Genomic DNA, 72,089 nt, shown 5'->3' with positions numbered 1-72,089 from the left:
TCTCTCTCTCTCTCTCTCTCTCTCTCTCTCTCAGACACACAAACAAGCTACTGTAAATAAATTAAGGTCATAAATCGGCAGAAGGGAGTCTTTCAGATTAAGGAGGAACATTGTTTTACCCATGATTCTCTGGTGGAAGAGTTGATCAATCATATTAAGACAGAGAGGGAAAGAGAGAGGTGGGAATAAAGGGAGAGTAGGCACCATCTGTCTCTCTGTATTGTGTGTTAGGGTGCATGCGTGTGCCTCAGTCTGTAGCTGAGGTGGCCTGTAATAGTAAAAAGAACGTACACAAGTTTACGTCTGCAAAGTTCTGCCACTTACTTTATTTTCAAGTATGGTGGTGGCTGCATCATGTTATGGGCATGCTTGTCATCGGCAAGGACTAGGGAGGTTTTTTTTAGTTAAAAAGAAACGGAATACAGCTATGCACAGGCTTAAATCCTGTGAGGAAAACCTGGTTGTCTTCTTTCCAACAGACACTCGGAGACTCATTCACCTTTCAGCAGGACAATAACCTAAAACACAAGCCCAAATCTACACTTGAGTTGCTTAACAAGATGACACTTAATATTTCTGATTGGCATAGTTACAGTGACTTAAATTTGCTTGAAAATCGATGGCAAGCCTTGAAAAATGGCTGTCTAACAATGATCAACTACCAAGTTGACAGAGCTTGAAGAATTTTTTAAGGAATAATATGCTAATATTGTACAATCCAGATGTGATTGTACAAAATCTCTTAGAGACTTACCCAGAAAGACTTACAGCTGTAATCACTGCCAAAGACGATTCTAACATACATTGACTCAGGGTTATGAATACTTATGTAAATTAGATATTGCTGTATTTCATTTTCAATAAATCTGCAAAGATTTCTCAAAACATGTTTTCACTTTGTCATCATGGGTTGTTGTGTATAGATGGGTGAGAAAAAAATCAGGTCAACAGGTATGAATACTTCCTAAAGACACTGTTTGTATGTCTGTGAGATGGGTGCACAAACTGAAAGCATGTGTATGTCTTCAGCCGAAGAAACATCCACGAACACACCTACCCTCAACAACCAGGTTTAGAAAACTACGCAGACTGACTGACAGACTGACAGTCATACAGTAACTTAAACACACACAACAAACCCATAGACAAAGGAACACACCTAAGGAAGGATGCAGTGCAGGCAGACAGACACACAATCAGTCATAAGAGTATTGATAACCACCACACGCCCTAAACGGTTGCTCCAATACTGTTATAGTTGCTGCAATTTGAGCTGATTATACCTCACTTCTTTATGTTGCATACCACTCTGCACATCAGAATAATCGAGAAAGTCTCTATGGTTGAAAAACATTTACAGATCAGACTAATTGCAGAAAGTCCCTCACTTGACATATGCTGACCAGCAACTCACCCTCCTTTCTGACCCTCTGACTCCTAGCTATGTCCTTCCTAGTTGTGCTGAGTAACACCAGTTACTTGATTCTAACAGGGCTCGAAGGAGGATATTTACAGTTGAAGTTGTATTTAAAAACCTGGAATGTTTCTATATTTGGAAACAGAGGGAGCCACAGATAGACACCACCAGTTCCTACTAATAATAGAGGGGAATGCAACTTTAAAAAGAACAGGGAGCATGAAAATGAACCCATTTCAATTGTATTAGTCTTAACCTACTGTCTGTATGGGCTGGGAATAGCACCCAGGGATACATCCAGCGTGTTCATGTGGTAGTCACTAGAACAGGGGTGTCAAACTCATGTTGCCCCGGGAGGTGTATTCAGTCTTCAACGGCACTGAAAATTGGTTATATTTCCTCGCCGTCTGGCCTCCCGATCACGCCCGGTTGTGATACATTGAGCAATCTAAAATCAAAAATATATTTTGATTTCTTTAACATTTTTTGGTTACTACGAGTCCATATTTGTTATTTCATAGTTTTGATGTCTTCACTCTTATTCTACAATGTAGAAAACAGTAAAAATAAAGAAAAACCATTGAATGAGTAGGTGTGTCCAAGCTTTTGACTATATAAAAAAATATACGTATATATATATATATTTCCTTGCCGTCATCATTTGCAAAAAAGTATCCTCTATCCCATCGTTTTTGAATTTTCAATGCACCTTGACTGTCTAGCTTTCATTTTGGCGAGCTAGACAGTCAACACATTTAATGAATGTTGGTAAATTATCATTTCTACACAGTTTAGATTTGATTTTAATCAGTTTAAAGTATTTAAAAATATACCATTTTAATCATTCTAAATTTTTAAAATGTTTTATTTTTCACTCAAACCATCCGTGGGCCGGATTGTACCCCTCTCGGGCCTGATGTTTGACACCCCTGCACTAGATAGTCGTGCTAGAAAGGACAAAAGTGGTTATATCTTCAGAACTCATGAGCAATTCAATTAGGTATTTGTCCTCGGTTTAGGGTTAGAGTTAGGTTCTAGGTCAGAGGTTATGTTAGGGATAAGGCTTGAGGTTGGTGGTTCTAACAATCATTTTGGTCATAAAGCACTGTACTTCTATTCTTTTTTGAGCGGCCAGATAGTGATGACCATGCACACTCTTTTTTACCTTACACAACTTAGGGGATATGAACAGCAGAGTACAGTCATCCTCTTAGCTCTCTGGCTGTCCTACAAAAGTTCGCTCTTCAAGCCTACACGTCCAACTAACACCACACCCCGTCGGTGGGAAGACATGGTGCCTGCTTGAATTGCAAGTTCTCTGGAAAGGCTCAGGCTATTTTAGAACCTGAGAATTAGAATAGACTTTTAGAACTACTGTTTGTCTGTACTACTAATTCTAATTATAGGCTTCCATCTGGTCATGGCTAGAAGGGATACAGCTTTCGTCAGAATTAACTTTTCGTGGCAGGTTTAGGAGAACTTACACAGCAATTTAAGATAATTAACATAGCAGGTAAGGATAATTAGATTACGTTGACATAAATTTGATAAATGATGGATTCCATCTAGACATGACACTACCAGATGGACAGATACAGTGCTCACAGGGAACTGATGGGAGTTTTTTTGTATCTAGTTGTGTAGATGCATTCGTTGGAGTGATGAAAACCTTTCTGTTACAAATTAACATAGCAACATGCACAGTTTTGATCCCAGACACTTTCATCTACTGTTTGTAACATCCTGCATTCCATTGTTCTTTCATAGAACAACTATCACAAGCATTTGCACGAGGACAACTCTAAACAATGAAATCATCAAACACATTTTTGTCATTGGTATAAATATGTGGTGTTAAAAAAAGATACTGCTGTACATACTGTATATGTGATCTCAGGAATGTGTGTGTGTATGTGTGTCAGGATTGCAAGGTCCGGTTGAACAGCTGGTTTAAAACAATGCATAGCAGTCATGTGGATTTCACAGCTTTATTAACACCTAACAGCTGGACTCCCTGTTTGAAAATCTTATAAAGACTAAATAGACAAAATGTATCCTTTGTGTCACAGAGAGTCTGAAGTGTTTGTGTCTGTGCGTGTGCATGAGGAGTAGTGAGTCATGTCGTAAACATTCCTTTGTGGTCTTGGCAGTCCATCAAACAAGAGGGTAGAGGGATGACCCGTGCTTAGAGTGAGGTACACACCTGTTCCCCTCTGATCTGAAGAGGACAGGGATTAACACACACACACCCTGACTCAGCCGGAGGATGGTTACTGAGGCATTAACACACATGCCCTGACTCAGCCGGAGGATGGTTACTGAGGCATTAACACACACGCCCTGACTCAGCCGGAGGATGGTTACTGAGGCATAACACACACGCCCTGACTCAGCCGGAGGATGGTTACTGAGGCATAACACACACGCCCTGACTCAGCCGGAGGATGGTTACTGAGGCATAACACACGTGCCCTGACTCAGCCGGAGGATGGTTACTGCGGCATAACACACACGCCCTGACTCAGCCGGAGGATGGTAACTGAGGCTCCATGCCAACTGTGTGGAAACAAGAATATATCAGGATTAGACCTGGTGGTCCCATATCTCCTCCCTGCAGTGGAGTGTTTGTGTGTGTATGTGTGTGTGTGTGTGTGTGTGTGTGTGTGTGTGTGTGTGTGTGTGTGTGTGTGTGTGTGTGTGTGTGTGTGTGTGTGTGTGTGTGTGTGTGTGTGTGTGTGTGTGTGGATGTGGGTGTGTGTAAGGTGCCTTGTGGCGTTGAAGGCTGGAGAAAGACTGGCAGATGAAAATCGATATACCTGCTGTTGGTTCCTCTGTCATCCATTGCTTTCCATGCATGTGTGTCTGCATCACATAATACTAAGACAACCATGGTGTTATATCATACAACAATGAGAATGATTGCTCTGATATTACAAACTGATGCCCCCTTTTTTTTTGGAAACTCTCTCACTCTCGCTCGATCGCTCTCTCCCTCTATCTCTTCCTCTATCTCTCTCTCGCTCTCTCCCTCTCACTGAGAGTACAAAACATTAAGGACACCTGCTCTTTACATTACATAGACTAAACAGATGAATCGAGGTGAAAGCTATGATCCCTTATTGATATCACCCGTTAAATTCACTTCAATTATTGTAGATGAAGGGAAGGATACAGGTTAATTAAAGAAGGATTTTTTAAGTCTTGAGACAATTGAGACATGGATTGTGTATGTTTTCCATTCAGAGGGTGAATGGGCAAGACAAAATATTGAAGTGCCCTTGAACAGGGTATAGAAGGTGGTGCAACTCAATATTATGAACGTGTTCTTAACATTTTGTGAACTCAGTGTATATACAAAGTCCCTGTATCTATTTTCCTCTCTCTCGCTGTCTATTTTCGGTGACACACCTTGATGCAGGTGGATATGAGAGGCCGGCACAACATACTGTATATTCAGATCTGACTATACGGAGGTCAACCCAACACAGGGTTACACAGCGTGGCTGTTATTTTAGGTAGGCCGGTTGAGAACAAGTTCTTATTCACAACTGCGACCTGGCCAAGACAAAGCAAAGCAGTGCGACAAAAACAACACAGTTACACATGGGATAAGCAAACGTACAGTCAATAACGCAATAGAAAAATATATGTACAGTGTGTGCAAATGTAGTAAGATTAGGGAGGTAAGGCAATAAATAGGACATAGTGGATAAATAATTACAATTTAGCATTAACACTGGAGTGATAGATGTGCAGATGATGTTGTGCAAGTAGAGATACTGGGGTGCAAAAGAGCAACAACAAAAAATAACAATATGGGTATGAGGTAGTTGGGTGTGCTATTACAGATGGGTTGTGTACAGATACAGTGGTCGGTAAACTGCTCTGACAGCTGATGCTTAAAGTTAGTGAGGGAGGTATAAGTCTCCAGCTTCAGTGATTTTTGCAATTCGTTCCAGTCATTGACAGCAGAGAACTGGAAGGAACGGCGGCCAAAGGAGGTGTTGGCTTTGGGGGTGACCAGTGAAATATACCTGCTGGAGAGCGTGCTACGGGTGGGTGTTGCTATGGTGACCAGTGAGCTGAGATAAGGCGGGGCTTTACCTAGCAAAGACTTATAGATGACCTGGAGCCAGTGGGTTTTGCAACAAATATGTAGCGAGGGCCAGCCAACGAAAGCATACAGGTCGCAGGGGTGGGTTGTATATGGGACTTTGGCGACAAGACGGATGGAACTGTGATAGACTACATGCAATTTGCTGAGTGGAGTGTTGGAGGCTATTTTGTAAATGATCAGTAGGATAGTCAGTTTTACGAGGGTATGTTTGGCAGCATGAGTGAAAGAGGCTTTGTTGCAAAATAGGAAGCCGATTCTAGATTTAATTGGAGATTGGAGATGCTTAATGTGAGTGTGGAAGGAGAGCTTACAGTCTAACCAGACACGTAGGTATTTGCATTTGTCCACATATTCTAAGTGATGATAGCCGGGCGGGCGGGTGCCGGCAGCAATCGGTTGAAGAGCATGCATTTAGTTTTACTAGCATTTAAGAGCAGTTGGAGGCCAAGAAAGGAGTGTTGTATGGCATTGAAGCTCGTTTTGAGGTTTGTTAACCTCTCTGGGATATGTGGGACGCTAGCATCCCACCTGGCCAAAAGCCAGGGAAAATGCAGAGCGCCAAATTCAAATAAATTTGAATAAAAATGTAACTTTCATTAAATCACACAAATTAAAGCTGCACTTGTTGTGAATCCAGCCAACATGTCAGATTTCAAAATAGCTTTTGAAAGCAAACAATGCTATTATCTGAGGATAGCACCATAGTAAACAAAAAGAGAAACCATATTTGAACCCTGCAGGCGAGACACAAAACACAGAAATAAAAATATAATTCATGCCTTACCTTTGACGAGCGTCTTTTGTTGGCACTCCAATATGTCCCATAAACATCCCAAATGGTCCTTTTGTTAGATTAATTCCGTCGATATATATCCAAAATACCCATTTATTTGGCATGTTTGATCCAGAAAAACACTGGTTCAAACTTGCGCAACATGACTACAAAATATCTCAAAAGTTACCTGTAAACTTTGCCAAAACATTTCCAACTACTTTTGTAATATAACTTTAGGTATTTTTTTGCGTAAATAATCGATAAAATTGAAGACGGGATGATCTGTGTTCAATAACGGAAGAAAACAAACTGAAGCTAGCTTTCTGGTCATGCGCCTCTATCTAACAGTACACTTCAAGTGACCCTCGTTCAAGATGGCCGTACTTCTTCATTACACAAAGGAATAACCTCAACCAACTTCTAAAGACTGTTGACATACAGTGGAAGCGATAGGAACTGCAAGAGGGTCCTTTAGAAATCTGGATTCCCAATGAAAACTCATTGGAAAGAGAGTGACCTCAAAAAAAAATCGGAATGGTTTATCCTCGGGGTTTCGCCTGCTAAATAAGTTCTGTTATACCCACAGACATGATTCAAACAGTTTTAGAAACTTGTGTGAGTGTTTTCTATTCACAACTACTAAGAACATGCATATCTCATCTTCTGGGGATGAGTAGCAGGCAGTTTGATTTGGGCATGCATTTAATCCAGACGTGAAAATACTGCCCCCAGTCACCAAGAAGTTAACACAGTGTCCAAGGAAAGGCCAGATGTATACAGAATGGTGTCATCTGCGTGGAGGTGGATCAGAGAATCACCAGCAGCAAGAGCATATACAGAGAAAAGAGTCTGCCTGAGAATCGAACACTTTGGCACCCCCATAGAGACTGCCAGAGTTCCGGACAACAGGCCCTCTGATTTGACACACTGAACTCTGTCAGAGAAGTAATTGGTGAAGCACGAGGCAGTCATTTGAGAAAACAAGGCTATTGAGTCTACAGATAAGAATGTGGTGATTGATAGAGTTGAATGCCTTGGCCAGTTTGATGAAAATGGCTGCACAGTGATGTCTTTTATCTATGGTGGTTATGATATCGTTTAGGACCTTGAGCATGGCTGAGGTGCACCCATGAGCAGCTCGGAAACCAGATTGCATAGTGTAGAAGGTATGGAGGGATTCTAAATGGTCGGTGATCTGTTTGTTAACTTGGCTTTCGAAGACTTTAGAAAGGGAGGGCAGGATGGATATAGGTCGGTCCGTTTTTTGTGGGCTCGCTATGTTGCTTTGTATTTTTGAAATTTTGAGTAAAGTATGTTGATTACTCATATCTGCTGTCCTGTGCCTGTCTCTCTACACCAGCTACGCACAGGACCCTTTACACATATCCTTTCACTGTTTATGGCTTGTTCAGAGATCAAGAACATCATGGCAGACAGTAGTCCTAAAGTCAAATAAGCACTTTCCTGTAGTTAGTTAGAGATGTCCTGTAGCAAATAAGAGCTTTTCTGCATTTAATTAGAGATGTCCTGTAATTAATGAGAGCTTTCCTGTAGTTAATAAGAGCTGTCCTGTAGTTAATTACCACCTTCCTATAAGTTTCCATGTAGTTAATCGGAGCTTTCCAGTAGTTAATAAGACCCGTCCTGTTTTTAAATACAGCTGCTCTGTAGTAAATAATCACTTTCCTGTAGTTAATAAGAGCTTTCCTGTCGTTAATAAGAGCTGCCCTGTAGTTAAGAGCTGCTCTGTAGTTAATAAGAGCTATCCTGTAGTTAATGAACACCTTCCTGTAGTTAATAAGTGCTTTCCTGTAGTTAATAAGAGTTGCCCTGTAGTTACTAAGAGTTGTCCTGTAGTTACTAAGAGTTGTCCTGTAGTTACTAAGAGCTGTCCTGTAGTTAATAAAAGCTTTCCTTTAGTTAATAAGAGTTGTCCTTTGGTTTATAAGATCTGTCCTGTTGTTAATAAGAGTTGTCCTGTAGTTAATAAGAGTTGTCCTGTAGTTAATAAGAGTTGTCTTGTAGTTACTAAGAGTCGTCCTGTAGTAAATAAAAGCTTTCCTTTAGTTAATAAGAGTTGTCCTTTGGTTAATAAGATCTGTCCTGTTGTTAATAAGAGTTGTCCTGTAGTTAATAAGAGTTGTCTTGTAGTTACTAAGAGTCGTCCTGTAGTAAATAAAAGCCTTCCTTTAGTTAATAAGAGATATATTGTAGTTAATAATAGCTTTCCTGTAGCATCAAGGCTGCCTGTGGACCAGCTATGTCTTCCACCTCTGTCTGCTAACTGAGACCTATTACTACACTTAATAAGAGTCATCTGGATGGAATATCAAGGTGGAACAGTCAGTGAGATTTTACCCATCTAATCCAGTCTAGACTACAGATGCAATCATTACAGTGAAAACACAGGCGTTTTAGTTAATTTACTTTTAAAGCAGTTCAATGGCTGACAACAGCATGCAGCTGCAGAGGGCAAAGGTGGACGTGTGCGCGCGTGCGTGTGTGTGTGTTTGTGTGGGTGTGTTTGCGTGTGCGTGCATGTTTGTCTCTGACTTTGATTAGATACAGTGTCGTGTCTTTGGCTATGCCGGATTAAGTGATATGACATGCTATTCTATAAAATAATTTATCCGTAATTAATATTACCTGATTGAGCTAATCATGTAAATGTAATTAACTAGAGAGTCGGGGCACCACAAAATAATATTTATAGAGCTGTTATCTTCCGAATAAACTCTTAAAGACCGAGTAATATTTTACATCAATAGCAGTCAATATTAATCGTCACCTTAATTCAGTCTCATCTTAAAGTTGTAAATTCTTGGTTATCTTCATGAACCCTGGCTAACAAGTTGAATCAGCAATACAAAATTGTGTTTAATTATTTATTTACTAAATACCTAACTAATCACAGAGAATTACACATACACATAATTAATCATAACTTGATTACAAATGACGTCATAAAGGAAAACGTCCCTAGCGGGCGGAACAGATATGACAGCTTGTTACACAAAAGAAAAGGGGCTGGGTTTGAGTGATAGAGCGGGAAGACTGAGGAACACAGGGCGAAGCTGTGCTATCGTAAATACAGTATCTTATGCATTCTAAATTACATCCCATTTGGAAAAGGAAAATGCAATAAATATTTACTCTGAGCAGCGCTTCAGTAGTTTGGTGGTAGATGGAAGGCCGTGTTGCCAAATCGAGTCCTTTGTCCTTTGAAGGATGTCTCTGGTGGTCAATTGGATACGTTGTAGTAACGTCTTTGTGTGATAAACAGAATACTATGTCTGTTCCTTCCTAACCTGCGTTTACAACTGCTGTTGCTAACTCAACGGCTAGGAAGTATCACTTCTGTAGTGAATAAGAGTTCAAAGTTCATACCATTCGCAACCGAAGCTCACGCTGTAGTTATTATCTGAACCATTCTGACATAGGATCGGCGTCCTCACATCCTCGGAACAGGAGGTTATATTGTCGTCAAGGCTTTATATAAGAAGGGAGAAAAGGGGTGTGTTTCATAGTTTACAAACTATGTCTCTTCACGTGGGCGGGCCACTGAGTCGGGCCTAATTCACTCATGAAAACCCAATTCTCACATTTTAGAAGCTAAAATCACATTTCATCCCATCATGAATAATTCCATATTCAAACATTTAAATTGAACAACAATTCCATGTGAATCCGATAACTCTGATGTGTAGACTTTACACTGTAGAGTTTATGTCATCTTATCATTGATGAGAATGTCTCAGATGACAACCGAACTGACATCATATTCATTAAGTACCACTGCATATGTTCAATTGGTCGGATTACCAGAATATAGTTAATTTCCCCCCACCTTCTGATGTTCCCAGAATCTCTATGTTAACCAAAGGGGGTTGCAAATGTAACATCAGTAGGGTAGAGAGAGTAAAAAGGGGGGAAGAGGTATTTATGACTGTCATAAACCTACCTCCAGGCCAACGTCATGACAACAGCTCTTCATTGTTTTAGATTGTTATGTGTCAATCCAGGTATGAGGTCAAATGTAATTTGTATTAAAAATGATACAAAAAAAAATCTGTTTTCAATTACATGTTGTTGCTGCTATATGTTCCTTCTGTTTCAAACTCCAAAGATGTAATCATCTAAGTTTCTGCTTAATGTGTGCTCATTGGGCTCTTGAGGAGTAACTATACCTAACAATCTGTATCATTCCATCTCTGCAGAAAGCTGTCTGCATCTGATGGTTGACAATTCCCCCATGTAAAAGGTGTTGATAGCAAAGTCAATCAGTGAGCCCACTCAGCACCTGAAAGTTCACGTTCAAAGTTTGACCTTTATTATGATCAGACTATGGAAATCCCCTCATACTGACAGATAAGCCTATAGTGACAGATAGGCCTCTCTCTCTGGTTTCCTGGAGACTAAAAGAAAGCCGTATCAAAATGAGAGTTGTGCCTAGTGGAAAGGTAAATCTTATAGCATTAGCAAGTCATTCTGAAAAAGCCTGTTTTAAAAGGATCGGCTGTACAAATAGAAGTCAGTCAGTTTCCTAATATAGACCTGCTGAATCTTATTCTGACACCACGGCACTCCTAGAGAGAGAGAGAGAGAGAGAGGGGAAAGAGAGAGAGAGAGGATCTGAAGTCAAATGTTATATGTCAACGAATTGTTGAGGGCACTAGAAAAGTCTGCAGCACCCGGCCTCACCGTGCTAGAATCTGAAGTCAAATGTCTACTGTTTGCTGATGATCCGGTGCTTCTGTCACCAACCAAAGAGGGCCTACAGCAGCACCTAGATATTCTGCACAGATTCCGCCAGACCTGGGCCCTGACAGTAAATCTCAGTAAAACCAAAATAATGGTGTTCCAAAAAAGGTCCAGTCGCCAGGGCTACAAATACAAATTACATCTAGACACCGTTGCCCTTGAGTACACAAAAAACTATACATACCTTGACCTAAACATCAGCGCCACAGGTAACTTCCACAAAGCTGTGAAAGATCTGAGAGACAAGGCAAGAAGGGCATTCTGTGTTCTTTCGTGTCTTCCTAATTACTAATTTAGCTGCCCCTTACACGAAGTTAAGCAAGAGAACTACACCCATTCGACTAAACCTATACTTTAGCCCAAATATAAACTGTTGGGAAGAGAAAACCTCTCCCAGAGCTGAGAACCAAGTAGTGATCAGGTCAATCATCCGACCAACCTGGGACACAGATGTGCCAGAGTTTCAGACTCACCACAGAATGGATACCCTTCCTCAACAGTAGGATCCAGGTGTACCAGATGTATATTGTTGTCTATGGCTCCATGTATCATCCTCCATTGGAGAACAGCTGTCCTCTTTTCAATAGGCAGTGTATATAAAAACTGCCAACAGCTTTTTGGGGAGGCACCTGGATCAAACACACCCGCCCACCTCGTTGATTTTACCCCTTTGAGTGAAGAAGCACAGAACACTTTTACACAGATTTTGTACATGGCCTTCTTTCGCACCGCCTTGAACTCCCCCAGCTCTGGGGTATCAAAGGACAACAGCATCCCCACGTCCTCCTTGAATGCCCCCGCCGCAGCACTAACAGTCAGAGCAGGGAACACATAATCCAGACCCTCCATCCACCGATCAGAATTGGAAGTGTCAGTCACATACCGCAGATGAAGTACTGGCAAGGAATTGCAGACCTCAGCTACGACCTTCCTGAGTAGGCGAGATGATCGGATCCTCGCTCTTTCTCCCAGCTCCTACAACAATCTGCTCCTGCTCCGCATCAGGTGACCCAGCTTGGTACACCCCACACCTAACAGGCATGAACGTAGGCTGGCTGAACCCATAGCACGGGACTGGATGGCAGTGTTATGAAAAAGAGGCTCTTCAAAAAGCCACATCCCTGGTGGCGTTCCGGCCTTATGGGAAATGACAAAAACTCTCCAAGCCTGCATAACAGACTCATAAAATGGGGTCAGGCCAGACAAATCACCCCCCTGATTTGATGCTTGTCTTAGCCCAAACAGCCCGCTCTCCTCTCTCATCAATATATAGGCTGTGTCGACCCAGCTAGAACAGTCACTGTACAACAGTCTCTGGGCTGCTTGAAGTCGGAAAGCCATGATTCTGGAAGAAATTTCCACCAGACCTTGCCCACCTTCGTGCAGCGGTAGATACAGGGCTGCAGCTTTAATCCAGTGTTGTCCAGAACAGAAGAAATTGATAAGGGTCCTCTGAAGCTCTGTAAAATCATTAGTCTGTGCCAAAGGGTAGAGGCAGCTAGATTATTGGCTATTATCACCCTTCCACTATAAGACAGCTGGGGTAGCACCCATTTCCACCTTGAAAATCTGGCACACACTTTCTCAACTACACCCTCACATTTTTTTTTCTGAAAGACATCAGAGCTTAGAAACCCCCCCAAAGTCTTCATCCATTTCTGCCCCACTGAATCGCCCCTGGTAACCGTGGAGCGGACCCCGTCTGAAGCTGACCTGCCCACAGCGATTTGCTCTTTTCCCAATTGACTCTAGCTGAGGAGGCCCCCTCATACACCTTAAAAGCATTTGAAAGAACCTTAACATCCTCACCCCCTGTAATAAAAATGGTAATGTCATCTGCATACGCAGACAGTGCTATCGTGGGACCCTTCCTTACCCCTGGCACAGAGAAACCAGTAAGCCTCACTCTTAAAAATCAAAGCATTGGTTCAATTGCCAGACGATATAACTTTCCATAAATTGGGCATCCCTGCCAGATACCAACTTTGCACAAAGATTGGGCAACTCAAACCACCCCCCACCTTCATGAGGCCCCAGCAAATAGTAAACTCATCCAAGATTAAAAAAAAACATCCACAAATCCAAAGGCTTTCATTGTTTTGAAGATGTACTGGTGGTACACACGGTTAAAAGCCTTCTCCTGATCCAAAGAAAGTAAACCCACATTCACATCAGACAGTTTACAAATGTCTAAAACATCTCTTGTTAGAAACAGGTTATCAACAACAGAGCGGTCAGGTACACAGTAAGACTGGTCCTTATGGACCAACAGACCCAGATATTCTTTCAACCTGTCTGAGAGACATTTATGTACAATTTCATATTCTGCACACAGCAATGCAACAGGTCGCCAATTTTTTGAAGAGCCAAATCCCCCTTTTTTGTCAACAGTGAGAGCACATCACATTGACACGATACAGGAAGAGCACCCTCATGAAAAGATGAATACACTACTTCATAAAAATCTCCCCTGATAGACCCCCAAAAGTGCTTATAGAACTCAGATGCTAAAGCATCGATGCCAGGGACTCGGCATGATTAGAGCTGCATAACTGCAGTGGACAGCTCCTGCAGAGTAATGTCAGAGTCCAGAGCACCTCTCTGCTCAGGGCCCAATTGAGGAAGTCTATGTAACAACACCTGTCGCCGAAACGACATAACCTGTTTCACAGCCGGGTGTTTGCAACCCAATGGGACAATCTGAATTGAACTTGCAAACTTCCCAAACTGCAGTAAGCCGGAGAGAAAAGCAGGGTAACTTGATTAGACATACCTTTAAGCCATGCTCAACCATACGAGCTACGGAGACCAGAAACTCCTCCACAGTGTCACTAGCTTCAGTAACGCACCTACAACTGTGCCAAATGTGGGTTGCCATCTCCGCCAAACACAGGAGAATTCAACAAGAAAAACAGTATACTTAATTCTACCACAACAAATAAATAAAATAAATATTCACCTTAATCATGCATAGAAAAAGGTAAACCACCTAGAATAGAAAACAAGAAGGAAAACACAGGCGATCTAATTCCCAGCATGTACCAACCACTCCCAGCATGCAGAGAGAGATAGAGAGAGAGAGAGAGAGAGAGAGATTGGCCATAGATGTCAAGGACCTTTTATGCCATCAAAAGGAACATAAAATTGGACATACCAATTAGAATCTGGTTAAAATAATTTAATCGGTTAAACAACCCATTTCTCTTTATGGTTGTGAAGTCTGGGGTCCACTAACCAAACAAGCATTCACAAAATGGGACAAACACCAAATTGAGACTCCGCATGCAGATTTCTGCAAAAAATATCCTCTGTGTACAACGTAAAACACCAAATAATGCATGCAGAGCAAAATTAGGCCGATACAAGCTAATTTTCAAAATCCAGAGTAAAATCCAGAGTAGAATCAGAGAGATTAACCTGGAGGAGAGTACTAACCTAAACTGGTCCTGGGGCTCTGTTCACAAACACAAACTGACCCCACAGAGCCCCAGGACAGCAACACAATTTTTCCCAACCAAATCATGAGAAAACAAAAAGATAATTACTTGACTCATTGGAAAGAATTATTTTAAAAAACAGAGCAAACTAGAATGCTGTTTGGCCCCAAAACAGAGAGTACACAGTGGCAGAATACCACTATTACTGACCAAAACTTAAGGTAAGCTTTGACAATGTACAGACTCATTGAGCATAGACTAGCTATTGAGAAAGGCTGCCGTGGGCAGACCTGGCTCTCAAAAGAAGACAGGCTTTGTGCACACTGCCCACAAAATGAGGTGGAAACTGAGCTGCACATCCTAGCAGCCTGCCAAATGTATGACCATATGAGAGACACGTGACTCGTTTCAGGAAACTAGGTGAAAGTTGCACGTCACAACTTCACAGGAGAGCCACTTGAACGTAAACTTTTTCTTTTTTTTCTTCAGAAATGCCTTCTGGAACATGTGAACTTTCATGTGGCTTAATAAGAAAATTGTATGCCATCTGTAAATACAAGTACAATTGTTAAATTACGAGCCTAGTTGGTTTAGCCAATGAAAAAGACAGAGGCCGGACATGGAGAGAGATAATAATAATAATAATATAATATGATAATATGAGCTGGTCAGTATGTGTAGGTAATCTTTTAGGTAATCTTTTCTAACGCTGCCTTTTTTAACTATATCACATAGTCGAACTGCAAAAAGCAAAGGTTTTGTTCTCCGGTGGAATTAGAGTATGATTCTGGCATTTGATTGCAAATATACAGAGGGAGTCAAAAAGAGAACACACAGAAGGCTGTTGTATAAAACACCTGTCTCAGGATTAAATCTTTAAACTAAGGGCAACCACAGCATCCTTGACAGAGAGGAAGAAGCGTCCACCAATGTATATGGGTAAGATAGTCTAGCTAACTAGATTTTCAAATATGACACATTTCTAATTTTGTCAGAAAGTTGTTTATTTCAAGTTAAAGCATATTGTTAACTAGCTAACTAACGTTAGCTGGCTGGCTCACCATCTAACGTTATTTGTTTAATCAGTGTGGTAATATTGTTTGTATTTCAGAGCCATTTTCATTGCTAGTTATTGCCTAATGTTAGCTGTCTATAAGGGGTGGAAGGTAGCCTAGTGGTTGGAATGTTGGGCCAGTAACCAAAAGGTTGCTGGATTGAATCCCTGAGCTGACAAGGAAAAACAAACTGTTGCTCTGCCCCTGAACAAGGCAGTTAACCTACTGTTTCCCGGTGGGCCGTCATTGTAAATAAGAATTTGTTCTTAATTGACTTGCCTAGTTAAAATAAAAATTGCATGGTAGTAATATTATAAATTGGGATTATGGTTCGTTGTTTAGCTAGCTAGCTACATGTCTAATCAAAAGATTCCACTATGCAAGTAACCATTTCAATGGAATGTCACTGTGACAACTGTTGATAGAAGTAGCTGGTATATTCGCTCTGGCTATCTACTCTGATTTCAGAGCACTCTTGTCCTAGTGTGCCGGAGCGCAGAATAATTGACTAAATTACGAATGTTCAACACCCGTTGAATATGGCCGGTGTCAGTAAACGTTGGCCAAAAAATTATTTCAATTGTTGCCAGCAGCACAGTTATGGTCACCAACGCTCTGGATATCATAAAACAGCCTGACCAGCTCTGCTAAGGTGAGTAAAATTGTCATCTGTGTCTGGAAGTAGCTAGCAAGCTAGCCAACGTTAGCCAGTTAGCTTGGGTGCTTGACTGCTGTTGTTAGGTCAGAACGCTCGGATCAACCCTACTCCTCGGCCAGAGTGTTCAGTTTGCTCTCTGAACGTTCCAAGAGTGAAACGCTCTAATGTATGAATGGACAATCGGACAACGCTCTGAGTTTATGAACGCCCAGAGCACACTCTGAGAGCAGATTGGCACTCCAGATTCAATTTAGGAACACACCCGTAGTCTAAACCAGTTGAAATCTTTGGTTGTTTAGTACATGAACTCACATGTGAATCCTTAAAGAGATGCTTAGGGCTAGGGTTTAAGAGGGTGTGAATGATGCTGAATGGGTGTAGTCATAGACGAGCTCCCCAGTAGGTGTACCAAAACATTCAGGGACATTTTCTCAAAATTGAGGTTACAAGTTTAGCAACTTTCAAAGCAAAGTTCCTCAACTGCAGTGTTTGATATATCATTTTCTAGCTCTGAGTCTCTACTTTTGTCCAATGTAAAAAACACATTTAGAGATTTTGCTACATAAGACCGAATCGAGCCTGCCGGTCACGTATTTTGTACCATCTTGTACCAAGATGGCATAGCAGTTCAGACGTCTTTTGTCCTCGTCTTGTATATTTACAACTTTTTTCACGTACATTTTATTTTTATTTTCCATCAACTCATCTTCAAAACACTCTCCTGCAACCCGCCTCACCAATTTATATTTATAAAAAAGTATTATTTACCTCAAATCTGTAATCCTCCAAGAAGCTAGCCAGAAACTCCAAGAAGCTAGCCAGAAACTAGCCAGGAGCTAGCCAAAAGCTAGCCCAGAAGCTAATCCAGAAGATATTCAGAAGCTAGTTCAGAAGCTAGTTAGCTTGTTTACTGGCAAATCGTTAGTATTCAGCTAACCACGGTTTGTGGTCATCAGCTATCCTTTAGCTCGAAAATCTATCGCCAGTTTTGTACGGCGCAGCGCAGCGCGGCTCGGAACGGAACATACCGGACCAAATTTTCTCTCCATGTCCCTGGATTTCGACTGCTCTCTGGACATTCATACCTGGATCTCACAGCTAGCTAGCTGCTATCCGTGTGACTATCGGCTTTTGTCGATTCCGGAGCAAACATCAATTATCCCGGAGCTAGCCAGCTCCGTCAATCACTCCTGAGTTCCATCAATCACTCCTGGGCTGCAGTCACCTATCCGGACCCGTTTTACTGCCTACGTAGAGCCCCACCGGGCCTTCACAACTGGACTGCCGACGTTATCTACCCGAAGGAGTTATCCGGCTGGCTCCTTCGTCGCGACGTTACCTGAACGCCCATCTGCGGCCTGCTAACCGTTAGCTGTCTTACCGGCTGCTATCTGAATAGACAATCGGACAATTTAATCAAATCAAATCAAATCAAATTGTATTTGTCACATACACATGGTTAGCAGATGTTAATGCGAGTGTAGCGAAATGCTTGTGCTTCTAGTTCCGACAAAGCAGTAATAACCAACAAGTAATCTAACTAACAATTACAAAACTACTGTCTTATCACAGTGTAAGGGAATAAAGAATATGTACATAAGGATATATGAATGAGTGGTGGTACAGGGCAGCATAGGCAAGATACAGTAGATGGTATCGAGTACAGTATATACATATGAGATGAGTATGTAAACAAAGTGGCATAGTTATTTATTTTTATTATTATTATTATTATTTTTTTCTTATTTTTTTTTCTTGGGCCTCTATAACTATATCTATTGTTTTTATTTTTGTTGTTGTTGTGTGATTTGGATTAATCCCCTCTACCACACGGAACCCCACTAATCTACTGATGGAACGCAAGAGGTGGCTAATAACAGAGCTCCATCCTATGCTAGCTTGCTACCGATGGCCTGGCTAGCTGTCTAAACCGCCGTGACCCCAACCAACCTCTCCACTCACTGGACCCTTTTGATCACTCGACTAAGCATGCCTCTCCTTAATGTCAATATGTCTTGTCCATTGCTGTTCTGGTTAGTGTTTATTGGCTTATTTCACTGTAGAGCCTCTAGTCCTGCTCACTATACCTTATCCAACCTATTAGTTCCACCACCCACACATGCAATGACATCTCCTGGTTTCAATGATGTTTCTAGAGACAATATCTCTCTCTTCATCACTCAATACCTAGGTTTACCTCCACTGTATTCACATCCTACCATACCTTTGTCTGTACATTATACCTTGATGCTATTTTATTGCCCCCAGAAACCTCCTTTTACTCTCTGTTCCAGACGTTTTAGACGACCAATTCTTATTGCTTTTAGCCGCACCCTTATTCTACTCCTCCTATGTTCCTCTGGCGATGTAGAGGTGAATCCAGGCCCTGCAGTGCCTAGCTCCACTCCTATTCCCCAGGCGCTCTCTTTTGACGACTTCTGTAACCGTAATAGCCTTGGTTTCATGCATGTTAACATTAGAAGCCTCCTCCCTAAGTTTGTTCTATTCACTGCTTTAGCACACTCTGCCAACCCGGATGTTCTAGCTGTGTCTGAATCCTGGCTTAGGAAGACCACCAAAAATTCTGAAATTTTAATTCCAAACTACAACATTTTCAGACAAGATAGAACTGCCCAAGGGGGCGGTGTTGCAATCTACTGCAAAGATAGCCTGCAGAGTTCTGTCCTACTATCCAGGTCTGTACCCAAACAATTTGAACTTCTACTTTTAAAAATCCACCTCTCTAAAAACAAGTCTCTCACCGTTGCTGCCTGCTATAGACCACCCTCTGCCCCCAGCTGTGCTCTGGACACCATATGTGAACTGATTGCCCCCCATCTATCTTCAGAGCTCGTGCTGCTAGGCGACCTAAACTGGAACATTCTTAACACCCCAGCCATCCTACAATCTAAACTTGATGCCCTCAATCTCACACAAATGATCAATGAACCTACCAGGTACAACTCCAAATCCGTAAACACGGGCACCCTCATAGATGTCATCCTAACTAACTCGCCCTCCAAATACACCTCTGCTGTTTTCAATCAAGATCTCAGCGATCACTGCCTCATTGCCTGCATCCGTAATGGGTCAGCGGTCAAACGACCTCCACTAATCACTGTCAAACGCTTCCTAAAACACTTCTGCGAGCAGGCCTTTCTAATTGACCTGGCCGGGGTATCCTGGAATGACATTGACCTCATCCCGTCAGTAGTTGATGCCTGGCTATTCTTTAAAAGTGCCTTCCTAACCATCTTAAATAAACATGCCCCATTCAAGAAATTTAGAACCAGGAACAGATATAGTCCTTGGTTCACTCCAGACCTATCTGCCTTTGACCAGCACAAAAACATCCTGTGGCGTTCTGCATTAGCATCGAATAGCCCCCGTGATATGCAACTTTTCAGGGAAGTTAGGAACAAAAAATACACAGGCAGTTAGGAAAGCTAAGGCTAGCTTTTTCAATCAGAAATTTGCATCCTGTAGTACTAACTCAAAAAGTTCTGAGACACTGTAAAGTCCATTGAGAATAAGAGCACCTCCTCCCAGCTGCCCACTGTTCTGAGGCTAGGAAACACTGTCACCACCGATAAATCCACTATAATTGAGAATTTCAATAAGCATTTCTCTACGGCTGGCCATGCTTTCCACCTTGCTACCCCTACCCCGGTCAACTGCTCTCGTTGGCTGGCCCTCGCTTCATACTCGTCGCCAAACCCACTGGCTCCATGTCATCTACAAGACCCTGCTAGGTAAAGTCCCCCCTTATCTCAGCTCACTGGTCACCATAGCAGCACCCACTCGTAGCACGCACTCCAGCAGCTATATCTCACTGGTCACCCCCAAAGCCAATTCCTCCTTTGGTCGTCTTTACTTTCAGTTCTCTGCTGCCAATGACTGGAACGAACTGCAAAAAATCTCTAAAGCTGGAGACTCATTTCTCCCTCACTAGCTTTAGGCACCAGCTATCAGAGCAGCTCACAGATCACTGCACCTGTACATAGCCCATCTGTAAACAGCCCATCTATCTACCTACCTCATCCCCATACAGTATTTATTGATTTATCTAGCTCCTTTGCACCCCGGTATCTCTACTTGTACATTCATCTTCTGCACATCTACCATTCCAGTGTTTAATTGCTATATTGTAATTACTTCGCCACCATGGCCTATTTATTGCCTTAACTCCCTTATCTTACCTCATTTGCACTCACTGTATATAGACTTTTTGTTTTCTTTTGTTCTGCTGTATTATTGACTATGTTTTGTTTACTCCATGTGTAACTCTGTGTTGGTGTTTGTGTCGAATTGCTATGCTTTATCTTGGCAAGGTCTCAGTTGCAAATTAGAACTTGTTCTCAACTAGCCTACCTGGTTAAATAAAGGTGAAATCAAAATAAATAACTAAAACACAAAAAAGGGCAACAAGTGAAGAACAAACACCAATGTAAATACAACCCATATTTATGTAGTTTTTTTTCCCTTTCAGACTTTAACTATTGTACATAATATGAAATTTGAAAGTCTTTATTCTTTTGGGACTTTGTGAGTGTATTATTTTTAATTTTTTATCTATTTTACTTGCTTTGGCAATGTAAACATACAGTATGTTTCCCATGCCATTAAAGCCCTTCAATTGAATTGACTTGAATTGAAATTGAAATTGGTTTAAGAGAGAGAGAGAGATTCCATCTATGTGAAGGAGAAGGGGATAGGCTTCAGCCAAGGACTCCTGCCCTGTGTGTAACTGTGTGTACTGTACTCTATATGGAAGCATGGCCTGCTCTTACCAAATGAACAGCCAATCAACTTTCACCCACTTCCTAGTTCTCTGTAACTCTGCGTGCATGGCTGCCTCTCTGCAGAGTATGACCAGAAAGAGATTACAGAGGAAAGGGCAGACAGGGTCCTCTCACTGGCCTGATGAACACCCACAAGTCACACTGCAGGATCCTGCTCAATAGTGCACATGGTAGCAAAACATTTTGCAAAGCAACATCAGACCAGCCTTTCTTATTGGACAACTTCAGCTTGTCCCCTCCCTGTTTCAGTCCGTTTTCTTTCGCCTGGTGCCTAGTGAACACGATCCAGCTACAGGCACGCTTTGATTGAATTGGCCCCCCATCATGAGGCAAATATAGAGATAGCCTACCTGTATGTGTCTATGGGTTGTGTTGCTGTTCATCATGTGATCGAGCACATTGAAGCATATGCTTGACTAACATGGGCATCATAAACATGGTGCTTGTATGGGAAACACTATTTCACGTACTCCTGGGGTAAGGAATGTTTTTTGGATCCCTCAGGATCCTCCTGGGGTAAGGAATGTTTTTTGGATCCACTCAGGATCCTCCTGGGGTAAGGAATGTTTTTTGGATCCCTCAGGATCCTCCTGGGGTAAGGAATGTTTTTTGGATCCCTCAGGATCCTCCTGGGGTAAGGAATGTTTTTTGGATCCCTCAGGATCCTCCTGGGGTAAGGAATGTTTTTTGGATCCCTCAGGATCCTCCTGGGGTAAAGAATGTTTTTTGGATCCCTCAGGATCCTCCTGGGGTAAAGAATGTTTTTTGGATCATTACAATATGCTCCATCACACGATGAACATAAACACAAATCCGAGCCTTATACAACTCTACACATATTGTTATGTCATCTCAAGTCGTCATAAGTCTACTGAAAACACAACAAAGAGTTTGTTATTTTACCGACTTAAAGGCATCACTGTGACACCAGCAAGTGGTGGGATTCTAAAAATAGAACAATAAGGCCATAGAGTCCTGTTATTAGAGACTGTGAGCTGTGGTACCTCCTCCATGGCTGGATTACAGACCAGGGGTAAAGAGTTAGGTAAATCCAGTCAGAGGGGCTTTATGGGAGGTGACTCACAGGGACATGTCACAGTGAGTCGGCAGAAATACCAGAGTCCTCAGAAGTCCCCCTTGTCCCCACTGCGGCACTCACAAACCCCAGCCTGAACCGTAGCCTGATCCAGAGGCATGGAAGGCCATTTATATTTATCAGACTAGTGTTCACTTGCAGTGTGTTTCAAATTTTGGGGGGGGATTTGTCCCAAAAAAATCATGAATACTTTATGTCTACACCTGCAAATGAAATCAATTCACTTAGAATTAAGCTCTGGGCCTGTGAAAGGTTCTGGACCAGTGGAAGGTTCTAGGCTAGTGGAATTTGTCATAGACATGGATGTAAAGAAGGACCAGTACACTCCAACACATACATTTACAATAGTATGCATGACCACCAGCCCTGTAAAAGCCTCGCCTATTGGCTCATGAATTCAGTTTTTCCTACCCCTCTCCTCCTCTCTTCCTCTCTTCCCTGCCAACAATGACATCCCCAATCAGCTCTGTAACCCCACCTCTTTGTTTTCAGCTAACTGCTCTTACACTACAGCTTGTGACTTGGCTGACCCTACGTAAATATAGAGTTGTAAACGCACACTAAAGGAATATGTTTAAACAGCCGACCCTGAAGAATCCTCTTGGATCCTGGAGATTGTTTACCAAGCCTTGATGAATGAGTTGAAAGGAGCCAGCATATGGGTATTCAGTTTAGGGAGAGACATGCGTGTTCACAGACACACACGCACACACACACACTCACACTGACACACAAAACACAACACACACACACACAAAGGATTAGTGTCTATACAGAAGGTGGGGCCTCCATTGTGGCAGCATTAGGCCTCATTAGAACATATTTCCACCGTGACGCCTACTTTGTAGTCAGAGCCCTCCAGATGTTCCTTACACTGTCTACTCAACAGAGTGTGTGTGTGTGCATGCGTTCGTGTGTGTGTGTGCATGCGTTCGTGTGTGTGTGTGTGTGTGTGTGTGTGTGTGTGTGTGTGTGTGTGTGTGTGTGTATTTGTGTGTGCGTGTGCCCATGTGCGTGGTTGCTTGTGTGCATTAATATGTGTCCATGGCTGTGTGTGTCCATGGTTGTGTGTGTCCATGGTTGTGTGTGTCCATGGTTGTGTGTGCCCATGGCTGTGTGTGTCCATGGCTGTATGTCCCCATGGTTGTGTGTGTCCATGGCTGTGTGTGTCCATGGCTGTGTCTGTCCATGGCTGTATGTCCCCATGGTTGTGTGTATCCATGGCTGTGTGTGTCCATGGCTGTATGTCCCCATGGCTGTGTGTGTCCATGGCTGTGTGTGTCCATGGCTGTATGTCCCCATGGTTGTGTGTGCCCATGGCTGTATGTGCCCATGGCTGTGTGTGTCCTTGGCTGTGTGTGTCCATGGCTGTGTGTGCCCATGGTTGTGTGTGTCCATGGCTGTGTGTGTCCATGGCTGTGTGTGCCCATGGTTGTGTGTGTCCATGGCTGTGTGTGTCCATGGCTGTGTGTGTCCATGGCTGTATGTCCCCATGGCTGTGTGTCCCCATGGCTGTGTGTGTCCTTGGCTGTGTGTCCCCATGGCTGTGTGTGTCCATGGCTGTATGTCCCCATGGCTGTGTGTCCCTATGGCTGTATGTGCCCATGGCTGTGTGTCCCCATGGCTGTGTGTGCCCATGGCTGTATGTGCCCATGGTTGTGTGTGCCCATGGTTGTGTGTGTCCATGGCTGTGTGTGTCCATGGTTGTGTGTGCCCATGGCTGTGTGTGCCCATGGCTGTGTGTGTCCATGGTTGTGTGTGCCCATGGCTGTGTGTGTCCATGGCTGTGTGTGCCCATGGCTGTGTGTGCCCATGGCTGTGTGTGTCCATGGCTGTGTGTGCCCATGGCTGTATGTGCCCATGGTTGTGTGTGCCCATGGTTGTGTGTGTCCATGGCTGTGTGTCCCCATGGTTGTGTGTGTCCATGGTTGTGTGTGTCCATGGTTGTGTGTGTCCATGGCTGTGTGTCCCCATGGTTGTGTGTGTCCATGGCTGTGTGTGCCCATTCCTGTGTGTGTCCATGGCTGTGTGTCCCCATGGTTGTGTGTGTCCATGGCTGTGTGTGCCCATTCCTGTGTGTGCCCATGGTTGTGTGTGCCCATGGCTGTATGTGTCCATGGCTGTGTGTGTCCATGGCTGTGTGTGTCCATGGCTGTATGTCCCCATGGCTGTGTGTGTCCATGGCTGTGTGTGCCCATGGTTGTGTGTGCCCATGGCTGTGTGTGTCCATGGCTGTGTGTGTCCATGGCTGTGTGTGCCCATGCTTGTGTGTGTCCATGGCTGTGTGTGTCCTTGGCTGTGTGTCCCCATGGCTGTGTGTCCCTATGGCTGTATGTGCCCATGGCTGTGTGTCCCCATGGCTGTGTGTGCCCATGGCTGTGTGTGCCCATGGCTGTGTGTGTCCATGGTTGTGTGTGCCCATGGCTGTGTGTGTCCATGGCTGTGTGTGCCCATGGCTGTGTGTGCCCATGGCTGTGTGTGTCCATGGCTGTGTGTGTCCATGGCTGTGTGTGCCCATGGCTGTATGTGCCCATGGTTGTGTGTGCACATGGTTGTGTTTGTCCATGGCTGTGTGTCCCCATGGTTGTGTGTGTCCATGGTTGTGTGTGTCCATGGTTGTGTGTGTCCATGGCTGTGTGTCCCCATGGTTGTGTGTGTCCATGGCTGTGTGTGCCCATTCCTGTGTGTGTCCATGGCTGTGTGTCCCCATGGTTGTGTGTGTCCATGGCTGTGTGTGCCCATTCCTGTGTGTGCCCATGGTTGTTTGTGCCCATGGCTGTATGTGTCCATGGCTGTGTGTGTCCATGGCTGTGTGTGTCCATGGCTGTATGTCCCCATGGCTGTGTGTGTCCATGGCTGTGTGTGCCCATGGTTGTGTGTGCCCATGGCTGTGTGTGTCCATGGCTGTGTGTGTCCATGGCTGTGTGTGCCCATGCTTGTGTGTGTCCATGGCTGTGTGTGTCCTTGGCTGTGTGTCCCCATGGCTGTGTGTCCCTATGGCTGTATGTGCCCATGGCTGTGTGTCCCCATGGCTGTGTGTGCCCATGGCTGTATGTGCCCATGGTTGTGTGTGTCCGTGGTTGTGTGTGTCCGTGGTTGTGTGTGTCCATGGCTGTGTGTCCCCATGGTTGTGTGTGCCCATTCCTGTGTGTGTCCATGGCTGTGTGTCCCCATGGTTGTGTGTGTCCATGGCTGTGTGTGTCCATGGCTGTGTGTGTCCATGGCTGTGTGTGCCCATGCTTGTGTGTGTCCATGGCTGTGTGTGTCCCTGGCTGTGTGTGTCCATGGTTGTGTGTGCCCATGGCTGTATGTGTCCATGGCTGTGTGTGCCCATTGCTGTGTGTGCCCATTGCTGTGTGTGTCCATGGCTGTGTGTGTCCATGGTTGTGTGTGCCCATGGCTGTATGTGTCCATGGCTGTGTGTGCCCATTGCTGTGTGTGCCCATGGCTGTGCATGCAGGGGTGCGTCTGTGCGTGTCCATCCATGTACTGTTTATGACTGTGTGCGTCTGTCCATCCAAGATCATAGGACGTTAGGAAATGAGGAAGGGAAAAGGATAACTTTCTTCTTTTGCCAGTTGACAAAAAAAGGAAAAACAAGAGATATGAAAGAGAAAAAGTCAAGGCTCCTTCCTCTAAAGATCTAAAGACAGGAAGACAGAAGAAGACAACGCTGACTAAAGATCTGAGGAGCATTTGACTTTCATGTTCTCAGGTAGGTGTGGTGTTAAAGGAGGAACAGGGAGGAGGTATGGAACGATAGAGGGATCTGAGGCTTGGGGAGTGAGGAGGGGAGGGGAGGAGGAAGGTTGAAGGGCAAATTGGAAGCATGAGCTTCTTAGCTGGGGCAAACGGGGGGGAAGGGAGTTGGAGTGTTGTTTGGCCTTGGGAATCTGGGCTTTAGACAGACACACCCTTTTTCAATGGTGGGGTAACAGCTGTTGATGTCTCCCACCTGGTGCTCAATTGTTTTGCTGCTGGTTGGCTGATTGCCTAGCCGTGAGTGGTTGATTGGCTGGTTGAGACTGGGTTCATTGGGTACAATACCATCAGTACTGAGCTGGTTAACCGCATCACACATAGCAGGTGACTCTCTCTCTCCTCTCTGTCTCCATCTCTCCAACTCTTTGATACTTACACCTTTTCTTTCTTCCTGCTTTTTCTTTCTTTCTTTCTTTCTTGCTTTATTCCTTTCTTTTTTTTCTTTCAATCATTCTTTCTTTTACAACTCATATCCCACATGCTGTTAAACAGCCCCAGGCTCTGACTCTGGTTGCTTACACAGCAAATAAAGCACAGAGAAGAAAATAAAATAAAGAAAGAGTGGGGTAAATGCAGTAAGGGTTGATTCAAAGAACAATGTGGTTTGTTAGATGCTCTGTAGCACGCAGACAAAGGTAGCAGCTGCACCACTGAACAGTGACAGAGGTGAGTCAGACCATTTTTATTTAACTAGGCAAGTCAGTATTCTGCCGTGTGTGGAATATTCATTCCTCTTCTTCATAAATTCTCTTCTTCTTCATAAATATATATTCTAACACATTTTTTCTGAATGTTGGCATTTTTTATGCTGCCGTGTGAGAGCTGAGAAGAATTCCGCATGCACCTCTTGATGTAGGCACTCAGGATGAACAGAAAAAGATGTTCAATCATACACAGTGACCTACAGAATAAGCCACCGGCATACAGCATCATGGTGAATGTGTTTTGCTTGAGAGATGTTGGCTGGAATCAGGTCAGTGTGTGTGTGTGTGTGTGTGTGTGTGTGTGTGTGTGTGTGTGTGTGTGTGTGTGTGTGTGTGTGTGTGTGTGTGTGTGTGTGTGTGTGTGTGTGTGTGTGTGTGTGTGTGTGTGTAGCCTGAGACTTTGCGTCTCATTACCTCTCACTCAACAGGTGAGAGCACAGCTGCACACAAAGTATACATCTGTCATAGAGGAGAGGAGAGGAGAGGAGAGGAGAGGAGAGGAGAGAGGAGAGAGAGAGAGGAGAGGAGAGGAGAGGAGAGGAGAGAGGAGAGAGAGAGGAGGAGAGGAGGGATGGTAATGGTGGGGTGGGCAGAGGAGGGGAGGGCAGAAGAAGTGAAGAGAGGAGGGGAGGGGAAGGGTAGGGTGGGCTGGGGAGGGCAGAAGAAGGGAGAGGAGGGGAGGTAGCTAGGGAAGTTGAGAGGGGGAAGGATGGAGCACAAAACACAGCTGTCCCCTCAAAAACACACGCACAAACACAGACAAACACACCAAGGCCAACCCTGATGTGCCTGAAGATAAGCAATGCCAAATCACCCAAGTATCTCCTTCTTTGTGGTTGATGGGTCACCATCAGCCCTCATGACCAGTTAAACACTGTGTTAAGTTCTCTTCAAAACCAGACAATACCTAGGTTTCCATCCAATTGGTGACAGATTTTCTTGTGAATATTCTAAAATCTGCATAAATAAAATACGTTCATTTTCCTACCAGAGATGTGTTTCTATCAAATTGACTCGTTGCAGATAAAAGTTGTTGCAAAAATAAAGTTTTGTGTTTAATTTCCATGTAAAAAATCAAAAGTAATTAAGGATCGGACCCTTTTTTTCAATTTTCACTTGAAATGACATCTATCTGCCTGTAGCTCAGGACCTGAAGCAAGGACAGGCATAATCCTGATACTATTTGAAAGGAAAGACTTTGGAGCTTGTGGAAATGAGAAATTAATGTAGGAGAGTAAAACACATTAGATCTGGTAAAATAAAAACTTAAAAAACATGCATTTTCAAACAACAACAAAAATCATCATCTACTATCTGTAATAGTAACTATAAATTGGAAAGTGCAGATAGATTAGAAGTTAAAGTTGCGGGCCATATAAGATATGTCTATGTCCTGGAAAGTTTGCTGTTGATTACAACGTCATTCTAGTCACATTAGCTCACGTTAGCAACAACCGCCCCGGGATAGGGACACCGATCCCGTAGATCCTTACTGATGGTTTTGTCACAAAAGCAATTGCCTGACAGTATATAGCGAATGTACGCACTCTGTTCTTGATACGTGTGCTCTAGACAACAGCTCACAGATACAGTGCGGGTATAGCCTACATGAGGAAATTGTTATGGCCAAAAGAGCAAGATTATTTTAATTTGTCAAACAGCAACCAAGCATCGATCATCATCATGTCACCAGAATAAAACCCTCAATATTTATTGGAAAGGAGCATCATGCTCATCGCCGTGCACCACCTTGTGAAGTTCATCATCATTTACTTCATCTGTAGCCTAATAAACTTCATGCTTTCCTGAGTCTTAGTGGGAGGACCACACAACATATGATTGCGTGACTCCCAATTCACTTCAATGTAATGGTTATAGGTATAAATATTTGGCATAGAAGTGTTTCCACCACCATTTCTCGCATAATTAATTTTATTGACACCAAAAAAATCGAACCTAGCGTATTTTGTTTTGTCGAGATTTGGAAAGTTTACTGACAAATTTGCGGTTTCCATCAGGCCTGTTGTGACATTTATCACACGTGTACTCTCATAAAAAGGTTGGATGGAAACCTGGTTACTGCCATCCCCATTTTCAGTACTGGAATAAATAACAGAGAGAGAATAATTGTCAAAATGCAATTATTATTATTATTGTGAGTAAATCTCCAAAGTCCCCTTTGAGGTTTACAGTCAATGGCCTTTCTCTTCTGTGACCAATAAAGAGACCAAGAGACAGATGAGACTTATAGTAAACTCCCACAGTGTGGTGTGTTAGAGTGGGGATTTCCTGTTATAGCAGCCTGAGCCTCCCCTGCTGCATTAACAATAACTGGACACACATACACACACACATATACACACACATACACACACACATATACACACAAATACACACACACATACACACACACATATATACACAAATACACACACACATATACACACACATACACACACACATATATACACAAATACACACACACATATACACACACATACACACACACATATATACACAAATACACACACACATACACACACATATATACACATGCAGGATGCTGAGTTATTTCACACCATTTCACTCTCTCCAGGTATGCTGCTCTGATGGTGCCCACAGCGACTGAGTCACCAGCCTGCTGTCTCTGTCTGTCCATCTGTCTGTCTGTCCCTCTGTCTGTCTGTCTGTCTGTCTGTCTGTCTGTCTGTCTGTCTGTCTGTCTGTCTGTCTGTCTGTCTGTCTGTCTGTCTGTCTGTCTGTCTGTCTGTCTGTCTGTCTGTCCCTTTTCCTGTCTCTGTCTGTCCCTGTCTCTGTATGTCCATTTCCCTGTCTCTTTCTGTCCCTGTCTCTGTCTGTCCATTTTCCTGTCTCTCTCTCTGTCTCCTCTCTCTCTGTATGTCTCTGTCTCTATCCCTGTCCCTCTCTGTATGTCTCTGTCTCTATCCCTGTCCCTGTCTCTCTCTGTATGTCTCTGTCTGTATGTCTCTGTCTCTCTCTGTATGTCTTGGTCTCTCTCTTGTATGTCTTGGTCTCTCTCTGTATGTCTTGGTCTCTCTCTGTATGTCTTGGTCTCTCTCTGTATGTCTTGGTCTCTCTCTGTCCCTCTCTGTATGTCTTGGTCTCTCTCTGTATGTCTTGGTCTCTCTCTGTATGTCTTGGTCTCTCTCCGTCCCTCTCTGTATGTCTTGGTCTCTCTCTGTATGTCTTGGTCTCTCTCTGTATGTCTTGGTCTCTCTCCGTCCCTCTCTGTATGTCTTGGTCTCTCTCTGTATGTCTTGGTCTCTCTCTCTGTATGTCTTGGTCTCTCTCTGTATGTCTTGGTCTCTCTCAGTTGTTGTCTGTCTCTATCTCTGTCTCTCTCTGCCTATGTCTGCCCCTGTCTCTCTCTCTCTCTCTCTCTCTCTCTCTCTCTCTCTCTCTCTCTCTCTCTCTCTCTCTCTCTGTCTCTCATCCTCTATCCCTCTCTCTCTCTCTCTCTCTGTCCCTGTCTATGTCCCTCTCTCTGTCCCTGTCTATGTCCCTGTCTATGTCCCTCTCTCTGTCCCTGTCTATGTCAACAGTTTTTAAGTTCCATATGGCATGGTACATACACCATTATTATACTGTGAGCTGTGAAAATGAGCTTCTCTTACAAGATTAACAATCGGAATATAAATCTCAATATGATTGCATGGACATTATGAAAATAACATTTTTCAAGCAGCTTTATTAATTTGCAGATAGTTGAAATAGTGAAAGTCCTTTACAGTAAATATTACTGTTCCTCTCCAACTCTCTAAGCCTAACCCTCTCCTAACCCTCTCTGATTATGGAGGAGACCGAAGGAATTTGTTTCTATCGTCTTAGATCAGACGTCAGCGCTGGGGATGAGGAGACATTCCAGAGATGCCATTCACTTTAACACACACACACACACACACACACACACACACACACACACACACACACACACACACACACACACACACACACACACACACACACACACACACATACACACACACACTAAATCACAAGGACACACACACAACTCAGTATTAGGAAGGTGTTCCTAATGTTTGGTATACCCTGTATTTTGACATGGTGAGAGTGGTAATGACCAGGGGTGCAACTTTGGTTTTTAGAAGTGATTGGGGACAAAACCTGGTAGGTCTTGAGTAAAGTGTGAATTACTTGCAAAAAACTTTGTGGGTCTTTAATTGAACCATTCTTCTATTTGTTTAAAATCCTAGGTTGTACTGCTAAAGAGGTAAATATGAAAATTAAAGCTTATTTCATATGAAACGAACACCCCCACCTCCATGTCATGGTTTAAACCAGTGACAGTTGGCTCAGGTTCTTTCAATCGCATACATCTCTCTACACCACCTGTCTCTGTCTCTCGCTGTCTGTCCTGTATTGACTGGGTCAAGCCAGGTAGTGAACTTCCAACATTGTATTAACTGGGTCCAGCCAGCTAGCGAACTTCCAACATTGTATTAACTGGGTCTAGCTAGCTAGTGAACTTCCAACATTGTATTAACTGGGTCAAGCCAGCTAGTGAACTTCCAACATTGTATTAACTGGGTCCAGCTAGCTAGTGAACTTCCAACATTGTATTAACTGGGTCCAGCCCACTAGCGAACTTGTAACATTGTATTAACTGGGTCCAGCCCACTAGCGAACTTGTAACATTGTATCAACTGGGTCCAGCCAGCTAGTGAACTTCCAACATTGTATTAACTGGGTCCAGCCAGCTAGTGAACTTCCAACATTGTATTAACTGGGTCCAGCCCACTAGCGAACTTGTAACATTGTATTAACTGGGTCCAACCCACTAGCGAACTTGTAACATTGTATTAACTGGGTCCAGCTAGCTAGTGAACTTCCAACATTGTATTAACTGGGTCCAGCTAGCTAGAGAACTTCCAACATTGTATTAACTGGATCCAGCCAGCTAGTGAACTTCCAACATTGTATTAACTGGGTCCAGCCAGCTAGTGAACTTCCAACATTGTATTAACTGGGTCCAGCCAGCTAGTGAACTTCCAACATTGTATTAACTGGGTCCAGCTAGCTAGTGAACTTCCAACATTGTATTAACTGGGTCCAGCTAGCTAGTGAACTTCCAACATTGTATTAACTGGGTCAAGCCAGCTAGTGAACTTCCAACATTGTATTAACTGGGTCCAGCTAGCTAGAGAACTTCCAACATTGTATTAACTGGGTCAAGCCAGCTAGTGAACTTCCAACATTGTATTAACTGGGTCAAGCCAGCTAGTGAACTTCCAACATTGTATTAACTGGGTCCAGCCAGCTAGTGAACTTCCAACATTGTATTAACTAGGTCCAGCCAGCTAGTGAACTTCCAACATTGTATTAACTGGGTCCAGCCAGCTAGTGAAATTCCAACATTGTATTAACTGGGTCCAGCCAGCTAGTGAACTTCCAACATTGTATTAACTGGGTCCAGCCAGCTAGTGAACTTCCAACATTGTATTAACTGGGTCCAGCCAGCTAGTGAACTTCCAACATTGTATTAACTGAGTCCAGCCCACTAGCGAACTTGTAACATTGTATTAACTGGGTCCAGCCAGCTAGTGAACTTCCAACATTGTATTAACTGGGTCCAGCCCACTAGCGAACTTGTAACATTGTATTAACTGGGTCCAGCCAGCTAGTGAACTTCCAACATTGTATTAACTGGGTCCAGCCCACTAGCGAACTTGTAACATTGTATTAACTGGGTCCAGCCCACTAGCGAACTTGTAACATTGTATCAACTGGGTCCAGCCAGCTAGTGAACTTCCAACATTGTATTAACTGGGTCCAGCCAGCTAGTGAACTTCCAACATTGTATTAACTGGGTCCAGCCCACTAGCGAACTTGTAACATTGTATTAACTGGGTCCAGCCCACTAGCGAACTTGTAACATTGTATCAACTGGGTCTTCACAGTTTCCTGCTGCGTTGAGATCAGGACAGACACAGCTGTGTTTGCTTTCTGTATTACAGACCCTTTTCAGTTGTCCTGACTTTTCCTTTTAGAAAAAGGTCCATTTGTCAACATCAAGCATAAATTCATTCAGGCTACAAGAGGGTAGGCCTAATGACAGTTGCCAAATGTAATTACACATTTTGATGTTTTGTAACCGATGTCTCTTTCCAATCATTTCAAATGGTGGGTGCACAGAGCACTGTTTGGATGCTGGAATTCATTTGGAGTGGACCAACATGCACAGGTAGCCTCCTTTTTTAAGTGATTTGTTTGACAATCAGATGAAAACATGGTTGTGTTCAAGCCACATTCAAATGCATAACGTTAAAAAACATGACTTTTAGGGACATAAAAAATACCTGTGAAAAAATGTTTAACCCGCAGAATTTCACGGTATAATTCACATTTTGGTCTTGGGGTCCTGCCCCAGAATCTATATACAGTGTGTGCAAATGAAGAAAGATTAGTTAGGTAAGGCAATACATAGGCCATAGTGGCGAAGTAATTACAATGTAGCAATTAAACACTGGAGTAATAGATGTGAGGTAGTTGGGTGGGCTATTTAAAGAAGGGCTATGTACAGGTGCAATGATCTGTAAGCTGCTCTGACAGACGATGCTTAAAGTTAGTGAGGGAGATATGAGTCTCCAGCTTCAGTGATTTTTGCAATTTGTTCCAGTCATTGGCAGCAGAGAACTGGAAGGAAAGGCGGCCAACCGAGGGGTTGACCAGTGAAATATACCAACTGGAGCGCATGCTACTGGTGGGTGTTGCTAAGGTGACCAGTGAGCTGAGATAAGATGGGGTTTTACCAAGCAAAGACTTATAGATGACCTGGAGCCAGTGGGTTTGGCGACAAATATGTAACGAGGGCCAGCCAACGAGAGCATACAGGTCGCAGTGGTGGGTAGTATATGAGGCTTTGGTGACAAAACGGATGGCACTGTGATAGACTGTATCCAATTTGCTGAGTAGAGTGTTGTGGAGGCTATTTTGAAAGGTCCTCTCTAGTTATAAACAATAGGATTCATGATTTAGTTGATTTAGTTCAATCTCCCAGATGTTAGGGTATCCCAGCTTGTAGGAGACAGAAAAACACTTCTTAGATACCCAGAGACAAAGAGCAGTCATAGCGTTGTATAACAGCATGTTTACTGGCGTATTAGTTGTTATTGCCGTATGTTTAGTTACCACGTTCTGCACTCAGTGGTTAAGAAGGGAGATTTGTTTAACGTTATGTGTGTTATGGAGGGTTTTGGAAGGGGTGTGTGTCTTCTAATCCCACTCTGTCAGATTATGAGCCTGTGTTTTATATGTTTATCCTCTCTGCTGTGCTGAGAGAGGGAAATCTATCTGAGCTGAGAGAGGGAAATCTATCTGAGCTGAGAGAGGGAAATCTATCTGAGCTGAGAGAGGGAAATCTATCTGAGCTGAGAGAGGGAAATCTATCTGAGCTGAGAGAGGGAAATCTATCTGAGCTGAGAGAGGGAAATCTATCTGAGCTGAGAGAGGGAAATCTATCTGAGCTGAGAGAGGGAAATCTATCTGAGCTGAGAGAGGGAAATCTATCTGAGCTGAGAGAGGGAAATCTATCTGAGCTGAGAGAGGGAATTCTACCAAAGCTGAGAGAGGGAAATCTATCTGAGCTGAGAGAGGTATATCTACCTAAGCTGAGAGAGGGAAATCTACCAAAGCTGAGAGAGGTATATCTACCTAAGCTGAGAGAGGTATATCTACCTAAGCTGAGAGAGGTATATCTACCTAAGCTGAGAGAGGTATATCTACCTAAGCTGAGAGAGGTATATCTACCTAAGCTGAGAGAGGTATATCTACCTAAGCTGAGAGAGGTATATCTACCTAAGCTGAGAGAGGTATATCTACCTAAGCTGAGAGAGGGAAATCTACCAAAGCTGAGAGAGGTATATCTACCTAAGCTGAGAGAGGGAAATCTATCTGAGCTGAGAGAGGTATATCTACCTAAGCTGAGAGAGGTATATCTACCTAAGCTGAGAGAGGGAAATCTACCAAAGCTGAGAGAGGTATATCTACCTAAGCTGAGAGAGGGAAATCTATCTGAGCTGAGAGAGGTATATCTACCTAAGCTGAGAGAGGTATATCTACCTAAGCTGAGAGAGGGAAATCTACCAAAGCTGAGAGCGGTATATCTACCTAAGCTGAGAGAGGGAAATCTACCAAAGCTGAGAGAGGTATATCTACCTAAGCTGAGAGAGGGAAATCTATCTGAGCTGAGAAAGGGAAATGGGTGGGGGGTGGGAAGGAGGAGGGTGGGAGGTAGGAAGGGGAACTTAAAAGGGGTAGAGGGTAAGAGAGGAAAGAATAGAGCAGGGGGTGTCCTCGGATGGGGCCACAGTGTCTCCTGACCCCTCCTGTCTCAGCCTCCAGTATTTATGCTGCAGTAGTTTATGTGTCGGGGGGCTAGGGTCAGTTTGTTATATCTGGAGTACTTCTCCTGTCCTAATCGGTGTCCTGTGTGAATCTAAGTGTGCGTTCTCTAATTCTCTCCTCTCTTTCTTTCTCTCTCTCGGAGGACCTGAGCCCTAGGACCATGCCCCAGAACAACCACCCACAAAACACAATGGAAAACAGGCTACCTAAATATGGTGTCTGACTGAGAACCATACCAGGCCAAACACAGAAATAGAAAATCATAGACAAACTAACATAGACAACCCACCCAACTCACGCCCTGACCATACTAAAACAAAAGACAAAACGAAGGAACTAAAGTCAGAACGTGACAGCTGCACCATTCGGGAGGCCATTAAATGCATTATATATACTGTCCAGTACTGTCGCTCGCTGCAGCAAACTGAAAAGATGAGCGACCCAGGGATGTGTTTGCTTTGGGGACCTTTAACGGAATGTCACTGGCAGAATGGGTGTTGTATGTGGAGGATGAGGACTGCAGTAGATATCTCAGATAGGGGGTGATTTGATAACTGATGATATGATATCTTACTTCCCTGAAATAGACGTAACCACTGGCCTATACTAATGGGGCTTTCCTGATTTACTGCCACTGATGGTTAACCTTAGGATTACATGGTATCCAGGGTTAGTACATGCCACCTGTCTAACAGGCCAGGTGAACTGATTTACCCAGGTGGAGGCATGCATAGATGTGTATGTGTGTGTACTAACTTCACCTAATCTCCAGATTAAGCAGATGATCCTAGCATGCACTATATATCCCCAGTCAGACGCCTTTGCAGCCAGACAGTACAGTACAGTAGAGTACAGTACAGTACAGCACAGCGCAGTCAGCCTACTCACACAAAGAGAGCCTTGTACTAACGCAACACAAGGCAACAGAGAACATTAAACACAAACAGCAGATCAGATTGGACTGTACAAGCACACATCTGTAGAACACCCCCAGAGGATGCTGCTGAACCCCTGTTTGTGTGTGTGTGTGTGTGTGTGTGTGTGTGTGTGTGTGTGTGTGTGTGTGTGTGTGTGTGTGTGTGTGTGTGTGTGTGTGTGTGTGTGTGTGTGTGTGTGTGTGTGTGTGTGTGTGTGTGTGTGTGTGTGTGTGTGTGTGTGGGGGGGGGTGTATGTTCGGTGACTGGCTTTGCTTTTGTTTTTCATTACGTACTTCCCCACTCGGCTCTGGCAACAGTCTCTGTCAGTGCCACGGAGCCCTGCTCTGTCCTCGGAATGATCAGATGTTAAAGACCTTGATGAGGAGAGGAAAGGCATCAACTCTACCCACTGCAGCTGGGGAGAGGGGTCCTCTCTTACGTCAATGGAGGCTCAGGGCCCAGACAGAAAGAACTACTCTGCCTCCAGGGCTGTGTAGTCAAGGAGGGGAGGTTCAGAGACTGGGAATGAGACATGAGGTCTTCTGTCTGTGTTTGATTTTCTTCAAATGGTCAAAGTCATTGCTTTTAAAATGTACAGCGACAGAATTCAGAACATGGGCCCGTCTTATTCCCACTGTACACAAAGTCAGAAAAGTAGGATGAATAAAGGGGGCATATAAGCAGACAAAGAAATCTCTTACAATATTCAATTATGACATTTCTCTAAAACAGGCTATAGGCTATATGTGCATCACAAATTCAGAACAGTAGGCTAAGTTAATATGGGAAAAGGGACCAAATTATTAGGGTGAGGCATATGGGCTACTATCAACTTACTACACAACATACACTTAGTATTACTTTCTTAGCTACAGTATAGATATCTGCCTGGCATATTACATCATTTATGCAGCAACACACAATACATATTTGGACTCACCTTGTTGTGCTGTGCTCACTTGAACAGGAAGGTGATGCAGCGGTCATTCTTGTGGACATACTTTGTCATCAAAATCTGTAATTCTCTGGATTTATGGTGCTTTCAAGACAACTGGGAACTCGGAAAAAAAAACAAGGTCGAATCATGACATCAGTTTTCTTCAGGTCGGAGCTCTAGAAGGAGTCAGAGCTAGTTTTTTTCAGAGTTCTCAGTTGTCTTGAACTAACTGAGGTCTGAGATTTTCCAATTCAGAGTTTTCCAGTTGTTTTGAACGTGGCAGAAGTCATGCTGGATTGACAGCATGGCCAATGTATTCAACCTTTTCTGGTCCATGGTGTTGCATGTGAATGTTTATCCTTTTCAACTTGGAAAGAGAGCCTGAAACCCAGACTTGGACCACACACTCTCTCTGTGTAATAGCAGGCTAGTGATTGCTTTGCAATGTTGCAGTTAGCCGCTGATTCCTTCCAAACAAATCATTGTTGAATTTGCGATTTCCAACTTGTGTAATGTTTATGTCCAATGGCAAATGAGCACTGATACGTTTTATCTATAATTTCTCTTCATATGACAAATATTGAAAAGGATTGTCGACTTGATTCACGATGATGACTGCTTGTCTAACTTGCTACCTAAGATTTTTAAAGTATTTGAAGACATAATCTGTCCAATCAAAGCTACAGCAGATACAATGTGATTTGACATCATTTTATCTGTGTCCAATGACCTTGAGCCTTGTTGGATAGGCACTTCTAATGTAAAATCTATGGCAGCACCCAAGGGGCTTCAACTTTCTAGCTCTCCCTTTAGATTTTGCTGTTACGTAGTGTCCCCATAAGTGACAGAACACTGAGGTAATCGTGGAGCAACTAGAGAACATTACCAACCCCTACCCTCTGCATATTCCGCTGGCTGCCCCACCACCACCACAGAAAGCACTGAGCAAGACTGAAACACCTGCATTTTGGAGCTGCCTTAACCGAGAAAGCAAAAAAGAGAGCATGTTTGCACGCAAATGTATTAACTCAATTATATACACTACCATTCAAAAGTTTGGGGTCATTTAGAAATGTCCTTGTTTTTGAAAGAAAAGCACATTTTGTTGTCCATTAAAATAACATCAAATTGATCGTAAATACATTGAGAAAGACTAATGTAGCTAGAAACGGCTGATTTTTTAAATGGAATATCTACATAGGCGTACAGAGGCCTATGTAGTACAGAACACTCCTGTGTTCCAATGTCACGTTGTGTTAGCTAATCCAAGTTTATTATATTTAAAACAGATAATTGATCATTAGAAAATCCTTTTGCAATTATGTTAGCACAGCTGGAAACTGTTGTGTGATTAAAGAAGCAATAAAACGGTCCTTTTTTAGACTAGCTGAGTATCTGGAGCATCAGCATTTTTGGGTTTGATTACAGGCTCAAAATGGCCAGAAACAGAAACAAAGACCTTTCTTCTGAAACTCGTCAGTCTATTCTTATTCTGAGAAATGAAGGCTATTCCATGTGAGAAATTGCCAAGAAATGTAAGATTTTGTACAACGCTGTGTACTACACCCTTCACAGAACAGCACAAACTGTCTCTAACCAGAATAGAAAGAGGAGTGTGTGCACAACTGAGCAATAGGACAAGTACATTAGAGTGTCTATTTTGAGAAATTAAATATCCCATGAAACATTTTACCAGAAAGCTTGACCTACATGGAAAAATCAGCTTCTGTGATACAACAAGTAAACGAGAACAGTCATAGTTTGTTGTGACAGTTAAGACTGTATACAGTACATTCGGAAAGTATTCAAGCCCCTTCCCTTTTCCCACATTTTTTTACATTCCAGCCTAATTCTAAAATGGTTTAAATAAATACAAATCCTCATCAATCTACACAAAATATCCATAATGACAAAGCAAAAACAGGTTTTGTGAAATGTTTGCATATTTATAAAAAATTATAAACAGAAATACCTTATTTGGATAAGTATTCAGACCGTTTTCTATGAGACTCGATATTGAAAACCGGTGCATCCTGTTTACATTGATTATCCTTTAGATGTTTCTACACCTTGATTGGAGTCCACCTGTGGTTAATTCAATTGATTGGACATGATTTGTAAAAGGAACACAACTGTCTATATAAGGTTCCACAGTTGATAGTGCATGTCAGATCAGTACCAAAACATGTCTGCAACATTCAAGGTCCCCAAGAACACAGTGGCCTTCATCACTCTTAAATGGAAGAAGTTTGGAACCACCAAGACTCTACCTAGAGCTGGCCGCCTGGCCAAACTAAGTGATCGGGGGAGAATGGCCTTTGTCATGGAGGTGACAAAAAACCTAATGGTCACTCTGACAGAGCTCCAGGGTTCCTCTGTGGAGATGGGAGGACCTTCCAGAAGGACAATCATCTCTGCAGCACTCCACCAATCAGGCCTTTATGGTAGAGTGGCAAAACGGAAGACACTCCTCAGTAAAAGGCACATGACAGCCCGCTTGGAATTTGCCAAAAGGCACCTAAAGGACTCTCAGACAAGATTCTCTGGTCTGATGAAACCAAGATTGAACTCTTTGTCCTGAATGCCAAGCGTCACATCTAGAGGAAACCTGACAACATCCCTACGGTGAAGCATGGTGGTGGCAGCATCATGCTGTGGGGATGATTTTCAGCGGCAGGGACTGGGAGACTAGTCAGGATCGAGGAAAACATGAAGGGATCAAAGTGCAGAGAGAGCCTTGATGAAAACCTGCTCCAAAACACTAAGGACTTCAGACTGGTGTGAAGGTATACCTTCCCCATTCAACCTGACAGCTTGAGAGGATCTGCAGAGAGGAATTTGAGAAACTCCCCAAATAGGGGAATAGGGGATACCTAGTGAATTGTACAAATGAATGCATTCAACTGAAATATGTCTTCCGCATAAAACCCAACCCCTCTGAATCAGAGAGGTGCAGGCTGCCATAATCAACATCTTCAGCAGTGGGGGAACAGTGGGTTAACTGCCTTGTTCAGGGGCAGAACAACATATTTTTACCTTGTCAGCTCGGGGATTCAATCTAGCAACCTTTCAGTTAATGTCCCAACACTCTAACCACCAGCCTATTCTCACAGCTGATTCTCAGTTTATTATGACAGCCCATTCCAGACCTGATATAAAGCTGCTATTTTTAGACATAACAGGTCATCTCAGATAAGAGATATGAATAGATCATTGATGATGAGTCATGGTCATTCTGTTTTTATGTGTGGAATATGGTCATGTCTCTTTTCCTCCAGAGTCTGTGAGGGCTACGCCTTGGCTGTTTGACACAGCGTGTCCAGTTGGCTTGGCTCACAGATCACCCTAATGTCTATCTCTTAGATGTGTTAGGAGGACAATTGTACCAAAGGCAGCTTTGCAGTACATGGAGGTCAATGTTAACTGTGGAGCAGAGAACAACAAATGTTCCTTGAAGACTTGCAGTGTTTTACAAGTCTTCACAAGAGCATGTTGTCCATCCCAGTGCAGATTGCAGCAGTACGATAGCCTCGAAGGCAAATACTCCCCAGAGGACTCAACAAAATGACGGTGCCATGAGCAGCATCCCAGATAGGAGTGACTTTCAAGAACTCGCACTCACACAGTCAGAAAACCGTATCTTGCGCATATGCTAGGGTAGCCAGGGCATTGAAAAAGCAGAGAAGTTGAGCCTTGAGCTTCAACACTCTTAGATGTTGGGGAAATAGACCCACTATGCTGTTTACTTTCTGCATCTAAGTCATATTGCTGAGTCTACATTTAATGCACCAGTGGAGAGCACAAGTCTGGGCTTCAAACACAATAGGGGTCAGTCCACCCCACTTACAGTAGTACAAATACCCAGGAGAAAGACATGTAGGGAAAGTGATAAATTGAAATAGGTTAGATTCTCTCTTTACCTTTATGCTCTGAGCTAAAGCTCAGCGTGCACTTATGTAATGTCTGGTAGAGTTAGAGGACCCCCCTGATATCCAGCAAAGTTAGATGACTCCCCCCTGATATCCAGTAGAGATAGAGGACTCCCCCTGATATCCAGTAGAGTTAGAGGACTCCCCCTGATGTCCAGTAGAGTTACAATGACTCCCCTTGATATCCAGTAGAGTTAGAGGACTCCCCCTGATATCCAGTAGAGTTACAAGGACTCCCCCTGATATCCAGTAGAGTTAGAGGACTCCCCCTGATATCCAGTAGAGTTACAAGGACTCCCCTTGATATCCAGTAGAGTTAGAGGACTCCCCTTGATATCCAGTAGCGTTAGAGGACCCACCTGATATCCAGTAGTTAGAGGACTCCCCCTGATATCCAGTAGAGTTAGAGGTCCCCCTGTTGTCCAGTAGAGTTAGAGGACCCCCCTGATGTCCAGTAGAGTTAGAGGACCCCCCTGATACCGAGAAGAGTTAGAGGACTCCCCCTGATATCCAGTAGAGTTATAGGACACCTCCTGATATCCAGTAGAGTTAGAGGACTCCTCCTGATATCCAGTATAGTTAGAGGACTCCCCTTGATATCCAGTAGAGTTAGAAGACTCCCCCTGATATCCAGTAGAGATAGAGGACTCCCCCTGATATCGAGTAGAGTTAGATGACCCCCCTGATATCGAGTAGAGTTAGAGGACTCCCGTGATATCCAGTAGAGTTAGAGGACCCCCCTGATATCCAGTAGAGTTAGAGGACCCCCCTGATATCCAGTAGAGTTAGAGGTCTCCCCCTGATATCCAGTAGAGTTAGAGGTCCCCCTGATGTCCAGTAGAGTTAGAGGACCCCCCTGATATCGAGAAGAGTTAGAAGACTCCCCCTGATATCCAGTAGAGTTATAGGACACCTCCTGATATCCAGTAGAGTTAGAGGACTCCTCCTGATATCCAGTAGAGTTAGAGGACTCCCCTTGATATCCAGTAGAGCTAGATGACTAACCTTGATATCCAGTAGCGTTAGAGGACCCACCTGATATCCAGTAGTTAGAGGACTCCCCCTGATATCCAGTAGAGTTAGAGGTCCCCCTGATGTCCAGTAGAGTTAGAGGACCCCCCTGATGTCCAGTAGAGTTAGAGGACCCCCCTGATACCGAGAAGAGTTAGAGGACTCCCCCTGATATCCAGTAGAGTTATAGGACACCTCCTGATATCCAGTAGAGTTAGAGGACTCCTCCTGATATCCAGTATAGTTAGAGGACTCCCCTTGATATCCAGTAGTTAGAAGACTCCCCCTGATATCCAGTAGAGATAGAGGACTCCCCCTGATATCGAGTAGAGTTAGATGACCCCCCTGATATCGAGTAGAGTTAGAGGACTCCCGTGATATCCAGTAGAGTTAGAGGACCCCCCTGATATCCAGTAGAGTTAGATGACCCCCCTGATATCCAGTAGAGTTAGAGGTCTCCCCCTGATATCCAGTAGAGTTAGAGGTCCCCCTGATGTCCAGTAGAGTTAGAGGACCCCCCTGATATCGAGAAGAGTTAGAAGACTCCCCCTGATATCCAGTAGAGTTATAGGACACCTCCTGATATCCAGTAGAGTTAGAGGACTCCTCCTGATATCCAGTAGAGTTAGAGGACTCCCCTTGATATCCAGTAGAGCTAGATGACTAACCTTGATATCCAGTAGAGTTAGAGGACTCCCCCTGATATCCAGTAGAGTTAGAGAACTCCCCTTGATATCCAGTAGAGTTAGAGGACTCCCCTTGATATCCAGTAGAGTTAGAGGACCCACCTGATATCCAGTAGAGTTAGAGGACTCCCCCTGATATCCAGTAGAGTTAGAGGAGCCCCCTGATATCCAATAGAGTTATAGGACTCCCCCTGATATCTAGTAGAGTTATAGGACACCTCCTGATATCCAGTAGAGTTAGAGAACTCCCATTGATATCCAGTAGAGCTAGAGGACCCCCCTGTTATCCAGAAGAGTTAGAGGTCTCCCCTGATATCCAGTAGAGTTAGAGGACTCCCCCTGATATCCAGAAGAGTTAGAAGACTCCCCCTGATATCAGGTAGAGTTAGAGGACCCGCCTGATATCCAGAAGAGTTAGAGGACTCCTCCTGATATCCAGTAGAGTTAGAGGACTCCCCCTGATATCCAGTAGAGTTAGAGGACTCCCCTTCATATCCAGTAGAGTTAGAGGACTCCCCCTGATATCCAGTAGAGTTAGAGGAGCCCCCTGATATCCAGTAGAGTTAGAGGAGCCCCCTGATATCCAGTAGAGTTAGAGGACTCCCCCTGATATCCAGTAGAGTTATAGGACTCCTCCTGATATCCAGTAGAGTTAGAGAACTCCCCTCTATTTCCAGTAGAGTTACAGGACTCCCCTTGATATCCAGTAGAGTTAAAGGACTCCCCCTGATATCCAGTAGAGTTAGAGGACTCCTCCTGATATCGAGTAGAGTTAGAGGACCCCCCTGAAATCGAGTAGAGTTAGAGGTCTCCTCCTGATATCCAGTAGAGTTAGAGGACTCCCCCTGATATCGAGTAGAGTTAGAGGACCCCTGATATCGAGTAGAGTTAGAGGACCCCCCTGATATCGAGTAGAGTTAGAGGACTCCCGTGATACACAGTAGAGTTAGAGGACCCCCCTGATATCCAGTAGAGTTAGAGGACCCCCCTGATATCCAGTAGAGTTAGAGGTCTCCCCCTGATATCCAGTAGAGTTAGAGGTCCCCCTGATGTCCAGTAGAGTTAGAGGACCCCCCTGATATCGAGAAGAGTTAGAAGACTCCCCCTGATATCCAGTAGAGTTATAGGACACCTCCTGATATCCAGTAGAGTTAGAGGACTCCTCCTGATATCCAGTAGAGTTAGAGGACTCCCCCTGATATCCAGTAGAGTTATAGGACTCCTCCTGAAATCCAGTAGAGTTAGAGAACTCCCCTCTATTTCCAGTAGAGTTACAGGACTCCCCTTGATATCCAGTAGAGTTAAAGGACTCCCCCTGATATCCAGTAGAGTTAGAGGACTCCCCCTGATATCGAGTAGAGTTAGAGGACCCCCTGAAATCGAGTAGAGTTAGAGGTCTCCCCCTGATATCCAGTAGAGTTACAGGACTCCCCTTGATATCCAGTAGAGTTAAAGGACTCCCCCTGATATCCAGCAGAGTTAGAGGACTCCCCCTGATATCCAGAAGAGTTAGAAGACTCCCCCTGATATCAGGTAGAGTTAGAGGACCCCCCTGATATCCAGAAGAGTTAGAGGACTCCCCCTGATATGCAGTAGAGTTAGAGGACTCCCCCTGATATCCAGTAGAGTTAGAGGACTCCCCTTCATATCCAGTAGAGTTAAAGGACTCCCCCTGATATCCAGTAGAGTTAGAGGACTCCCCCTGATATCGAGTAGAGTTAGAGGACCCCCCTGAAATCGAGTAGAGTTAGAGGACTCCGCCTGATATCCAGTAGAGATAGAGGACTCCCCCTGATATCCAGTAGAGTTAGATGACCCCCCTGATATCGAGTAGAGTTAGAGGACTCCCGTGATATCCAGTAGAGTTAGAGGACCCCCCTGATATCCAGTAGAGTTAGAAGACCCCCCTGATATCCAGTAGAGTTAGAGGTCTCCCACTGATATCCAGTAGAGTTAGAGGTCCCCCTGATGTCCAGTAGAGTTAGAGGACCCCCCTGATATCGAGAAGAGTTAGAGGACTCCCCCTGATATCCAGTAGAGTTATAGGTCTCCCCCTGATATCCAGTAGAGTTAGAGGACTCCCCTGATATCGAGTAGAGTTAGATGACCCCCTGATATCGAGTAGAGTTAGAGGACCCCCTGATATCGAGTAGAGTTAGAGGCCCCCTTCTATTTCCAGTAGAGTTACAGGACTCCCTTGATATCCAGTAGAGTTAAAGGACTCCCCTGATATCCAGCAGAGTTAGAGGACTCCCCTGATATTGAGTAGAGTTAGAGGACCCCCTGAAATCGAGTAGAGTTAGAGGTCTCCCCTGATATCCAGTAGAGTTAGAGGACCCCCTGATATCCAGTAGAGTTAGAAGACTCCCTGATATCCAGTAGAGTTAGAGACCCCCTGATATCCAGTAGAGTTAGAGGTCTCCCTGATATCCAGTAGAGTTAGAGGACCCCCTGATATCCAGAAGAGTTAGAGGACCCCCTGATATCCAGTAGAGTTAGAGGTCTCCCACTGATATCCAGTAGAGTTAGAGGTCCCCTGATGTCCAGTAGAGTTAGAGGACCCCCTGATATCGAGAAGAGTTAGAGGACTCCCCTGATATCCAGTAGAGTTATAGGTCTCCCTGATATCCAGTAGAGTTAGAGGACTCCCCTGATATCCAGTAGAGTTAGATGACCCCCTGATATCCAGTAGAGTTAGAGGACCCCTGATATCGAGTAGAGTTAGAGGCCCCCTTCTATTTCCAGTAGAGTTAGAGGACTCCCCTTGATATCCAGTAGAGTTAGACTCCCACTGATATCCAGTAGAGTTAGAGGACTCCCTGATATTGAGTAGAGTTAGAGGACCCCTGAAATTGAGTAGAGTTAGAGGTCTCCCCTGATATCCAGTAGAGTTAGAGGACCCCTCCTGATATCCAGTAGAGTTAGAAGACTCCCCTGATATCCAGTAGAGTTAGAGGACTCCTCCTGATATCCAGTAGAGTTAGAGGACTCCTGCTGATATCCAGTAGAGTTAGAGGACCCCTTGATATCCAGTAGAGTTAGAGGACTCCCTTGATATCCAGTAGAGTTAGAGGACTCCCTTGATATCCAGTAGAGTTAGAGGACCCCCTTGATATCCAGTAGAGTTAGAGGACTCCCCTTGATATCGAGTAGAGTTAGAGGACCCACCTGATATCCAGTAGAGTTAGAGGACTCCCCCTGATATCCAGTAGAGTTAGAGGAGCCCCCTGATATCCAATAGAGTTAGAGGACTCCCCCTGATATCTAGTAGAGTTAGATGACCCCCCTGATATCGAGTAGAGTTAGAGGACCCCCCTGATATTGAGTAGAGTTAGAGGACTCCCGTGATATCCAGTAGAGTTAGAGGACCCCCCTGATATCCAGTAGAGTTAGAGGACCCCCCCTGATATCCAGTAGAGTTAGAGGACTCCCCCTGATATCCAGTAGAGTTAGAGGAGCCCCCTGATATCCAGTAGAGTTAGAGGAGCCACCTGATATCCAGTAGAGTTAGAGGACTCCCCCTGATATCCAGTAGAGTTATAGGACTCCTCCTGATATCCAGTAGAGTTAGAGAACTCCCCTCTATTTCCAGTAGAGTTACAGGACTCCCCTTGATATCCAGTAGAGTTAAAGGACTCCCCCTGATATCCAGTAGAGTTAGAGGACTCCCCCTGATATCGAGTAGAGTTAGAGGACCCCCCTGAAATCGAGTAGAGTTAGAGGTCTCCCCCTGATATCCAGTAGAGTTAGAGGACTCCCCCTGATATCGAGTAGAGTTAGATGACCCCCCTGATATCGAGTAGAGTTAGAGGACTCCCGTGATATCCAGTAGAGTTAGAGGACCCCCCTGATATCCAGTAGAGTTAGAAGACCCCCCTGATATCCAGTAGAGTTAGAGGTCTCCCACTGATATCCAGTAGAGTTAGAGGTCCCCCATATGTCCAGTAGAGTTATAGGACACCTCCTGATATCCAGTAGTTAGAGGACTCCTCCTGATATCCAGTAGAGTTAGAGGACTCCCCCTGATATCGAGTAGAGTTAGATGACCCCCCTGATATCGAGTAGAGTTAGAGGACCCCCCTGATATCGAGTAGAGTTAGAGGCCCCCCCTTCTATTTCCAGTAGAGTTACAGGACTCCCCTTGATATCCAGTAGAGTTAAAGGACTCCCCCTGATATCCAGCAGAGTTAGAGGACTCCCCCTGATATCGAGTAGAGTTAGAGGACCCCCCTGAAATCGAGTAGAGTTAGAGGTCTCCCCCTGATATCCAGTAGAGTTAGAGGACTCCCCCTGATATCGAGTAGAGTTAGATGACCCCCCTGATATCGAGTAGAGTTAGAGGACCCCCCTGATATTGAGTAGAGTTAGAGGACTCCCGTGATATCCAGTAGAGTTAGAGGACCCCCTGATATCCAGTAGAGTTAGAGGACCCCCCTGATATCCAGTAGAGTTAGAGGTCTCCCACTGATATCCAGTAGAGTTAGAGGTCCCCCTGATGTCCAGTAGAGTTAGAGGACCCCCCTGATATCGAGAAGAGTTAGAGGACTCCCCCTGATATCCAGTAGAGTTATAGGACACCTCCTGATATCCAGTACAGTTAGAGGACTCCCCTTGATATCCAGTAGAGCTAGATGACTCCCTTGCTTTCCAGTAGAGTTAGAGGACTCCCCCTGATATCCAGTAGAGTTAGAGGAATCCCCCTGATATCCAGTAGAGTTAGAGGACTCCCCTTGATATCCAGTAGAGTTAGAGGACTCCCCCTGATATCCAGTAGAGCTAGAGGTCTCCCCTGATATCCAATAGAGTTATAGGACTCCTCCTGATATCCAGTAGAGTTAGAGAACTCCCCTCTATTTCCAGTAGAGTTACAGGACTCCCCTTGATATCCAGTAGAGTTAGAGGACCCCCTGTTATCCAGAAGAGTTAGAGGTCTCCCTGATATCCAGAAGAGTTAGAGGACTCCCCTGATATCCAGTAGAGTTAGAGGACTCCCCTTGATATCCAGTAGAGTTAGAGGACTCCCCCTGATATCCAGTAGAGTTAGAGGAGCCCCCTGATATCCAGTAGAGTTAGAAGACCCCCCTGATATCCAGTAGAGTTAGAGGTCTCCCACTGATATCCAGTAGAGTTAGAGGTCCCCCTGATGTCCAGTAGAGTTATAGGACACCTCCTGATATCCAGTAGTTAGAGGACTCCTCCTGATATCCAGTAGAGTTAGAGGACTCCCCCTGATATCGAGTAGAGTTAGATGACCCCCTGATATCGAGTAGAGTTAGAGGACCCCTGATATCGAGTAGAGTTAGAGGCCCCCCCTTCTATTTCCAGTAGAGTTACAGGACTCCCCTTGATATCCAGTAGAGTTAAAGGACTCCCCCTGATATCCAGCAGAGTTAGAGGACTCCCCCTGATATCGAGTAGAGTTAGAGGACCCCCCTGAAATCGAGTAGAGTTAGAGGTCTCCCCCTGATATCCAGTAGAGTTAGAGGACTCCCCCCTGATATCGAGTAGAGTTAGATGACCCCCCTGATATCGAGTAGAGTTAGAGGACCCCCCTGATATTGAGTAGAGTTAGAGGACTCCCGTGATATCCAGTAGAGTTAGAGGACCCCCTGATATCCAGTAGAGTTAGAGGACCCCCCTGATATCCAGTAGAGTTAGAGGTCTCCCACTGATATCCAGTAGAGTTAGAGGTCCCCCTGATGTCCAGTAGAGTTAGAGGACCCCCCTGATATCGAGAAGAGTTAGAGGACTCCCCCTGATATCCAGTAGAGTTATAGGACACCTCCTGATATCCAGTACAGTTAGAGGACTCCCTTGATATCCAGTAGAGCTAGATGACTCCCTTGCTTTCCAGTAGAGTTAGAGGACTCCCCTGATATCCAGTAGAGTTAGAGGAATCCCCTGATATCCAGTAGAGTTAGAGGACTCCCTTGATATCCAGTAGAGTTAGAGGACTCCCCTGATATCCAGTAGAGCTAGAGGTCTCCCTGATATCCAATAGAGTTATAGGACTCCTCCTGATATCCAGTAGAGTTAGAGAACTCCCCTCTATTTCCAGTAGAGTTACAGGACTCCCCTTGATATCCAGTAGAGTTAGAGGACCCCCCTGTTATCCAGAAGAGTTAGAGGTCTCCCCTGATATCCAGAAGAGTTAGAGGACTCCCCCTGATATCCAGTAGAGTTAGAGGACTCCCCTTGATATCCAGTAGAGTTAGAGGACTCCCCCTGATATCCAGTAGAGTTAGAGGAGCCCCCTGATATCCAGTAGATTTAGAGGAGACCCCTGATATCCAGTAGAGTTAGAGGACTCCCCCTGATATCCAGTAGAGTTATAGGACTCCCCCTGATATCTAGTAGAGTTATAGGACACCTCCTGATATCCAGTAGAGTTAGAGAACTCCCATTGATATCCAGTAGAGCTAGAGGACCCCCCTGTTATCCAGAAGAGTTAGAGGTCTCCCCTGATATCCAGTAGAGTTAGAGGACTCCCCCTGATATCCAGAAGAGTTAGAAGACTCCCCCTGATATCAGGTAGAGTTAGAGGACCCGCCTGATATCCAGAAGAGTTAGAGGACTCCTCCTGATATCCAGTAGAGTTAGAGGACTCCCCCTGATATCCAGTAGAGTTAGAGGACTCCCCTTCATATCCAGTAGAGTTAGAGGACTCCCCCTGATATCCAGTAGAGTTAGAGGAGCCCCCTGATATCCAGTAGAGTTAGAGGAGCCCCCTGATATCCAGTAGAGTTAGAGGACTCCCCCTGATATCCAGTAGAGTTATAGGACTCCTCCTGATATCCAGTAGAGTTAGAGAACTCCCCTCTATTTCCAGTAGAGTTACAGGACTCCCCTTGATATCCAGTAGAGTTAAAGGACTCCCCCTGATATCCAGTAGAGTTAGAGGACTCCTCCTGATATCGAGTAGAGTTAGAGGACCCCCCTGAAATCGAGTAGAGTTAGAGGTCTCCTCCTGATATCCAGTAGAGTTAGAGGACTCCCCCTGATATCGAGTAGAGTTAGAGGACCCCCCTGATATCGAGTAGAGTTAGAGGACCCCCCTGATATCGAGTAGAGTTAGAGGACTCCCGTGATACACAGTAGAGTTAGAGGACCCCCCTGATATCCAGTAGAGTTAGAGGACCCCCCTGATATCCAGTAGAGTTAGAGGTCTCCCCCTGATATCCAGTAGAGTTAGAGGTCCCCTGATGTCCAGTAGAGTTAGAGGACCCCCCTGATATCGAGAAGAGTTAGAAGACTCCCCCTGATATCCAGTAGAGTTATAGGACACCTCCTGATATCCAGTAGAGTTAGAGGACTCCTCCTGATATCCAGTAGAGTTAGAGGACTCCCCCTGATATCCAGTAGAGTTATAGGACTCCTCCTGAAATCCAGTAGAGTTAGAGAACTCCCTCTATTTCCAGTAGAGTTACTCCCCTGATATCCAGTAGAGTTAAAGACTCCCCTGATATCCAGTAGAGTTAGAGGACTCCCTGATATCGAGTAGAGTTAGATGACCCCCTGATATCGAGTAGAGTTAGAGGACCCCCTGATATTGAGTAGAGTTAGAGGACTCCCTGATATCCAGTAGAGTTAGAGGACCCCCTCCAGTAGAGTTAGAGGACCCCTGATATCCAGTAGAGTTAGAGGTCTCCCACTGATATCCAGTAGAGTTAGAGGTCCCCCTGATGTCCAGTCCCCCTGATATCGAGAAGAGTTAGAGGACTCCCCTGATATCCAGTAGAGTTATAGGACACCTCCTGATATCCAGTACAGTTAGAGGACTCCCTTGATATCCAGTAGAGCTAGATGACTCCCTTGCTTTCCAGTAGAGTTAGAGGACTCCCCTGATATCCAGTAGAGTTAGAGGAATCCCCTGATATCCAGTAGAGTTAGAGGACTCCCTGATATCCAGTAGAGTTAGAGGACTCCCCTGATATCCAGGAGCTAGAGGTCTCCCTGATATCCAATAGAGTTATAGGACTCCTCCTGATATCCAGTAGAGTTAGAGAACTCCCTCTATTTCCAGTAGAGTTACAGGACTCCCCTTGATATCCAGTAGAGTTAGAGGACCCCCTGTTATCCAGAAGAGTTAGAGGTCTCCCTGATATCCAGAAGAGTTAGAGGACTCCCCTGATATCCAGTAGAGTTAGAGGACTCCCCTTGATATCCAGTAGAGTTAGAGGACTCCCCCTGATATCCAGTAGAGTTAGAGAGCCCCTGATATCCAGTAGAGTTAGAAGACCCCCTGATATCCAGTAGAGTTAGAGGTCTCCCACTGATATCCAGTAGAGTTAGAGGTCCCCTGATGTCCAGTAGAGTTATAGGACACCTCCTGATATCCAGTAGTTAGAGGACTCCATATCCAGTAGAGTTAGAGGACTCCCCTGATATCGAGTAGAGTTAGATGACCCCTGATATCGAGTAGAGTTAGAGGACCCCCTGATATCGAGTAGAGTTAGAGGCCCCCTTCTATTTCCAGTAGAGTTACAGGACTCCCTTGATATCCAGTAGAGTTAAAGGACTCCCCTGATATCCAGCAGAGTTAGAGGACTCCCCTGATATCGAGTAGAGTTAGAGGACCCCCCTGAAATCGGTAGAGTTAGAGGTCTCCCTGATATCCAGTAGAGTTAGAGGACTCCCCCTGATATCGAGTAGAGTTAGATGACCCCCTGATATCGAGTAGAGTTAGAGGACCCCCTGATATTGAGTAGAGTTAGAGGACTCCCGTGATATCCAGTAGAGTTAGAGGACCCCTGATATCCAGTAGAGTTAGAGGACCCCTGATATCCAGTAGAGTTAGAGGTCTCCCACTGATATCCAGTAGAGTTAGAGGTCCCCTGATGTCCAGTAGAGTTAGAGGACCCCCTGATATCGAGAAGAGTTAGAGGACTCCCCTGATATCCAGTAGAGTTATAGGACACCTCCTGATATCCAGTACAGTTAGAGGACTCCCTTGATATCCAGTAGAGCTTTTCCAGTAGAGTTAGAGGACTCCCCTGATATCCAGTAGAGTTAGAGGAATCCCTGATATCCAGTAGAGTTAGAGGACTCCCTTGATATCCAGTAGAGTTAGAGGACTCCCCTGATATCCAGTAGAGCTAGAGGTCTCCCTGATATCCAATAGAGTTATAGGACTCCTCCTGATATCCAGTAGAGTTAGAGAACTCCCTCTATTTCCAGTAGAGTTACTCCCTTGATATCCAGTAGAGTTAGAGGACCCCTGTTATCCAGAAGAGTTAGAGGTCTCCCCTGATATCCAGAAGAGTTAGAGGACTCCCCTGATATCCAGTAGAGTTAGAGGACTCCCTTGATATCCAGTAGAGTTAGAGGACTCCCCTGATATCCAGTAGAGTTAGAGGAGCCCCTGATATCCAGTAGATTTAGAGGAGACCCCTTATCCAGTAGAGTTAGAGGACTCCCCTGATATCCAGTAGAGTTATAGGACTCCCCTGATATCTAGTAGAGTTATAGGACACCTCCTGATATCCAGTAGAGTAGAGAACTCCCATTGATATCCAGTAGAGCTAGAGGACCCCTGTTATCCAGAAGAGTTAGAGGTCTCCCTGATATCCAGTAGAGTTAGAGGACTCCCCTGATATCCAGAAGAGTTAGAAGACTCCCCTGATATCAGGTAGAGTTAGAGGACCCCCTGATATCCAGAAGAGTTAGAGGACTCCTCCTGATATCCAGTAGAGTTAGAGGACTCCCTGATATCCAGTAGAGTTAGAGGACTCCCCTTCATATCCAGTAGAGTTAGAGGACTCCCAGTAGAGTTAGAGGAGCCCCTGATATCCAGTAGAGTTAGAGGAGCCCCTGATATCCAGAGAGTTAGAGGACTCCCCTGATATCCAGTAGAGTTAGAGGAGAGTTAGAGAACCCCTGATATCCAGTAGAGTTAGACTCCCCCTGATATCCAGTAGAGTTAGAGGACCCCCTGATATCCAGTAGAGTTAGAGGACCCCCTGAAATCCTGATATCCAGTAGAGTTAGAGACTCCCTGATATCCAGTAGAGTTAGAGGAGCCCCTGATATCCAGTAGAGTTAGAGGAGCCCCTGATATCCAGTAGAGTTAGAGGACTCCCCCTGATATCCAGTAGAGTTAGAGGACTCCTCCTGATATCGAGTAGAGTTAGAGGACCCCCCTGAAATCGAGTAGAGTTAGAGGACTCCCCTTCATATCCAGTAGAGTTAGAGGACTCCCCCTGATATCCAGTAGAGTTAGAGGAGCCCCCTGATATCCAGTAGAGTTAGAGGAGCCCCCTGATATCCAGTAGAGTTAGAGGACTCCCCCTGATATCCAGTAGAGTTATAGGACTCCTCCTGATATCCAGTAGAGTTAGAGAACTCCCCTCTATTTCCAGTAGAGTTACAGGACTCCCCTTGATATCCAGTAGAGTTAAAGGACTCCCCCTGATATCCAGTAGAGTTAGAGGACTCCTCCTGATATCGAGTAGAGTTAGAGGACCCCCCTGAAATCGAGTAGAGTTAGAGGTCTCCTCCTGATATCCAGTAGAGTTAGAGGACTCCCCCTGATATCGAGTAGAGTTAGAGGACCCCCCTGATATCGAGTAGAGTTAGAGGACCCCCCTGATATCGAGTAGAGTTAGAGGACTCCCGTGATACACAGTAGAGTTAGAGGACCCCCCTGATATCCAGTAGAGTTAGAGGACCCCCCTGATATCCAGTAGAGTTAGAGGTCTCCCCCTGATATCCAGTAGAGTTAGAGGTCCCCCTGATGTCCAGTAGAGTTAGAGGACCCCCCTGATATCGAGAAGAGTTAGAAGACTCCCCCTGATATCCAGTAGAGTTATAGGACACCTCCTGATATCCAGTAGAGTTAGAGGACTCCTCCTGATATCCAGTAGAGTTAGAGGACTCCCCCTGATATCCAGTAGAGTTATAGGACTCCTCCTGAAATCCAGTAGAGTTAGAGAACTCCCCTCTATTTCCAGTAGAGTTACAGGACTCCCCTTGATATCCAGTAGAGTTAAAGGACTCCCCCTGATATCCAGTAGAGTTAGAGGACTCCCCCTGATATCGAGTAGAGTTAGAGGACCCCCTGAAATCGAGTAGAGTTAGAGGTCTCCCCCTGATATCCAGTAGAGTTACAGGACTCCCCTTGATATCCAGTAGAGTTAAAGGACTCCCCCTGATATCCAGCAGAGTTAGAGGACTCCCCCTGATATCCAGAAGAGTTAGAAGACTCCCCCTGATATCAGGTAGAGTTAGAGGACCCCCCTGATATCCAGAAGAGTTAGAGGACTCCCCCTGATATGCAGTAGAGTTAGAGGACTCCCCCTGATATCCAGTAGAGTTAGAGGACTCCCCTTCATATCCAGTAGAGTTAAAGGACTCCCCCTGATATCCAGTAGAGTTAGAGGACTCCCCCTGATATCGAGTAGAGTTAGAGGACCCCCCTGAAATCGAGTAGAGTTAGAGGACTCCGCCTGATATCCAGTAGAGATAGAGGACTCCCCCTGATATCCAGTAGAGTTAGATGACCCCCCTGATATCGAGTAGAGTTAGAGGACTCCCGTGATATCCAGTAGAGTTAGAGGACCCCCCTGATATCCAGTAGAGTTAGAAGACCCCCCTGATATCCAGTAGAGTTAGAGGTCTCCCACTGATATCCAGTAGAGTTAGAGGTCCCCCTGATGTCCAGTAGAGTTAGAGGACCCCCCTGATATCGAGAAGAGTTAGAGGACTCCCCCTGATATCCAGTAGAGTTATAGGTCTCCCCCTGATATCCAGTAGAGTTAGAGGACTCCCCCTGATATCGAGTAGAGTTAGATGACCCCCCTGATATCGAGTAGAGTTAGAGGACCCCCCTGATATCGAGTAGAGTTAGAGGCCCCCCCTTCTATTTCCAGTAGAGTTACAGGACTCCCCTTGATATCCAGTAGAGTTAAAGGACTCCCCCTGATATCCAGCAGAGTTAGAGGACTCCCCCTGATATTGAGTAGAGTTAGAGGACCCCACTGAAATTGAGTAGAGTTAGAGGTCTCCCCCTGATATCCAGTAGAGTTAGAGGTCTCCCCCTGATATCCAGTAGAGTTAGAGGTCCCACTGATGTCCAGTAGAGTTAGAGGACCCCCCTGATATCGAGAGGAGTTAGAAGACTCCCCCTGATATCCAGTAGAGTTATAGGACTCCTCCTGATATCCAGTAGAGTTAGAGGACTCCTGCTGATATCCAGTAGAGTTAGAGGACTCCCCTTGATATCCAGTAGAGTTAGAGGACCCCCTTGATATCCAGTAGAGTTAGAGGACTCCCCTTGATATCCAGTAGAGTTAGAGGACTCCCCTTGATATCCAGTAGAGTTAGAGGACCCCCTTGATATCCAGTAGAGTTAGAGGACTCCCCTTGATATCGGGTAGAGTTAGAGGACCCACCTGATATCCAGTAGAGTTAGAGGACTCCCCCTGATATCCAGTAGAGTTAGAGGAGCCCCCTGATATCCAATAGAGTTAGAGGACTCCCCCTGATATCTAGTAGAGTTAGATGACCCCCCTGATATCGAGTAGAGTTAGAGGACCCCCCTGATATTGAGTAGAGTTAGAGGACTCCCGTGATATCCAGTAGAGTTAGAGGACCCCCCTGATATCCAGTAGAGTTAGAGGACCCCCCCTGATATCCAGTAGAGTTAGAGGACTCCCCCTGATATCCAGTAGAGTTAGAGGAGCCCCCTGATATCCAGTAGAGTTAGAGGAGCCACCTGATATCCAGTAGAGTTAGAGGACTCCCCCTGATATCCAGTAGAGTTATAGGACTCCTCCTGATATCCAGTAGAGTTAGAGAACTCCCCTCTATTTCCAGTAGAGTTACAGGACTCCCCTTGATATCCAGTAGAGTTAAAGGACTCCCCCTGATATCCAGTAGAGTTAGAGGACTCCCCCTGATATCGAGTAGAGTTAGAGGACCCCCCTGAAATCGAGTAGAGTTAGAGGTCTCCCCCTGATATCCAGTAGAGTTAGAGGACTCCCCCTGATATCGAGTAGAGTTAGATGACCCCCCTGATATCGAGTAGAGTTAGAGGACTCCCGTGATATCCAGTAGAGTTAGAGGACCCCCCTGATATCCAGTAGAGTTAGAAGACCCCCCTGATATCCAGTAGAGTTAGAGGTCTCCCACTGATATCCAGTAGAGTTAGAGGTCCCCCATATGTCCAGTAGAGTTATAGGACACCTCCTGATATCCAGTAGTTAGAGGACTCCTCCTGATATCCAGTAGAGTTAGAGGACTCCCCCTGATATCGAGTAGAGTTAGATGACCCCCTGATATCGAGTAGAGTTAGAGGACCCCCTGATATCGAGTAGAGAGTTAGAGGCCCCCTTCTATTTCCAGTAGAGTTACAGGACTCCCTTGATATCCAGTAGAGTTAAAGGACTCCCCTGATATCCAGCAGAGTTAGAGGACTCCCCTGATATCGAGTAGAGTTAGAGACCCCTGAAATCGAGTAGAGTTAGAGGTCTCCCCTGATATCCAGTAGAGTTAGAGGACTCCCCTGATATCGAGTAGAGTTAGATGACCCCCTGATATCGAGTAGAGTTAGAGGACCCCCTGATATTGAGTAGAGTTAGAGGACTCCGTGATATCCAGTAGAGTTAGAGGACCCCCTGATATCCAGTAGAGTTAGAGGACCCCCTGATATCCAGTAGAGTTAGAGGTCTCCCACTGATATCCAGTAGAGTTAGAGGTCCCCTGATGTCCAGTAGAGTTAGAGGACCCCCTGATATCGAGAAGAGTTAGAGGACTCCCCTGATATCCAGTAGAGTTATAGGACACCTCCTGATATCCAGTACAGTTAGAGGACTCCCTTGATATCCAGTAGAGCTAGATGACTCCCCTTGCTTTCCAGTAGAGTTAGAGGACTCCCCTGATATCCAGTAGAGTTAGAGGAATCCCCCTGATATCCAGTAGAGTTAGAGGACTCCCCTTGATATCCAGTAGAGTTAGAGGACTCCCCCTGATATCCAGTAGAGCTAGAGGTCTCCCCTGATATCCAATAGAGTTATAGGACTCCTCCTGATATCCAGTAGAGTTAGAGAACTCCCCTCTATTTCCAGTAGAGTTACAGGACTCCCCTTGATATCCAGTAGAGTTAGAGGACCCCCCTGTTATCCAGAAGAGTTAGAGGTCTCCCCTGATATCCAGAAGAGTTAGAGGACTCCCCCTGATATCCAGTAGAGTTAGAGGACTCCCCTTGATATCCAGTAGAGTTAGAGGACTCCCCCTGATATCCAGTAGAGTTAGAGGAGCCCCCTGATATCCAGTAGAGTTAGAAGACCCCCCTGATATCCAGTAGAGTTAGAGGTCTCCCACTGATATCCAGTAGAGTTAGAGGTCCCCCTGATGTCCAGTAGAGTTATAGGACACCTCCTGATATCCAGTAGTTAGAGGACTCCTCCTGATATCCAGTAGAGTTAGAGGACTCCCCCTGATATCGAGTAGAGTTAGATGACCCCCCTGATATCGAGTAGAGTTAGAGGACCCCCCTGATATCGAGTAGAGTTAGAGGCCCCCCCTTCTATTTCCAGTAGAGTTACAGGACTCCCCTTGATATCCAGTAGAGTTAAAGGACTCCCCCTGATATCCAGCAGAGTTAGAGGACTCCCTGATATCGAGTAGAGTTAGAGGACCCCCCTGAAATCGAGTAGAGTTAGAGGTCTCCCCCTGATATCCAGTAGAGTTAGAGGACTCCCCCTGATATCGAGTAGAGTTAGATGACCCCCCTGATATCGAGTAGAGTTAGAGGACCCCCCTGATATTGAGTAGAGTTAGAGGACTCCCACCAGTAGAGTTAGAGGACCCCCTGATATCCAGTAGAGTTAGAGGACCCCCCTGATATCCAGTAGAGTTAGAGGTCTCCCACTGATATCCAGTAGAGTTAGAGGTCCCCCTGATGTCCAGTAGAGTTAGAGGACCCCCCTGATATCGAGAAGAGTTAGAGGACTCCCCCTGATATCCAGTAGAGTTATAGGACACCTCCTGATATCCAGTACAGTTAGAGGACTCCCCTTGATATCCAGTAGAGCTAGATGACTCCCCTTGCTTTCCAGTAGAGTTAGAGGACTCCCCCTGATATCCAGTAGAGTTAGAGGAATCCCCCTGATATCCAGTAGAGTTAGAGGACTCCCCTTGATATCCAGTAGAGTTAGAGGACTCCCCCTGATATCCAGTAGAGCTAGAGGTCTCCCCTGATATCCAATAGAGTTATAGGACTCCTCCTGATATCCAGTAGAGTTAGAGAACTCCCCTCTATTTCCAGTAGAGTTACAGGACTCCCCTTGATATCCAGTAGAGTTAGAGGACCCCCCTGTTATCCAGAAGAGTTAGAGGTCTCCCCTGATATCCAGAAGAGTTAGAGGACTCCCCCTGATATCCAGTAGAGTTAGAGGACTCCCCTTGATATCCAGTAGAGTTAGAGGACTCCCCCTGATATCCAGTAGAGTTAGAAGACCCCCCTGATATCCAGTAGAGTTAGAGGTCTCCCACTGATATCCAGTAGAGTTAGAGGTCCCCCTGATGTCCAGTAGAGTTATAGGACACCTCCTGATATCCAGTAGTTAGAGGACTCCTCCTGATATCCAGTAGAGTTAGAGGACTCCCCCTGATATCGAGTAGAGTTAGATGACCCCCCTGATATCGAGTAGAGTTAGAGGACCCCCCTGATATCGAGTAGAGTTAGAGGCCCCCCCTTCTATTTCCAGTAGAGTTACAGGACTCCCCTTGATATCCAGTAGAGTTAAAGGACTCCCCCTGATATCCAGCAGAGTTAGAGGACTCCCCCTGATATCGAGTAGAGTTAGAGGACCCCCCTGAAATCGAGTAGAGTTAGAGGTCTCCCCTGATATCCAGTAGAGTTAGAGGACTCCCCCCTGATATCGAGTAGAGTTAGATGACCCCCCTGATATCGAGTAGAGTTAGAGGACCCCCCTGATATTGAGTAGAGTTAGAGGACTCCCGTGATATCCAGTAGAGTTAGAGGACCCCCTGATATCCAGTAGAGTTAGAGGACCCCCCTGATATCCAGTAGAGTTAGAGGTCTCCCACTGATATCCAGTAGAGTTAGAGGTCCCCCTGATGTCCAGTAGAGTTAGAGGACCCCCCTGATATCGAGAAGAGTTAGAGGACTCCCCCTGATATCCAGTAGAGTTATAGGACACCTCCTGATATCCAGTACAGTTAGAGGACTCCCCTTGATATCCAGTAGAGCTAGATGACTCCCCTTGCTTTCCAGTAGAGTTAGAGGACTCCCCCTGATATCCAGTAGAGTTAGAGGAATCCCCCTGATATCCAGTAGAGTTAGAGGACTCCCCTTGATATCCAGTAGAGTTAGAGGACTCCCCCTGATATCCAGTAGAGCTAGAGGTCTCCCCTGATATCCAATAGAGTTATAGGACTCCTCCTGATATCCAGTAGAGTTAGAGAACTCCCCTCTATTTCCAGTAGAGTTACAGGACTCCCCTTGATATCCAGTAGAGTTAGAGGACCCCCCTGTTATCCAGAAGAGTTAGAGGTCTCCCCTGATATCCAGAAGAGTTAGAGGACTCCCCCTGATATCCAGTAGAGTTAGAGGACTCCCCTTGATATCCAGTAGAGTTAGAGGACTCCCCCTGATATCCAGTAGAGTTAGAGGAGCCCCCTGATATCCAGTAGATTTAGAGGAGACCCCTGATATCCAGTAGAGTTAGAGGACTCCCCCTGATATCCAGTAGAGTTATAGGACTCCTCCTGATATCCAGTAGAGTTAGAGAACTCCCCTCTATTTCCAGTAGAGTTACAGGACTCCCCTTGATATCCAGTAGAGTTAAAGGACTCCCCCTGATATCCAGTAGAGTTAGAGGACTCCCCCTGATATCGAGTAGAGTTAGAGGACCCCCCTGATATCGAGTAGAGTTAGAGGACTCCCCTGATATCCAGTAGAGTTAGAGGACCCCCCTGATATCCAGTAGAGTTAGATGTCTCACCCTGATATCCAGTAGAGTTAGAGGTCCCCCTGATGTCCAGTAGAGTTAGAGGACCCCCCTGATATCGAGAAGAGTTAGAGGACTCCCCCTGATATCCAGTAGAGTTATAGGACACCTCCTGATATCCAGTAGAGTTAGAGGACTCCTCCTGATATTCAGTAGAGCTAGAGGACTCCCCTTGATATCCAATAGAGTTAGAGGACTCCCCTTGATATCCAGTAGAGTTAGAGGACTCCCCCTGATATCCAGTAGAGCTAGAGGTCTCCCCTGATATCCAGTAGAGTTAGAGGACCCCCTGATATCCAGAAGAGTTAGAGGACTCCCCTTGATATCCAGTAGAGTTACAGGAGCCCCCAGATGTCCAGTAGAGTTAGAGGACCCCCCTGATATCGAGAAGAGTTAGAGGACTCCCCCTGATATCCAGTAGAGTTATAGGACACCTCCTGATATCCAGTAGAGTTAGAGGACTCCCCCTGATATCCAGTAGAGTTAGAGGAGCCCCCTGATATCCAGTAGAGTTAGAGGAGCCCCCTGATATCCAGTAGAGTTAGAGGACTCCCCCTGATATCCAGTAGAGTTATAGGTCTCCCCCTGATATCCAGTAGAGTTAGAGGACTCCCCCTGATATCGAGTAGAGTTAGATGACCCCCCTGATATCGAGTAGAGTTAGAGGACGCCCCTGATATCGAGTAGAGTTAGAGGCCCCCCTTCTATTTCCAGTAGAGTTACAGGACTCCCCTTGATATCCAGTAGAGTTAAAGGACTCCCCCTGATATCCAGCAGAGTTAGAGGACTCCCCCTGATATCGAGTAGAGTTAGAGGACCCCCCTGAAATCGAGTAGAGTTAGAGGTCTCCCCCTGATATCCAGTAGAGTTAGAGGACTCCCCCTGATATCGAGTAGAGTTAGATGACCCCCCTGATATCGAGTAGAGTTAGAGGACCCCCCTGATATTGAGTAGAGTTAGAGGACTCCCATGATATCCAGTAGAGTTAGAGGACCCCCCTGATATCCAGTAGAGTTAGAGGACCCCCCTGATATCCAGTAGAGTTAGAGGTCTCCCACTGATATCCAGTACAGTTAGAGGACTCCCCTTGATATCCAGTAGAGCTAGATGACTCCCCTTGATATCCAGTAGAGTTAGAGGACTCCCCCTGATATCCAGTAGAGTTAGAGGACCCCCCTGATATTGAGTAGAGTTAGAGGACTCCCATGATATCCAGTAGAGTTAGAGGACCCCCCTGATATCCAGTAGAGTTAGAGGACCCCCCTGATATCCAGTAGAGTTAGAGGTCTCCCACTGATATCCAGTACAGTTAGAGGACTCCCTTGATATCCAGTAGAGCTAGATGACTCCCTTGATATCCAGTAGAGTTAGAGGACTCCCCCTGATATCCAGTAGAGTTAGAGAACTCCCCTTGATATTCAGTAGAGCTAGAGGACTCCCCTTGATATCCAATTGAGTTAGAGGAATCCCCCTGATATCCAGTAGAGTTACAGGACTCCCCTTGATATCCAGTAGAGTTAGAGGACCCCCCTGTTATCCAGAAGAGTTAGAGGTCTCCCCTGATATCCAGAAGAGTTAGAGGACTCCCCCTGATATCCAGTAGAGTTAGAGGACTCCCCTTGATATCCAGTAGAGTTAGAGGACTCCCCCTGATATCCAGTAGAGTTAGAGGACCCCCCTGATATCCAGTAGAGTTAGAGGTCTCCCACTGATATCCAGTAGAGTTAGAGGTCCCCCTGATGTCCAGTAGAGTTAGAGGACCCCCTGATATCGAGAAGAGTTCGAGGACTCCCCCTGATATCCAGTAGAGTTATAGGACACCTCCTGATATCCAGTACAGTTAGAGGAGCCCCCTGATATCCAGTAGAGTTAGAGGAGACCCCTGATATCCAGTAGAGTTAGAGGACTCCCCCTGATATCCAGTAGAGTTAGAGGAGCCCCCTGATATCCAGTAGATTTAGAGGAGACCCCTGATATCCAGTAGAGTTAGAGGACTCCCCCTGATATCCAGTAGAGTTATAGGACTCCTCCTGATATCCAGTAGAGTTAGAGAACTCCCCTCTATTTCCAGTAGAGTTACAGGACTCCCCTTGATATCCAGTAGAGTTAAAGGACTCCCCCTGATATCCAGCAGAGTTAGAGGACTCCCCCTGATATCGAGTAGAGTTAGAGGACCCCCCTGAAATCGAGTAGAGTTAGAGGTCTCCCCCTGATATCCAGTAGAGTTAGAGGACTCCCCCTGATATCGAGTAGAGTTAGATGACCCCCCTGATATCGAGTAGAGTTAGAGGACCCCCCTGATATTGAGTAGAGTTAGAGGACTCCCATGATATCCAGTAGAGGTAGAGGACCCCCCTGATATCCAGTAGAGTTAGAGGACCCCCCTGATATCCAGTAGAGTTAGAGGTCTCCCACTGATATCCAGTACAGTTAGAGGACTCCCCTTGATATCCAGTAGAGCTAGATGACTCCCCTTGATATCCAGTAGAGTTAGAGGACTCCCCCTGATATCCAGTAGAGTTAGAGGACCCCCCTGATATTGAGTAGAGTTAGAGGACTCCCATGATATCCAGTAGAGTTAGAGGACCCCCCTGATATCCAGTAGAGTTAGAGGACCCCCCTGATATCCAGTAGAGTTAGAGGTCTCCCACTGATATCCAGTACAGTTAGAGGACTCCCCTTGATATCCAGTAGAGCTAGATGACTCCCCTTGATATCCAGTAGAGTTAGAGGACTCCCCCTGATATCCAGTAGAGTTAGAGAACTCCCCTTGATATTCAGTAGAGCTAGAGGACTCCCCTTGATATCCAATTGAGTTAGAGGAATCCCCCTGATATCCAGTAGAGTTACAGGACTCCCCTTGATATCCAGTAGAGTTAGAGGACCCCCCTGTTATCCAGAAGAGTTAGAGGTCTCCCCTGATATCCAGAAGAGTTAGAGGACTCCCCCTGATATCCAGTAGAGTTAGAGGACTCCCCTTGATATCCAGTAGAGTTAGAGGACTCCCCCTGATATCCAGTAGAGTTAGAGGACCCCCCTGATATCCAGTAGAGTTAGAGGTCTCCCACTGATATCCAGTAGAGTTAGAGGTCCCCCTGATGTCCAGTAGAGTTAGAGGACCCCCTGATATCGAGAAGAGTTCGAGGACTCCCCCTGATATCCAGTAGAGTTATAGGACACCTCCTGATATCCAGTACAGTTAGAGGAGCCCCCTGATATCCAGTAGAGTTAGAGGAGACCCCTGATATCCAGTAGAGTTAGAGGACTCCCCCTGATATCCAGTAGAGTTAGAGGAGCCCCCTGATATCCAGTAGATTTAGAGGAGACCCCTGATATCCAGTAGAGTTAGAGGACTCCCCCTGATATCCAGTAGAGTTATAGGACTCCTCCTGATATCCAGTAGAGTTAGAGAACTCCCCTCTATTTCCAGTAGAGTTACAGGACTCCCCTTGATATCCAGTAGAGTTAAAGGACTCCCCCTGATATCCAGTAGAGTTAGAGGACTCCCCCTGATATCGAGTAGAGTTAGAGGACCCCCCTGATATCGAGTAGAGTTAGAGGACTCCCCTGATATCCAGTAGAGTTAGAGGACCCCCTGATATCCAGTAGAGTTAGATGTCTCCCCCTGATATCCAGTAGAGTTAGAGGTCCCCCTGATATCCAGTAGAGTTAGAGGAGCCCCCTGATATCCAGTAGAGTTAGAGGACTCCCCCTGATATCCAGTAGAGTTATAGGTCTCCCCCTGATATCCAGTAGAGTTAGAGGACTCCCCCTGATATCGAGTAGAGTTAGATGACCCCCCTGATATCGAGTAGAGTTAGAGGACGCCCCTGATATCGAGTAGAGTTAGAGGCCCCCCCTTCTATTTCCAGTAGAGTTACAGGACTCCCCTTGATATCCAGTAGAGTTAAAGGACTCCCCCTGATATCGAGTAGAGTTAGAGGTCTCCCCCTGATATCCAGTAGAGTTAGAGGACTCCCCCTGATATCGAGTAGAGTTAGATGACCCCCCTGATATCGAGTAGAGTTAGAGGACCCCCCTGATATTGAGTAGAGTTAGAGGACTCCCATGATATCCAGTAGAGTTAGAGGACCCCCCTGATATCCAGTAGAGTTAGAGGACCCCCCTGATATCCAGTAGAGTTAGAGGTCCTCCACTGATATCCAGTACAGTTAGAGGACTCCCCTTGATATCCAGTAGAGCTAGATGACTCCCCTTGATATCCAGTAGAGTTAGAGGACTCCCCCTGATATCCAATTGAGTTAGAGGAATCTCCCTGATATCCAGTAGAGTTACAGGACTCCCCTTGATATCCAGTAGAGTTAGAGGACCCCCCTGTTATCCAGAAGAGTTAGAGGTCTCCCCTGATATCCAGAAGAGTTAGAGGACTCCCCCTGATATCCAGTAGAGTTAGAGGACTCCCCTTGATATCCAGTAGAGTTCGAGGACTCCCCCTGATATCCAGTAGAGTTAGAGGACCCCCCTGATATCCAGTAGAGTTAGAGGTCTCCCACTGATATCCAGTAGAGTTAGAGGTCCCCCTGATGTCCAGTAGAGTTAGAGGACCCCCTGATATCGAGAAGAGTTAGAGGACTCCCCCTGATATCCAGTAGAGTTATAGGACACCTCCTGATATCCAGTACAGTTAGAGGACTCCCCTTGATATCCAGTAGAGCTAGATGACTCCCCTTGATATCCAGTAGAGTTAGAGGACTCCCCCTGATATCCAGTAGAGTTAGAGAACTCCCCTTGATATTCAGTAGAGCTAGAGGACTCCACTTGATATCCAATAGAGTTACAGGAATCCCCCTGCTATCCAGTAGAGTTAGAGGACTCCCCTTGATATCCAGTAGAGTTAGAGGACTCCCCCTGATATCCAGTAGAGCTAGAGGTCTCCCCTGATATCCAATAGAGTTATAGGACTCCTCCTGATATCCAGTAGAGTTAGAGAACTCCCCTATATTTCCAGTAGAGCTAGATGACTCCCCTTGATATCCAGTAGAGTTAGAGGACTCCCCCTGATATCCAGTAGAGTTAGAGAACTCCCCTTGATATTCAGTAGAGCTAGATGACTCCCCTTGATATCCAGTAGAGTTAGAGGACTCCCCCTGATATCCAGTAGAGTTAGAGAACTCCCCTTGATATTCAGTAGAGCTAGAGGACTCCCCTTGATATCCAATTGAGTTAGAGGAATCCCCCTGATATCCAGTAGAGTTACAGGACTCCCCTTGATATCCAGTAGAGTTAGAGGACCCCCCTGTTATCCAGAAGAGTTAGAGGTCTCCCCTGATATCCAGAAGAGTTAGAGGACTCCCCCTGATATCCAGTAGAGTTAGAGGACTCCCCTTGATATCCAGTAGAGTTAGAGGACTCCCCCTGATATCCAGTAGAGTTAGAGGACCCCCCTGATATCCAGTAGAGTTAGAGGTCTCCCACTGATATCCAGTAGAGTTAGAGGTACCCCTGATGTCCAGTAGAGTTAGAGGACCCCCTGATATCGAGAAGAGTTAGAGGACTCCCCCTGATATCCAGTAGAGTTATAGGACACCTCCTGATATCCAGTACAGTTAGAGGACTCCCCTTGATATCCAGTAGAGCTAGATGATTCCCCTTGATATCCAGTAGAGTTAGAGGACTCCCCCTGATATCCAGTAGAGTTAGAGAACTCCCCTTGATATTCAGTAGAGCTAGAGGACTCCCCTTGATATCCAATAGAGTTAGAGGAATCCCCCTGCTATCCAGTAGAGTTAGAGGACTCCCCTTGATATCCAGTAGAGTTAGAGGACTCCCCCTGATATCCAGTAGAGCTAGAGGTCTCCCCTGATATCCAATAGAGTTATAGGACTCCTCCTGATATCCAGTAGAGTTAGAGAACTCCCCTCTATTTCCAGTAGAGTTACAGGACTCCCCCTGATATCCAGTAGAGTTAGAGGAGCCCCCTGATATCCAGTAGAGTTAGAGGAGACCCCTGATATCCAGTAGAGTTAGAGGACTCCCCCTGATATCCAGTAGAGTTATAGGACTCCTCCTGATATCCAGTAGAGTTAGAGAACTCCCCTCTATTTCCAGTAGAGTTACAGGACTCCCCTTGATATCCAGTAGAGTTAAAGGACTCCCCCTGATATCCAGTAGAGTTAGAGGACTCCCCCTGATATCGAGTAGAGTTAGAGGACCCCCCTGATATCGAGTAGAGTTAGAGGACTCCCCCTGATATCCAGTAGAGTTAGAGAACTCCCCTTGATATTCAGTAGAGCTAGAGGACTCCCCTTGATATCCAATTGAGTTAGAGGAATCCCCCTGATATCCAGTAGAGTTACAGGACTCCCCTTGATATCCAGTAGAGTTAGAGGACCCCCCTCTTATCCAGAAGAGTTAGAGGTCTCCCCTGATATCCAGAAGAGTTAGAGGACTCCCCCTGATATCCAGTAGAGTTAGAGGACTCCCCTTGATATCCAGTAGAGTTAGAGGACTCCCCCTGATATCCAGTAGAGTTAGAGGACCCCCCTGATATCCAGTAGAGTTAGAGGTCTCCCACTGATATCCAGTAGAGTTAGAGGTCCCCCTGATGTCCAGTAGAGTTAGAGGACCCCCTGATATCGAGAAGAGTTAGAGGACTCCCCCTGATATCCAGTAGAGTTATAGGACACCTCCTGATATCCAGTACAGTTAGAGGACTCCCCTTGATATCCAGTAGAGCTAGATGACTCCCCTTGATATCCAGTAGAGTTAGAGGACTCCCCCTGATATCCAGTAGAGTTAGAGAACTCCCCTTGATATACAGTAGAGCTAGAGGACTCCCCTTGATATCCAATAGAGTTAGAGGAATCCCCCTGCTATCCAGTAGAGTTAGAGGACTCCCCTTAATATCCAGTAGAGTTAGAGGACTCCCCCTGATATCCAGTAGAGCTAGAGGTCTCCCCTGATATCCAATAGAGTTATAGGACTCCTCCTGATATCCAGTAGAGTTAGAGAACTCCCCTCTATTTCCAGTAGAGTTACAGGACTCCCCTTGATATCCAGTAGAGTTAGAGGACCCCCCTGTTATCCAGAAGAGTTAGAGGTCTCCCCTGATATCCAGAAGAGTTAGAGGACTCCCCCTGATATCCAGTAGAGTTAGAGGACTCCCCTTGATATCCAGTAGAGTTAGAGGACTCCCCCTGATATCCAGTAGAGTTAGAGGAGCCCCCTGATATCCAGTAGAGTTAGAGGAGACCCCTGATATCCAGTAGAGTTAGAGGACTCCTCCTGATATCCAGTAGAGTTAGAGAACTCCCCTCTATTTCCAGTAGAGTTACAGGACTCCCCTTGATATCCAGTAGAGTTAAAGGACTCCCCCTGATATCCAGTAGAGTTAGAGGACTCCCCCTGATATCGAGTAGAGTTAGAGGACCCCCCTGATATCGAGTAGAGTTAGAGGACTCCCCTGATATCCAGTAGAGTTAGAGGACCCCCCTGATATCCAGTAGAGTTAGACGTCTCCCCCTGATATCCAGTAGAGTTAGAGGTCCCCCTGATGTCAAGTAGAGTTAGAGGACCCCCCTGATATCGAGAAGAGTTAGAGGTCTCCCCCTGATATCCAGTAGAGTTATAGGACACCTCCTGATATCCAGTAGAGTTAGAGGACTCCTCCTGATATTCAGTAGAGCTAGAGGACTCCCCTTGATATCCAATAGAGTTAGAGGACTCCCCTTGATATCCAGTAGAGTTAGAGGACTCCCCCTGATATCCAGTAGAGCTAGAGGTCTCCCCTGATATCCAGTAGAGTTAGAGGACCCCCTGATATCCAGAAGAGTTAGAGGACTCCCCTTGATATCCAGTAGAGTTACAGGAGCCCCCTGATATCCAGTAGCGTTAGAGGACTGCCCTGATATCCAGTATAGTTAGAGGACTCCCCCTGATATCGAGTAGAGTTAGAGGACCCCCCTCATATCGAGTAGAGTTAGAGGACCCCCCTGATATCGAGTAGAGTTAGAGGACTCCCCTGATATCCAGTAGAGTTAGAGGACCCCCCTGATATCCAGTAGAGTTAGAGGACTCCCCCTGACAAGTCGGCTAGCTACTGGAGCTTTGATGTACTTGTTTAATCAAAGATGATGAGTTTGTGTGGCTAAAATGATGTTTTCAAGAAGATGCATTTGGTGATAATGTTTACCAGCACTATTGTATTCAAAGTTTACCAGGTTGGATGCTGTTCAGCTTGATGTTGTCTGGGGACAGAATGCTTGTGTCTGGAAGGGATGTTTTCAACCCTCAGTGCAGAACATGTCAAAGAACAAAGAAAACCTTTCTAGAAAATAAACAGTACATGTCTGAATGGAAAGTATGGGTTTAAAAGTTTAGTAGTTTCTTCATTAAGACATTGATCAAGCAGACTGTTTGTGGGTACTTATTGTTCTGCCTTTTTTTGATTAACAACTAGAATTCCCCATGTGTCAAAAACACTAAAGATGAAAACCCTGCCAATTCAGGGAAACAGAACACATGCATACACACACGCACACACACACGCGCGCACACACACACATTACTATGTCCACATCAGGCCTGAGAAAGCAAAATAAGTCCCTCACAACAACAGCTGATATACACACACACATCATCAGGGAGTTTTTCAGCTGGCAGGGAGAAAGGCAGGGAGTCAGCAGGCAGGCTGGCAGGCTGGGACTCGGCATCAGGGTTTTTCCATGCTAACGTTTGTTTTTCATACCTTTTCCTTCAATGGACTGTTTGCGGAGACGAGGAAGTGGACCTGTAGGGGTGGAGTGTTAATCATGGAATATTATGTGACACATCTCCCTTAATTCTGCTAAGTCTGTGGTCGTCCACCCAGCTAGATCATGTGATACCTACCACTGTCTCAAAATAAGCAGGGAATATTTTAATGGGGGCTGCAACCATTAAAAAGTTAGAGCTAAATTAGTAGGAGAACGACAGAAACAGCCCTGTTTGTCCTACCCGCTAGTAGCGGACATTTGTTTTTTTTCTCTCCAGATTGACAACGCTCTGACCCGATGAGAATTTGGGGTGTGGAGGGGGCACAATCATATTTCAGGATGGGGCGGTGCCCACCCTGCCACCCCTCTGACAACACCTCTGAAAATAAGGTTCTGACACTGTCCAGCCAATATGTTCATCACACACACACACACACACACACACACATACACACACACACACACACACACACACACACACAAACACACACACACACAGTGCAGTTACCAGTCTGCTCCAGTGGCAGTGAAATGTGAGAGGTCATGTTTCCAGCCTACAGCTGTAGAAGAGAACATGTCCAGACACACAAGCTCAAGTCTGCGCCCGCTCAGACGCAACCAACGTGTACACCAGAAACACACACAGAAACTCTCTCACATGCGCAAATGCTCCCGAGTGGCACAGCGGTCTAATGCACTGCATCTCAGTGCTTGAGGCATCACTGCAGACACAACTGGTTCGAATCTAGGCTGGATCACAACCAGCTGTTATTGGGAGTCCCATAGGGTGGTGCACAATTGGCCCAGCGTCATCTGGGTTTGGCAGTCATTGTAAATAAGAATTTGTTCTTAACTGACTTGTCTAGTTAAATGAAGATAAAATAAACACACCAGGTAGCTGAGACCAGTGGGTGTTCATGAATGTCCTGAATGAGGAGCTAATAAGAGCTAAACTCACAGGAGGTCTGTTTTCACACTGTGAACCACCACCAGCGAACATACACTAATCAAAAATATAAACACAACATTTAAAGTGTTGGTCCCATGTTTCATGAGCTAAAATTAAAGATCACAGACATTTTTCATACTCACTAAAAGCGTATTTCTCTAAAATACTGTGCACAAATCTGTTTACATCTCTGTCAGTGAGCATTTCTCATTTGCCAAGATAATCCATATCAATTAAACAGCATGATCATTACACAGGTGCAGCTTGTGCTGGAGACAACAAAAGACCATTCTAAAATGTGCATTTTTGCCATTATAACACAATGCTACAGATGTCTCAAGTTTTGAGGGAGCATGCAATTTGCATGTTGACTGCAGGAAGGCAGTGCTCGTCATCCTCACCAGGGTCTTGACCTGACTGCAGTTCGACATTGTAACCAACTTCAGTAGGCAAGTGTGCTCTTCATGGATGAATCCCAACTGTACCGGGCAGATGGCAGACAGCTTGTGTGGCGTTGTGTGGGCGAGCGGTTTGCTGATGTCAACGTTGTGAACAGAGTGCCCCATGGTGGCAGTGGGGTTATGGTATGGGCAGGCTTAAGCTACGGACAAAAAAACACAATTGTGTTTTATTGATGACAATATGAATGCACAGAGATACTGTGATTAGATCCTGAGGCCCATTGTCGTGCCATTCATCCACAGCCATCACTTCATGTTTTTCATAATAATGCACGGCCCCATGTCACCCATTCAGCATATTCGGGATGCTCTGGATTGACGCGTACGACAGCGTGTTCCAGTTCCCGCCAATATCCATCAACTTCACACAGCCATTAAAGAGGAGTGAGACAACAATCCACAGGCCACAATCAGTAGCTTGAATAACTCTATGCGAAGGAGCTTTATCCTGCTGCATTGGGCAAATGGTGGTCACACCAGATACTGACTGGTTTCTGATCCACGCCCCTACCTTTTTTTTAAAAGATATCTGTGACCAACAGATGCATATCTGTATTCCAAGTCATGTGAAATCCATAGATTAGGGCCTAATGAATTTATTTCAGTTGACTGATTTCCTTATATGAACTGTACCTCAGTTAAATCTTTGAAATTGTTGCGTGTTGCATTTACATTTTTGTTCAGTATCCCACCTTACATTTCAACTTTCAATCATCTGATGAAGAATCCAGATAATACATCTCTGAATGCCACATTCCTGTAGACTGGGTGTGTAACTAAGATGTCTGTCTGTTTTACAGGTGATCTCACCTGGGCCGGTGTGGGGAATGTTTCCCTCCAGTGATGTGATGTCTGTGGTGGATCTGTAGATGACACTCCCAGCTACTGCAGTACATGTCTGAAATGATTGGCAATATTTCACTGATATGATGAATGGAGCAGAGGTGGTTCGATAAGCGATATGACTAACCTTGCCTTAGATCTGAAGACTTGCTTATGCCTAGCTTTGTGTTCAAGGAATATGGAGTCATGAAGATTAGTCAAATGGCCAGTCAATCATACAATTTCCAATTTAGGAGGTAAAACATAGAACAAATGTAAAATACGACGACAACATGTTTGGCTCAATATTTTTTCCTGTTTGTAATCTTTGAGATAAACCCAGACAGGGGATAAAGTGAGCAACTGTTATTTATAGGTCTGTGTCATCACCAGAGTTCTCATCTTTGTCCTTATCTCCTTAGCAGCAGTCCTATTCTCCATGCATCTTAAAGTGTCCTTGTCAGGCAGGGCCAGAGACATTGTGTTGTAGATATGTGGTAGTTGAGTATGGGCCTGAGGCCCCACACTTATTGTGGTGTGAATTCTGTAATTATTGTAATGTTTTTAAAATGGTATAACCGCCTTCATTTTGCAGGACCACAGGAGGAGTAGCTGCCTCGGTAAGAACTAATGGGGATCCATAATAAACACAAATACAAATTACATAGACACTGCAGGAGGCTGCAGAAGCAAGGCAATTAGTAGGTTAAGAGGACAGTATTACACAAGCACACACAATTGGACACACACACACACACACGCACACACACACACACACACACACACACACACACACACATACACATACACATACACAAACACATACACATACACAAACACATACACACGGTTGGTCATGTTACTTTCTAAACGTAATCTGTTACCGTTACTAGTTACTGTACCTGTCCAAAATTGCAATCAATATCGTATCTTTTGGATTACCCAAATTTAGTAGCGTAATCGGATTACTTTCCGTTGCTTTGGGATTATTGTGTTGGCACCACTGTCCTACTACACAGGGTAACAAGGGCATCCTGTCTGATGTCTCTCTTTCTCCTTATCTGACTACCACTCGTTCTTTTCCTGATTATCTCACTCTATCCCAGTTAAAGACCACAGAGCTGTTTGCAGGTGGTAGATGATGTGTTAACTGCATTGAATCATGTTAATGTACAGTACATCACTGAAGGACCTCTTGGAAAAAAGCAAGACACACTAAGTTTTCTTTATTTCGATGTCGTAGGTCATTTATATGAGTAAGGTCTTGTCTTTTCAAAAGATTATACCCAGGGGATTTTCCCTCCAGAAGAGGAGTGTAAGAGCTGTTTTAGTCAGAGGCTTTTATTTCCTTTATCATGCTGTACTGGATGAGTCAGTGTGCAAAGCTTGGTGTCGGTTACACAAGTGAACTGTCCTTCTGTCCATGACAGTCAAACTGTCTCATAAGTCGGGTGGGGGAATTATAGATATATGTTTTTTTACTACGCATCCAAAACCAACAGTATAAAAACCACATGAAACCAGATATTTTCCTGGGCAGCTGTCGCGTGCAGCTGGTAACCGGGGACGCAGAGCTCTGAGAGTCCTTTAACGCCTCACATGTGGCGCTACCTGTCCAGCAGGGATTGGGGCAGCTGCCACGAACCTTAAGACAGAAAAGGATAAAAGCGCGAGAGATGGATGGAGGGAGAGAGAGAGGGGAAGACTGTAAAACTGCCCCT

Source organism: Oncorhynchus nerka, linkage group LG13 (genome assembly GCF_034236695.1).
Source record: "Oncorhynchus nerka isolate Pitt River linkage group LG13, Oner_Uvic_2.0, whole genome shotgun sequence".
Classification (NCBI taxonomy): domain Eukaryota; kingdom Metazoa; phylum Chordata; class Actinopteri; order Salmoniformes; family Salmonidae; genus Oncorhynchus; species Oncorhynchus nerka.
The sequence above is the reverse complement of the archived record's forward strand: the minus strand, read 5'-3'. Positions refer to the sequence as shown.